Genomic DNA, 72,089 nt, shown 5'->3' with positions numbered 1-72,089 from the left:
TGGGTACTATGAGGAACCAAGGATCGAACAACCGGATTCAAACTTTGATGATCCGAATTCTTTCAATCTCACCGAAGTAACTAATCGGATAATAGAACAACTTAAAACTATCGAACGTTGCATAAAAGAATCTCGCGCACGGGAAGAGGAATCCCGCGCGAGAGAAGAGTTAAAAAGTAATAATAACGTAGAGATAGTTGAAAGTGTAAAAATGGAAGAACAAGAAAGTGAAAAACAGACACATGAGTTAAACAACGAAAATGGTGAGTCCGATAATGTTAAAATTCAAGAAGAGTCTAATTTAGAGGAAATTATTCTCTTGTCACCTACTTTCGAAAACCATTGTTTAATAACCCCTCATGCCAAGTTTTTAAAAGAGTTAAACACTAGTGCTAAAATCAAAGAAATGGTAAGTGTTAAGTTAACTAATGATCAAACCTCGCTAATAAAGGAAGATCCTTTTGAAATTAACATCACACCGGTTCCATGTTTCTTTCAAAATTCGTTTATTAGTAATATCACTATTGATAAAGATCTTTGTGTTAACATAATGCCCAACTACATTTTTGAAAAGTTAAGTATTAGTGATTTTACTCCACTTCAAATACCCATTTTTCTATCCGACCGAAAAGTAATGAAATCAATCGGTGTAATCGAAGATATTTTGGTTCAAACAAATCAAATGGTAATCCCAACCGACTTCGTCATCTTAGATGATGCCCCCCTAGTCTTGGGAAAACCTTTTGTACAAACTCACAAAGCTTTGAAAAACCGGAAATTCAACAATCTAACTCTTCAATTAGGGGCATTCAAAAGGAGCATAGATCTTGAGCGCTCAATGAAATATCCTTTTGGCAACAATGACCCCCTAATTGAAGATGAAGCTGAACCACCTGATACAAACCACGAGGAAGACCACTTTGTCGACGAAGAGGTAGCCATAGAACAAACTTTTAAAGTTCTTGATCTAGATGAGCCACAAAATAAGGTGTCTCCTAAAGACCCACCCATCGAGCTCAAAGAACTCCCTAAGGGTTTGGAATATGCTTTTCTAGGCAAAGATGGTAGTTTACCTGTAATTATTTCGTCTAAATTAACTAGCTTAGAAAAAGAAAAATTAGTTAACCTACTTAAAAAACACAAAAATGCGATCGCTTGGAAGCTTGTAGATATTAAGGGAATAAGTCCTTCCATGTGCACGCACAAAATTTTAATGAATGATGACTACAAAACGGTGATTCAACCACAACGAAGAGTGAACCCCAATGTTCAAGAAGTGGTTAAAAATGAAGTCATCAAACTACTCGACGCCGGACTAATCTACCCTATCTCTGATAGCCCGTGGGTAAGTCCCGTCCAAGTAGTCCCAAAGAAAGGAGGTATGACGGTAATAACTAACGAGAAAAATGAATTAATACCCACAAGAACCGTCACAGGATGGAGAGTCTGTATAGACTATAGGAGATTAAATGAAGCAACAAGGAAAGACCACTTTCCTTTGCCCTTCATTGATCAAATGTTAGAAAGATTATCCGGTCATAAATTTTATTGTTTCTTAGATGGTTTTTCAGGTTACTTCCAAATACCGATAGCACCAGAAGACCAAGAGAAAACAACTTTCACATGCCCCTACGGAACTTTTGCATATCGACGCATGCCATTCGGTCTATGTAATGCGCCTGCAACATTCCAACGTTGTATGGTCGCCATTTTCCATGATATGATTGAAAAAACCATGGAAGTCTTCATGGATGACTTTTCCATCTTTGGAGACTCATATGATCAATGCCTCGATAATCTTGAACGAATGCTATCCCGATGTGAGGAAACTAACCTCGCCCTTAACTGGGAAAAATACCATTTCATGGTAACAGAGGGAATAGTACTCGGACATAAAATCTCAAGCGAAGGAATGGAAGTTGATCGAGCAAAAATTGAGACTATATCTCGATTACCTCCTCCATCCTCCGTGCGAGCAATCAGAAGTTTCCTAGGGCATGCCGGATTCTATAGAAGGTTTATCAAAGACTTTTCGAAAATTTCAAGACCTCTAACAAAATTGCTTGAAAAAGATGCACCCTTCATCTTTGACAAGGAATGCAATCAAGCATTTCTAACCCTCAAGGAAATGCTAGTCAATGCACCTATCATGATAGCACCAGATTGGAAATTTCCTTTCGAAATCATGTGCGATGCAAGCGACTTTGCTGTTGGAGCAGTATTGGGACAAAGGAAAGAAAAACATTTCCACCCAATTTATTATGCTAGTAAAACTCTAAATGATGCACAAGAAAATTATACAACTACAGAAAAAGAGTTACTAGCGGTGGTGTTTGCTTTTGATAAATTTCGTTCTTATCTTGTTCTTTCTAAAACAATAGTTTATACAGACCATGCAGCCATCAGGTACCTCTTCAAGAAGCAAGACGCAAAACCCCGTTTGATAAGGTGGATTCTACTCCTCCAAGAATTCGACATTGAAATCAAGGACAAAAGAGGAGCAGAAAACACTGCTGCAGATCACCTCTCACGCTTAGAAGACCCAGCTTTGGAGACAACCAGGGACGAGCAAATCAACGAAAAATTTCCCACGGAGTCCCTGGAAATGATGGAAAGCAGACAAGAACCATGGTATGCCGACTACGCTAATTTCTTAGCCAGCGGTATAGTCACCAAAGGATGGCCACATCATCAAAGGAAAAAATTCTTTGCTGATGTAAAGCATTACTTTTGGGAAGACCCCTATCTTTTCAAAATGTGTGCCGATCAACTCATCCGAAGGTGTGTCCATGGTAATGAAGCACGAAGAATACTCCGTCATTGTCATGAAAGTCCATACGGAGGACATCATGGTGCCGCAAGTACCGCAAGAAAGGTATTTGATTCGGGATTCTACTGGCCAACCATTTACAAGGATGCACAAAACCTTGTAAAGACATGTGATGCCTGCCAAAGATCAGGTAATATTTCTTCCAAAAACGAAATGCCTCAAAATGGCATTCTCGTTTGTGAAATCTTTGATGTGTGGGGACTCGATTTCATGGGACCTTTCCCACCTTCAAAAGGAAACAAATATATACTTGTGGCAGTCGATTACTTGTCTAAATGGGCAGAGGCCGAGGCTCTTCCAACAAATGATGGAAGAGTAGTGGTAAAATTCCTAAAAAAGTTGTTCTCTCGTTTCGGGACACCAAAAGCATTAATAAGTGATAGAGGTACCCATTTTTGCAATCATCAACTCGAAAAAATATTAACAAGGTATGGGGTCTATCACCGGGTCTCAACAGCATATCATCCTCAAACAAATGGGCAAACCGAAGTGACTAATCGAGGTTTAAAACGAATACTTGAGAAAACCGTAGGGATAAATAAAAAAGAATGGGCTGACAAACTAGACGACGCTTTATGGGCTTTTCGAACCGCTTATAAAACCACTATAGGCACAACCCCATATAAACTCGTCTATGGAAAAAGTTGTCACTTGCCAGTAGAAATCGCTCACAAAGCCTACTGGGCAATAAAAAACGTAAACTTAGACTTAGAAGTTGCCGGTAAGAATCGATTTTGTCAAATAAACGAATTAGAAGAACTTAGGAATTATGCATATTCTAACTCCGAAATTTATAAAGAAAGAATGAAAAATTTGCATGATAAATATATTAAATCTAATGAATTTCGGGTTGGAGACCAAGTTCTATTGTTCAATTCGCGACTTCGATTGTTTCCTGGTAAGTTAAAATCTAGGTGGTCGGGACCTTTTTCAGTCAACCATGTTTTTCCACACGGTGCAGTAGAAATTAAAACTCGAAATGGGACACCATTCAAAGTCAATGGCCAACGGCTGAAACTCTACAGAGGATCCATTGAGGATGAGGAAGAGGAAATCGCACTTCAAACGGTCAACGAATAAACTCATACCCGACATGTTACAGGTAAGTGTACATTCGAAACCGGTAAAATCATCTAACCATTATTCGGAGATAAGGGGCATGCACGCGAACACGTAAAAAAAAAAAAAAAAAATATTTTCAAAAATTTCACCCGGCACGGGGCCGTGTCCGCTGGACACGGGGCCGTGTCGAGGCGACTGTCGGGATAAAACCCTCTTTTTCTATCAGTTACACCATTCCACACGCCCCGTTTCGCCGAAAACTCTCTGGTTAGAAGCGATTTTCTGCAGATTTCGAACGTTACCACCGAACCTAACAACATCAAGGTATGATTCTATCCTTCTTAGTAGTTAGATTAGTTACTTGCATGTAGTTAAAACATCAAAAATTAGGGGAAATCTAGGGTTCTTCATGTTCATCCGGATCGAACTCAAAATTTTTGATGAAAATTGTTAGTAGTAGTTTAGAGTAGAGTAGTAGGAAGTAAATAGACATGTATTGTTGATAGATTTGTCCGATTTCCGACTAAAAACACAAACCCTTGTTCTTGAACCGAAAAACACAAAATTGAAAGGGTAAATGATTTGATTTTGGAAAAATGACACTTAGGGTTTCATTTTCGGGGGAAACCGCTGCTATTAGGCTAAAAATTTTCAGGTTTTCGAAACCGGGACGAAAAAATGAAAATTAGGTGTTACAGACGCCTGAACACGGGGCCGTGTTCGCTGAACACGGGGCCGTGTCCAGCCCACTGTTTGCAGTTTTCAACCTGAATTTCCATGTTTCGCACTAATTTTTGCTGTATTCTTTTCAGATGTCCAAATTCACACGGTTCAATGCCAGCGAACTTGACGCCAGGGCTCGCTATGAGGTCCTACAAACAAGGCCCGAAGAGTATCCAAGGCGGGCATGTACCGATCTTCTGACAATGGTAAACCAACTGGACCGCTTCAACAACATAGTGACGGGTCCACTGCACGTCGCATTGACTACCCGACTTCGGTCGGTCCATCAATGCACATTGGAGTTCTATAGCACGTTCATCTTCAACTCGAGACGCGAACCGTTTGATCACGAGGCGGTCGAGTTTCGATGTGGGGGTACGACCTATAGAACCTCCATGGCGCAGTTCGGATCAATCATTGGGCTGTACAAAGACGAAGAAGCGGGGAATGAAGAGAATACCGGGGGATTGCGAGACTTGGACGCAACAGAACGCCAAGCCGCATGGGCTCAAATCGGTGAGGGGATCTACAACTCAAGCAGCACAAAGAGTACCAAACTGAGAGACCCGTTATATCGCTACATCCACAGGCTCCTCACATACTCGCTGAACCAACGCCATGACAGTAGTGGCGTTGTTGGGGTTAGAGATTTGGTTGTCCTTCACTGCATCCACAACCGGAAGCCTCTCGATGTTCCTTACCTCCTACTGCGGAACATGCACTTGAACCGCCTTGCCTCTGCTCCTACACCAATCTTCTTCGGGGGATGGGTGTACCGTCTTTTCAAGCACTTCGCGAACATCCCGAAGTCCTTCGAAAGGAGTCCATGGTCGGGACGGGTTGATTACCATATCTGCCGGGCCATGAACTTGCTCTATGAAGCGGAGGACGGGACGGTGAGCTTTCAGAGGACACAAGGCTACGCATGGAACCCGCAAGAGGCTCTAGTTCTTCATGCACCACCTCCACAGTACCAATACCCTCCCCAAGGCGAACAGGGTCAATCCTCCTCTCAAGGAGGCGGTTTTCCTAATTTCCAAAGTTTACATGATCTTTTGCAGGAAAACCTCATGTGCACCAGGAACACCTACAACCTCGCCAACAACACACACCTCCGGGTAGGAGCTATCGAACGCAGCGTCAACGATATACAGGATGATATCGGTAGCATCCGGGAGTACATGGCGAGGCAGGGAGGCGGAGGTGAAGACAGTGATGAAGATATGGAGTAGGAGGCTGGGAGGAGCAAGGGGCTAGCTGGTAATGAGCCCACAGGTTTGATTACCCTTCTTTTCCATCGAACAATTCATGGCCTGCGTGCCATTTGTCAAGACAATTTACTTTCCTTAACTACTTTTTATCTTTATTTTGTTTTTACTTTATGTTTGGATAATATTTGACTATGGTAAGATTAGGATGGTTTGTGCTTGGTTGGATGGTATTGAATGCTTGAACAGGTGCAATGCAAGGGTTAGAATGCTAAACATTAGCACTCGCAGCCCTAGGAGGAAGAAACCGGGAGAAAACCCTATTTTTTCTGGCTAACAGACTGTCCACACGGGGACGTGTCCAGCCGACACGCCCCCGTGTCCATCTCCCAGTTCTGCTGTTTGGCTACTGACCTGCAGATTTTTGACGGACACGTGGCCGTGTTCACCCAACACGCCCCCGTGTTCACCCTCTGTAAGTTTTTCGTTACTGGCAGTTCGCCACGGGGCCGTGTCCAATGGACACGGGGCCGTGTCTAGAATGCCAGTAACACAAATCTTTGTTTTTAAACACACTTTTACATATTCTAATCAACCAAAAACTTTATTTTTGGACACATTAAGGACAATGTGTAATTTAAGTGTGGGGGGATGCTAAAACCTTGGAATTTTGCAAAATCCTAAAACAAGCCTTACACAAAACTCTATTGGAACCGCTAAACACCCCAAATTTTTTTTCAAAAAAAAATTTTCATTTTTTTTTATTTACTTGTCTTAGTTTAAGTTGGGAATAACAAGTTATAAAAGGGTTATATTTTTACAAACTTACAACCGATAGCGTCGTGATAAAAAGAACTAACATAAGAAAATTATGAAACGGTATAACAAGTCTAGCTAAAATTCGATTATATATGCTTGGTCACATTAAAAAACCCATTCCCACAAAAAGTGAGTTTTGAGCCTTTATTGAGCATAAAAATACACATATTTAGATTAAATGCTCATTTTTCGTTTCTTGTGTGAATAGCCGCTCGGTCTTTACAAATCTAGAACTTGCCACGACGATACATTCCCGGTCCTTACCAACTTAAACCCAAGTAAGTAAATGATGGAGGCATTAGGACTAACTATTTTTCTTTCAAAACCATTATTTTTCATTTTTTTTACCTACCCAAAATCCCCCTAGAAAACCCCCTTTGAGCCTAAACCTTTCATTTCATTACCCCCAAAACAAAATTTTTTTTTTACCCACCAAAAACCTTTTTCATTTTTTTTTCACCTTTATTTTAGTAACAAACTCGGTTTTTCATAAACATACCCTTTACGTGACAAAAAAAAAAAAAAAAAAATGATGAAGTCAAAAACAAACATAAGCTACAAAGAGCTTGTTTGGAGAAATACTTCAAAAATAAATGTCACCAAAAATAAGGTATTTCACGAAAACCGACACTTGTTACGATTTTCGCCCTTTTTTACTAACCACTAACCAACCACCCACCTTTAAACCCAAGCCTTCACCCCAAAAGACCTCTTGATATTTACAAAGGTAAAAAGTTAAAAAGGAGGAGGATTGATCGCTTGGCAAGCATATGGAGAATGTAAATCCGTGCCGCTCTCGAGCGATTCACTTAAATATACACCTTCGGCCGAGTGATTGAGTGATCTCCCGTGAGGTATGTGAACTTGTATATAAATGGAATTTTAATAAGGCATGCTATGCCCAAATAAGTAGTTTATCTTATGAAAAGTTCAAAATAAACCATGACGAATAAGATTGTAAATAAAATAAAAATAGAACCTATACAAACCTTGGATTCCCGACACTCTAGGACAAGTTAAAAAACTTCTCTTCTACCTATTCCATTTGGGAGTGTAAGCCACATTAAAAGAGTTTTGCTTGAGGACAAGCAAAAGTTCAAGTGAGGGGGTATTTGATGTGTGTAAAATGCAACATATAAAACACATCAATTAAGGCATAAAACTAACCCTTTTTAAGTACTAATGTTGGAAAAAGAGTGTTTTTGTCTTCCTTTTGTATTTTCAGGATGAAATGAGCTCAAAATCACAAAAGAAGCAAAAAGACCACTAATTCTACCATAAATACAAGAAAAGGAACAAAAGTAAACTGCCCGGACCCTCAACGGCACCTCCCAAGACAAAGAGAAGAGAACAGAGTATGAACACGCCCCGTGTCCAGTGAACACGGGGGCGTGCCCAGGAAGCAGCAGAAAAGACAAACCAGTAGAAGCTTCCATTGCTCACCACGGGGCCGTGCCCAGCGGGCACGGGGGCGTGTTGAAAGTACAGCAGGCGCATTAATTGTAATTCGCAATTACAATTAATGAAGAGAGAGAATGTCAGACGGGCACGGGGCCGTGTCCAGCGGACACGGGGCCGTGTCCAGCGTTCTGTTCAGCCTATAAATAGAGGAGCTTGGTTTCATTCTCTCTCATCCCTTGGCACACCACCTCTCTCACACTTCATCCACCACCCATCACCACCATAACACCATCATCCACCACCATCATCCATTGTCCATCGTAGAGTGTGTGAGTCGTCTCGGGATCCAAGATTGATCGTAAGAGTTCTTGACAATCAAGGCCATGTTTGCCTAAGTCTCTTACATCACTTGGTGAAGACAAGTGTTTAGTATAATACTTTTTATTTTTAATCTTTTGCACTTTTTATTTGGTTTTGTATTAATGACTTTAATAACTAGTTACTTATGTTGAAGGTGATCTTTCCTTATCGTTTGTCCGTGGTGTCTTGGCGTTATTTTACTGTCTATATAAAATAAAAGATTTTCACCATTCATATCTCCACGGTCTATATGGAGGTATGTTGGCTACCTGGTCGGGGGTTAAGGGAACGGTTTGGTAAGGGTCTTGCCCTTGTTCAGCGTTTAGAGGTCCTGCTTGGGACCTGGGTCAAATTTAGTAGGATCTCCTTCAATGCCCATAGGTATTGGATGGCGGGGATCCAAACTCTTTGACCCCCTCATAAGCTAATTACTATTAATACTATAACCCGGCTATTTAGGACTGTATCCCTGCTGACTCAGACTACTTAGCCGAGGGTAACGTCACCGCCAAAAGCGGGGCCTACCATAATTTGCATTAATAACTTAATTCATTATCTTTCAATAATCCGACCCTTTAGGATTGTATCCTTGCTGACTCAAACTACTGGGTTGAGGGTAACGTCGCCTTCAAAAGAGGGGCCTACTACAATAACTAAGATAATCTCTTAAACAAGTGCAAAAGTGCGAAAATAATCAAAGGTTATACTAATACACGTGTCGGATCCAAGTGATTCATCTTGTCTATCTGTTTTTATTTTATTTTCCTTTTTCAGCATTTAGTTAGTTTTTATTTTTCTTAGTTTAAAATATTTTTCTAACTTTTTGATTTGATTAGACGTTGAGGATAAACCGGTATTAAAAGCTCTTGTGTCCTTGGACGACCTCGGTATCTTACCAACACTATACTACGTCCACGATGGGTGCACTTGCCCATATGTGTGTTTAGTGTTAGTGAATATCGTGTTTTATAAATTTAAAACTTGGCTAAAAGTGTAAAAAGGGCTTAAATAAACATCTAAAAATATATACACACTGACACACATCAAAGGTTTCACCCTCCCACTTTTAGCTTAGGATTCCACCTTTCCGACAACCTCGTGTGTTTTCGTACCTCTCGCCAGAACCTAAGGTACATCAGGCATTTCGGTGTTGTTCCAACCAGTAAGGACCCCCCCCCCCCCCCGATAAAACACGGTTCCTTGAAATTCTGACGAAACTACAAAAAAACCCAAAACACGAGGTCGTGTTCCTCAAACACGGGGCCGTGTCCCATCTACTTCCAGACATGAAGGCATGTTAGAAGAACACGGGGCCATGCCCCCTGTATTTTTCAACACGGGGTCGTGTCTACCTTGACATGGGCCGTATGTCACTAACCGACAACATTCTCTGACTCATGTAGGCGACACAAGGTCGTGCTTCCTGGACACGGGGTCGTGTCAACATGCTGTCACTTTCTATAAAGTAAGCCATGAGAAGAATGTTTGGACCCATTCCTAAAAGACTAAGATCCTTCCAGATCTTGCACACATACCTGAAAAGGTAGGTTCTTAAAAATGTTTCCTTAAACCTTCTTATCTTTAACACTTTTAGTCATTTCTTCTTCTTCTTCAATCTTCAACAACCTCCATTGAAGCTTTAAGCTTCAAGCTTAAACGCTTCAATTGATAGTGTAACGCCCCAAAACTCGAGTCTAAATATTTTATTTTGACATTTTATTAGGTTGGCATGAGTAAGTAGGATTTATTGTTCAAGTGGGTTATTTCACTAACAACCAAGTTATCTAACTTGGTTTGATAGTGTTGGCTATAGATTGAGAGTGGAAAAACAATGGGGCCAACTATGTTTAATTTACAATCATAAGGGACTAATGTGGGTTAAAAGGGAAGTTGGGATATTATAAGAAAATATCAACACACACAAACACACATTCGTGTGTGTTCTACGTCGATCAGAAGCTCCCAAAGGAGCCAAACCCTAGCTCAAGCTTATTTGCTCAAATTGAAAGGGGAATTCAACCCAAATCTAATGCATGTACCCGAATTCTTAGTCATCTAGCCCTAAAGATCACTTGGTAAGTTGTAATTTTTGATTTGGTGATTTTGATATGAAGTGGGTTTTGATCAACCCGCGAATTGGTATGAAATTGAGCATGAGAATGTATTAATATCATGATATAAAGCATAGATTACACGTGGTTTAGGTTAATTATATGATTAGAGATGAAAACCCACTTGTGGTAGTGAAGATGATGTTATGGATAATCATGTATGCTTAATTGTTGTGTAAAGTTTATGTATGATATTGTATGTAATGAGTAATTGTTAGTTAATTTGGGTATATTATGAGAATTATATGATTCAAGTGGAATTTGATGATGTTGATATGAACTAGTAAGAATATGCAATGAATGCTTGTACATAATGTTTTGTTAGTAGTACACCCGCCAAGTGTTCGATGAAATGCCTAAGAGAGCAAAATTGTGAAATTATATGAAAGTTGTGGGTAAGTATGTATAGAAGGTGCTTATGGTGTAGCCGTTAGCAAAATAATAAGTTAAGTGTGCTTAAGGTGGAGTCCATATGAGAATTCGGATTTGAATGTATGGTTTGGTAAAATTATGCATTAAGAACTTGTACCTTATGCTTCAATGGTGTGATGCTCGCCATGTAATTGATGCGCTTGATTTATGGTGATTAAGAGTAAATGTGTACGAATGTGAAATGAATAGTTTATTGATAAGTGATAATGTTGGAGTTATGTCGTGTACGTATGTAAGATGATAATTTTGATTAATTGAATGTTGAACAATGCGGTTGTCGAATGTAGAGTTATGAAAACATAAGTATGTGTATATTGTGTATGTGGCTAGGTGATCATGTAGTTGTATGTGTTATACAACATTGTGTATGAAATTAATATGATGTCATTAATATGGTCTATTATATCAACATAAATGCGTGTTCGAAATTGGAAGTTATATGCTAGAAGGTTGACTTTCTGAAAGTCAACAGAGAATCTATAGCATGGTTAGGCATTTTGACACAAATATAAGAATCGAGAGATCTTGGAATATGTGTTAGATCAATTATGTGTTATGTGTGATAACGAATTTAGATTTCAAGGATATTGAAACTATGTGGTTGACCAATCATGTCGTATGCGTGTTAGTGAAAGTCAATGTAGATAAGAGTTGGAAAATGTGTGTTAATATGAATGAGCATGAATACTAACATTATTATGGCATGACGGCATGAAAGAATAGGAACCACACTAGCATGGACCAAGCATGGAAGGCTAACGGGTCAAGATGAGGCAAGCAAGCGGGTATGAACACGGATGCACAAGGTAAGTGATTTCCGTAATCACTTCTTAGTTTGTTTAAGTAATATAATGTTTTAATTAATTAAACATGATGTTGAGATCAAATATGTGATGAAGTCCTTCATCGTAAATGATGGGAATAAAGTTGACCAAAACGCCCTTGATGGGTATATTGGGCAAACGATCTTAAAAGTAGTTTAGAAACAAGCTAATCGATTGGTGTAATGTTTTGGTCAAGTATGAAAGTGAGGAGTATGGGGTTTTGTATGTCGTAGACCTTTTTATGCACGAATACCCATAACGTGTAACACCCCAAAGATAAAAGACACAATAAATAATAATAAACTAAATGTGGGATCCTAAAGAATATGTAGTAATATGGTACCTAAATGTGGGATCCTAAAGAATATGTAGTAATATGGTACCTAAATGTGGGATCCTAAAGAATATGTAGTAATATGGTACCTAAATGCGGGATTCTTGTAACACCCCGTGTTTTCCAAAGTCAAAGTCAAGTGTTGACTGTTATTGGAATTAAAGATAAATAAAGATTAATTTCATTTTAGTTTCATTTTGATTTTCGTATTATTTGGAGTAAGTGTTGTATAATCAAACTAATCGACCGATAATCGAACTGTGAATCAACGACCGACTGTGAATGATAGGAAGTAACAACGCAATAAAGTTAGTCAATCAATAATCAAGCTAATCAAATCAATCATCGAACTCAAGTGTGGGGGATTTTAGTACTTTTATACGTGTGTGTGTGCCTTATGTGTTACTTGTGCATGCTTACTTTTATGTTAAGAGTGTGTGGTGAATCAATCAAATCAATCAAGACTCAAAGGTGAATCAAACTCAATGGAAATCGAACCCGAAATGGTTGTAAGGATGCTTGTATGTTAGATATAGTAGTTGGGACTAAAAGTAATTTGGTTAGGAAATTCTATCATCCTCAAATCATCGTTCTAAGTCGGAATATCGAAAATCGTCGCAAAACACTCAAAACAAGGCAAGCCGATCGAACAGGGCAATCTGATCGAACAGGCTAGCCGATCGAACAGGCTGTTCGATCGGACAGCTGCTCGATCAGGGATGCTGTTCGATCAGCTGACCTTTCCTCTTTTGGAAGCCTATAAATAGGGCTGTCCTTGTCAAGCTTTCCACTTTTGGAAAAGCTCTGACCGACCAGCCTCTTCTTCTCACTAAACCTCAGATTTCTCTCAAACCGGTAAGTATTTCGCTCTAATCTTTGTACGTTTTTGTTCATTAATCGATTCTCCATCTTTCTATCTTTCAAAATCTGAATTTCATCCATGAAATCACCAAGATCTAGGTGTTCTTGAGTGATGTCATCATGGTGTTCTTGGTGTTCATCAAGAACTTCATGTTCTTGACTTCATTCAACCATGAATAAGCTAGATCTAACCGATTTCCACATCAATAACTTAAAATCTACCAAAGATCTAAACATTTCACGGTGGGAAAGGATTGGAAGATGGGTTTTCATCTATCTTTCAACTCTTTTACACTCAAATCGGTGAAAACGAGCTTGAACCGACTTATAAATCAATCTAAACAAACACATGGTTCAAAGATTCGGGTTCTACCGAGAGATATACCGATTCCGGGTTAAACGTTAAACTTGGGTTCCAAACCGTCTCTGACCGAGTTTGGGTGATTCCTGCTCGAGTCAATAGGCTAAATGGAGACTTCAGTTTCGTGGTTCAACTCGTAGTCAAAATATTTCTAAAACATCAACAATTAACGGGAATAACTAAGTGTTAAATGAAAGGTTAACCGAATCGAGAAGCTGGCCGAACGGCTAGGCTGTTCGATCGAACAGCCCAACCGAACGACTATGCCAGCCGAACGGCTAGGCTAACCGATCGACTAGCACTTAAGCCCTCAAACTCAAAGTGTATTATTGACAAAGTGATGTTCGATCGACTACGCCAGCCGATCGGCTAGGCTAACCGATCGACTAGCACTTAGTCCCACCAACTCACAAAAGTGTAGTATTGACGAGGTTCTGTTCGATCGATCGAGCCACTCGATTGTAAACATTACTGCTCGAATCATGAGATACTATACTTCAACACTTAGACTTTTCAAAACATTGGAATGTCACCCGATCGAACATGCCAGCCGATCGAGTGACATATTTGAAAAACAACGAAGTGCTAACCGATCGGTTGGGCTAACCGATCGAACAGCTGTTCGATCGGCCAACTTGAAAGGTAGTACAAACCATCATACACAAACACATCTTTCACATCAAAGGAAGAAACAATCCACTTGAAAGAACCAGCCGATCGAGCTAGCCAGCCGATCGAATGGATGTTCGAACGGACTTTCAAACCGATCGAACAGCCCACTCGATTGAACTGCTGTCCGATCGAATGGCCTACTCGATCCAAGTACATTGTTTACTCTTTCCGCGTTACTCATCGTTGTATTATCGAACTATTCAGGCTAAACTATTCTCAGTGCTCCCTTCAATCCACGACCAACCACTGTGAGTATACTCGATCCCTTTTTGCTTTCAGCACTTTTGGGTGTTACATACGTAATCTATCAAGTTCACAAACAACACAAACTATTTGAACGCTAACCTACCTGCACGTAATACTTGTCTAAATGATTGCTGTTTATTATGTTTACACGTGGAGTGCTATCTACCTGCTTTAGCAACGTAGTACTATAGTTTGGACTCAGCACCCGTTCACACGGGGGTTGCTAAGGACAATTACCTGCAGGGATTACGGTGGTAATCATGTATTGCGAACTGTCTCGGACAGTCAACTCGAAGTCATTGGTATTGATGGTCCCAAGTTGATAATTTACATGCATCGTTTGCCCTTGTGTACGTGCTTGGTTATGCGTAAACTATTCGAACTCTATATGCTATATCAAACTTGTGTACTCACCTTTACATTATATGTATTGACTGTTATTTTAACGTATGTGACAGGTGTTTAAGCTACTAGCGTGCTAGGGAAGCGAGGCAATAATAAACTTCTAGGAGCCTGTGTCCTTAGGACAGTGTCCACGTACCTGTTCCAGGGCCATAATTATCTGTAGATCTTGCACTGGCACCTGTAGTCAGTAAGATCCACAGTGGTCGTCTAGAGGTCTTAAAACAATATTCACTTTTGGTTTGTAATAATTAAGAATTTGAGTTGTCGGAACAGTTCCCATATTGTTTAGTTGATTTCTATGATAACTTGTTATTATTTGGAACACGGTATGGGACGTGTTATATAACTAAATTGTATGATAGTTGTTGTGGAAACTTCTGAACAATCTGTTTCGCTCAGTGCCGCGCCCCGATGATTCCGCCATCGGTTGGGGTGTGACAGATTGGTATCAGAGCCATAACTATAGGGAATTAGGTTAGACACGATCTAGTCCGGATCGCTGTCTTAGAGACCTAGACTATAGTTAGGAACCAAGAGACCAAGTTTATGTGCTTATTTTGTGCTGTTTCCTTCTATTCTATCATTACATCCGGACTCCGAGCCGAATTTTGTAATTTGGACGGGATCAGGAGTGAAACCCGCAAATTCCTGCCTAAATTACAAATTCTTGCCAATTATTTTGTACGAATTTCTATCAACAAACGAGGGAGAATTATACCAAATTAGGGCTGAAACCCGTAATTTGATGAAAACCTTCCTCTAAATTTTCTTGAAAAAAAGAAGAAATTGCTGAGCTAGGGGTGAAACCCTAACCTTGGCAGTTATTCCGACTTTATTTCATCTCGCCAAGGCAATTGACGGACTCCAACGACCTGAACTCACGAGTATGACCTAGAATGCGCATGCATAATGCCCAAGAATCGAGGCAGGAACATGTCCCCTAGAGTCGAAAGTGACGACAAGTCAACTGCGAATAGTTAAATTGCCATGGTTAGTCAAAGTCTAGTAGCCGCAGACAATCCATTTTCCGATTTTGAGTGTTGTTTTGTTGATTGTATATGATTTACCTGTATACGTGTTTTAAGATTTGTTGGTTACTCCATTTGTTATCAATCTGCGTGACCTCTGTTGTTATCCTATCTCGATTCAAATCCCTGTTGATGTGATCTAAACGAAATCTGTGTGCTATGCTACGCTATACGACTAAGTTAGACGATACAATGTGATGCTATCCGATACGCAAAACAAACGACACTCGACATGTGGATATAGGTTTCTGTTTTCTGACTGCTTCTGTGATAAAATTTCGTACGTGTTTAGGAAATTAAGTGCTCTATTTGCTTAGTTGCTTATGTGCTCTAATTGCCTCTGTGATATTGTGCTTATGTGTTTGTATGTGTTACGTGACGTGAAATGCGACGTGATTCTAAGCTTTAGTAAACTAAGACGTGCGAGACTCGAATTCGTTGTGTTGAGCCCTATGACGATGTCTATTGCAGACCATGTCGTCATCATCAAGGCCTCGTCAACGTCTTACTCGTCGGGAGAAGAGAGATCGTCGTCTTGCTGCTATCCTCTCTAAAACAGTAGCAAAGGCTGTGAGTGAAGTATTCGAGAACGCAAGCAAGTCATCTGAGGAATCCCGAACCCTCACGCCCAAAGACTCCAACAAGGCTACTTTTAGCTTCAAACAATTCAAGGCATGTGGGCCAAAAGAGTTTACCGGTGAAGATGGCCCTACGGCTCTGTTTCATTGGTTTGACTCGGTAGAAGTCACCCTTCGTCAAAGCGGATGCCCAGATCACCTCCGTACTCTCAATGCTACCGGTGTCTTCCAGTCGCGAGCTTTGGACTGGTGGACCGCAGAAAGGAACAAGCGCGGGAACGACGCTGCATACGAGCTGACGTGGAAGGAATTGAAAGCGATCATGATGGACGAGTTCTGTCCTCCCCACGAACGCCAAAAGTTGGAGGATGAGTTCTGGGGTATCAAGCAGAAGGAGGGAGACAATGCTGGTCTCACTGCCCGTTTCAAGCAATTGAGTATCATATGTCCCGACCAGGTCAAGACTTCTGACATGACCATCAAGAAATACATCCGTGCTCTTCCGGATTGTGTCGCAGATTTTGTTCACGCCTCCAAGCCCGCAACGATTGAGGAAACCTACCTGCTCGCAGCTGAGATTAATGACAAGCGGGTGAAGGCTGGTTTCTGGGATAAACAAACCAAGTCTCTGCATCAAGTCACCGCAGCATCAACCGATAACACCACTGCCCAAGCCTCCAAGTCTTCGAGAAGAAGAAAGAAGAACAAAAGTTGCGCTGCCGCAACCAATGCTGCTCCTCTTCAGTCAGTACCGCCACAACAGCAGCAACCACAGCGCACTGCGCCAGTGATCAATGCGCCGCCGGCGAAGCGTGCGTACACCGGCCCCCACCCACTCTGTGCTACATGTTCTTATCATCACCCGGTGGGTGTGGCCTGCCGATTCTGTGCCCACTGCAACGTTTACGGGCATTTCACTGCGAGTTGCCGCTATGGTCCCCGTCAAGCTCAAGCTCAAGCCGCTGTTAACCAGGCTCTACTCCCAGCTCCTCAAGCTCCTCAAGCTGCACAGGCCCCGGCAAACAATGTTCGGACCTGCTTTGCATGTGGTGACCCTAACCACTTCGCGAACCGGTGCCCGAACAGGGTGGTGAAACAAGAAGCCCAACAACCCCAGCAACAACAACAACAGCCTCAACAACAAGCCGCTCACGCCAGAACTTTCAACATCAATGCACGCCAGGCTCAAGCTGATAACAACGTGGTCAATGGTACGTTCCTTGTGAATGGTATATATGCATCATGTTTGTTTGATACTGGAGCCGATAACTGCTTTGTGTCATTTGAGTTTGAGAAACTTCTTAGACGTAAGCGCTCTTATCTTTCGACGTCTTTCGAAGTAGAAGTCGCTACCGGAAGAACCATTGCTGTCAATTCTGTGCTCCGTGATTGTACTCTCACGCTCAACAATCATGTATTCCCGATTAACCTCATTCCAATGCAACTTGGAAGTTTCGATGTCATAGTAGGCATGGACTTTCTTCGTGAAAACCATGCTGAAGTGGTGTGTGCCGATAAGATGATTCGTTTTGTGCTAGCTAGTGGTGATATTCTATGTGTTTATGGTGAAACTACTGCGAAAGATCTCAAGCTCATGTCCTGTCTTCAAGCTCGCAAATATCTCCGCAAGGAATATCGAGCCTTCTTGGCCAACATTGTTGTAGCTGAGACGGACAAGAAAAAGAAAGTTGAGGTCAAGGATGTCCCCGTTGTCCGAGAATTTCCTCAGGTATTCCCTGATGATCTTCCTGGATTACCTCCAAGCCGTGATATCGACTTTCGAATCGACCTTATTCCAGGAGCCAACCCAGTAGCCAAGGCTCCGTATCGACTCGCTCCATCTGAGATGCGAGAACTCTCAAACCAACTCCAGGAGTTACTTGAAAAAGGCTTCATTCGCCCGAGCACTTCTCCATGGGGCGCACCAGTCCTTTTCGTCAAAAAGAAGGACGGGTCGTTCCGAATGTGCATCGATTACCGGGAATTGAACAAGCTGACCATCAAGAACCGATACCCTTTACCAAGAATCGATGATCTGTTTGACCAACTACAAGGTGCTCAGTGTTTCTCCAAGATTGATCTACGTTCAGGCTACCATCAGTTGCGGATTCAAGAGGAAGACATACCCAAAACCGCTTTTCGAACCCGATACGGCCACTACGAATTTGTTGTCATGCCTTTTGGTCTGACCAACGCACCCGCGGTCTTCATGGATCTGATGAATCGCGTGTGTAAACCGTTCTTAGACCGTTTCGTCATTGTATTTATCGACGATGTCCTGATCTATTCCAGATCGAGGGCCGAACATGCGCAGCATTTGCGATTGGTTCTCGAATTGCTTCAGGGAAACCAACTCTACGCCAAATTCTCCAAGTGTGAGTTCTGGTTAGAGGAGGTTCAATTTCTGGGTCACATTGTGAATAGTCGGGGTATACACGTTGATCCTGCAAAGATTGAGGCAGTCAAGGGATGGGTTACGCCAAAGAATCCGTCAGAAGTTCGCTCTTTTCTCGGACTAGCTGGTTACTACCGGCGATTCATCGAAGGATTCTCAAAGATTGCTGTACCGCTTACCTCCCTTACTCATAAAGACAAGCCTTTTGTGTGGGGAACCGCGCAAGAGACTGCTTTCCAAACCCTCAAACACATGCTGTGCCATGCACCAGTTCTTACACTGCCGGACGGAAGCGATGACTTCGTTGTCTATAGTGATGCTTCAAACCTTGGACTTGGCTGTGTTCTCATGCAACGAGACAAGGTTATAGCTTACGCATCTCGACAGCTCAAAATTCACGAGAAGAACTATACAACCCATGACCTCGAGCTAGGCGCAGTTGTCTTTGCCTTAAAGATTTGGCGACACTACCTGTATGGTACAAAGTGTACGATCTTCACCGATCACAAGAGCTTACAACATATCTTTAACCAGAGAGAACTCAATATGCGTCAACGCCGATGGATAGAACTTCTCAACGATTACGACTGTGAGATCCGTTATCACCCAGGCAAGGCGAATGTAGTTGCAGACGCCCTCAGCAGAAAGAATTACGTGACAGGTGTTCGAAACATCCAGGCTCAGTATAGCCTCGAAGCTCTCATTCGCGAAGCACAACACGCTTGCTTTAACGAGCGTACGTTGAAGAAAGAACGAATCTATCACGATGGAACTCAGCTCGTGAGTAAAGCCAACGGGATATTCTATTATCTGGACCGAATCTGGGTTCCGAGGAGGACAGATTTGCGAAAGATCATCATGAACGAAGCCCACAAATCCCGATATTCCATTCATCCCGGTGCGGATAAGATGTACCAGGACCTTCGCTACAAGTACTGGTGGCCTGGGATGAAAAGGGATATTGCTCTATATGTTGGTAGCTGTTTAACTTGTGCAAGAGTCAAGGCTGAACACCAAAGACCGTCAGGCTTACTCGAACAACCGCCGATACCCGTATGGAAGTGGGAAAGCATAGCTATGGATTTCATAACTAAGCTTCCGACCACGCCATCAGGCCACGACAGTATTTGGGTTATAGTCGACCGTCTAACCAAATCAGCCCACTTTCTGCCAATACGAGAAGACTACAAGGTGGCCAAACTAGCCCAAATCTACACCGACGAGATCATTAAGAATCATGGTACGCCTCGAGACATCATTTCTGATCGCGATGCTCGGTTTACATCGAGATTGTGGGAAACCTTTCAAGCGGCTCTTGGTACGACGCTGAATTTGAGTACCGCATTCCACCCGCAAACCGACGGGCAGACGGAAAGAACGATTCGTACTATTGAAGACATGCTCCGTGCGTGTGTTATCGATTTTGGTGGTAGTTGGAGCAAACACCTACCGTTAGTCGAATTTTCGTACAATAATAGCTATCACTCCAGCATCGAAATGGCACCTTTCGAAGCCTTGTATGGTAGGAGATGTCGCTCGCCTATTGTATGGCACGAGGTAGGTCATTCACAATTGACTGGGCCCGAAATTCTGCAAGAAACGACTGACAAGATCCACCAGATAAGGGAAAATTTGGTAAAGGCCCGGGATAGACAAAAGATGTACGCCGATAAACGACGCAAGCCCCGCGAATTTGCAGTTGGCGACTACGTGCTCCTAAAGGTATCACCTTGGAAGGGAGTAGTCCGATTCGGCAAAAGAGGGAAACTTGCGCCTCGATTTGTTGGACCTTTTAAGATTCTGGAAAGGATCGGTAAAGTTGCCTACAAACTCGAATTACCGGAGGAACTCAGCAATGTCCACCCGACTTTCCATATTTCAAACCTTCGAAAATGTGTAGCTGACCACGACGCAATAATACCACTCGACGATCTTCAGGTCAATAAGACTCTACACTTCGTGGAAAAGCCTGTCGAAATCATGGACCGACAGACCAAGCAACTCAGGCGCTCTCGCATTCCTATTGTGAAAGTACGATGGGAAGGCAAACGAGGCGCAGAGTTCACTTGGGAACTCGAAAGTGACATGAAGGCCAAGTACCCGCAGTTGTTCAGATAGATCTGAAGCATCAAATAGGTAAAATCACACGGCGATGTACGGTTCTCGGCCTAATTTCGGGACGAAATTCCCTAAAGGAGGGGAGACTGTAACACCCCGTGTTTTCCAAAGTCAAAGTCAAGTGTTGACTGTTATTGGAATTAAAGATAAATAAAGATTAATTTCATTTTAGTTTCATTTTGATTTTCGTATTATTTGGAGTAAGTGTTGTATAATCAAACTAATCGACCGATAATCGAACTGTGAATCAACGACCGACTGTGAATGATAGGAAGTAACAACGCAATAAAGTTAGTCAATCAATAATCAAGCTAATCAAATCAATCATCGAACTCAAGTGTGGGGGATTTTAGTACTTTTATACGTGTGTGTGTGCCTTATGTGTTACTTGTGCATGATTACTTTTATGTTAAGAGTGTGTGGTGAATCAATCAAATCAATCAAGACTCAAAGGTGAATCAAACTCAATGGAAATCGAACCCGAAATGGTTGTAAGGATGCTTGTATGTTAGATATAGTAGTTGGGACTAAAAGTAATTTGGTTAGGAAATTCTATCATCCTCAAATCATCGTTCTAAGTCGGAATATCGAAAATCGTCGCAAAACACTCAAAACAAGGCAAGCCGATCGAACAGGGCAATCTGATCGAACAGGCTAGCCGATCGAACAGGCTGTTCGATCGGACAGCTGCTCGATCAGGGATGCTGTTCGATCAGCTGACCTTTCCTCTTTTGGAAGCCTATAAATAGGGCTGTCCTTGTCAAGCTTTCCACTTTTGGAAAAGCTCTGACCGACCAGCCTCTTCTTCTCACTAAACCTCAGATTTCTCTCAAACCGGTAAGTATTTCGCTCTAATCTTTGTACGTTTTTGTTCATTAATCGATTCTCCATCTTTCTATCTTTCAAAATCTGAATTTCATCCATGAAATCACCAAGATCTAGGTGTTCTTGAGTGATGTCATCATGGTGTTCTTGGTGTTCATCAAGAACTTCATGTTCTTGACTTCATTCAACCATGAATAAGCTAGATCTAACCGATTTCCACATCAATAACTTAAAATCTACCAAAGATCTAAACATTTCACGGTGGGAAAGGATTGGAAGATGGGTTTTCATCTATCTTTCAACTCTTTTACACTCAAATCGGTGAAAACGAGCTTGAACCGACTTATAAATCAATCTAAACAAACACATGGTTCAAAGATTCGGGTTCTACCGAGAGATATACCGATTCCGGGTTAAACGTTAAACTTGGGTTCCAAACCGTCTCTGACCGAGTTTGGGTGATTCCTGCTCGAGTCAATAGGCTAAATGGAGACTTCAGTTTCGTGGTTCAACTCGTAGTCAAAATATTTCTAAAACATCAACAATTAACGGGAATAACTAAGTGTTAAATGAAAGGTTAACCGAATCGAGAAGCTGGCCGAACGGCTAGGCTGTTCGATCGAACAGCCCAACCGAACGACTATGCCAGCCGAACGGCTAGGCTAACCGATCGACTAGCACTTAAGCCCTCAAACTCAAAGTGTATTATTGACAAAGTGATGTTCGATCGACTACGCCAGCCGATCGGCTAGGCTAACCGATCGACTAGCACTTAGTCCCACCAACTCACAAAAGTGTAGTATTGACGAGGTTCTGTTCGATCGATCGAGCCACTCGATTGTAAACATTACTGCTCGAATCATGAGATACTATACTTCAACACTTAGACTTTTCAAAACATTGGAATGTCACCCGATCGAACATGCCAGCCGATCGAGTGACATATTTGAAAAACAACGAAGTGCTAACCGATCGGTTGGGCTAACCGATCGAACAGCTGTTCGATCGGCCAACTTGAAAGGTAGTACAAACCATCATACACAAACACATCTTTCACATCAAAGGAAGAAACAATCCACTTGAAAGAACCAGCCGATCGAGCTAGCCAGCCGATCGAATGGATGTTCGAACGGACTTTCAAACCGATCGAACAGCCCACTCGATCGAACTGCTGTCCGATCGAATGGCCTACTCGATCCAAGTACATTGTTTACTCTTTCCGCGTTACTCATCGTTGTATTATCGAACTATTCAGGCTAAACTATTCTCAGTGCTCCCTTCAATCCACGACCAACCACTGTGAGTATACTCGATCCCTTTTTGCTTTCAGCACTTTTGGGTGTTACATACGTAATCTATCAAGTTCACAAACAACACAAACTATTTGAACGCTAACCTACCTGCACGTAATACTTGTCTAAATGATTGCTGTTTATTATGTTTACACGTGGAGTGCTATCTACCTGCTTTAGCAACGTAGTACTATAGTTTGGACTCAGCACCCGTTCACACGGGGGTTGCTAAGGACAATTACCTGCAGGGATTACGGTGGTAATCATGTATTGCGAACTGTCTCGGACAGTCAACTCGAAGTCATTGGTATTGATGGTCCCAAGTTGATAATTTACATGCATCGTTTGCCCTTGTGTACGTGCTTGGTTATGCGTAAACTATTCGAACTCTATATGCTATATCAAACTTGTGTACTCACCTTTACATTATATGTATTGACTGTTATTTTAACGTATGTGACAGGTGTTTAAGCTACTAGCGTGCTAGGGAAGCGAGGCAATAATAAACTTCTAGGAGCCTGTGTCCTTAGGACAGTGTCCACGTACCTGTTCCAGGGCCATAATTATCTGTAGATCTTGCACTGGCACCTGTAGTCAGTAAGATCCACAGTGGTCGTCTAGAGGTCTTAAAACAATATTCACTTTTGGTTTGTAATAATTAAGAATTTGAGTTGTCGGAACAGTTCCCATATTGTTTAGTTGATTTCTATGATAACTTGTTATTATTTGGAACACGGTATGGGACGTGTTATATAACTAAATTGTATGATAGTTGTTGTGGAAACTTCTGAACAATCTGTTTCGCTCAGTGCCGCGCCCCGATGATTCCGCCATCGGTTGGGGTGTGACAATTCTAAGTTAAGAATTTCCTTAATCCGGAGGTAGGATTTTAAGTTAATATGATAGAATGTGAATTTACAAGCATGTAGGAAGAAACGAGAGGTTAAACGGTTAAACGGTTCAAAAGTTATGCGCGTTTTAGCGCGTACGAACGACAAAACAACATCAGTTTTGCCAGACGCCTTATTTAGCTGTTTACGGGTGTTTCTGGCTACGGGTAAAGGCAAGGCCCGTCGCCGACGCCTCTAGGGCCGTCGCCGACGGCCTCCCCAAGTCTCAAAAGCTGAAATCTTGTTATTTAAGTTGATTTATGTATCGTAGGCTTCGGTTTGTTACCCGTGGACTACGGCGGGTTTTCTAAACATGATTTGATCGATCCTTAGATGTTTATGGGCTATAAATCAAAGTCTAAGTCCCATGTAAATATTGTAGGATTATGTAAAGATGTAGGAAAGGTATGTACGTATGTAGTTGTGTATGTATGTATGTGTAAAGACATATATGAGGGTATGCACGTAAGTAAAGTTGTAGGAAAGGCATGTGTGTATGTAGATGTGTATGTATGTTTGTATGTAAGTACGTATGCATGCGTGAATTGATATGTTCGGATTTTAACATTACTAATTATGCATTTGAGGTCGGTATGTAATGCAGGAATGAGTACATCGGATTCTTATGAAATTTAAGCCCAACCCGGAATAAGAGGGTGAGTAAGGATAGTTGGATGAACTAAAGTTAAATTGTCAAACGTTATTCAATCCTTAATTATATGAGTTTTAATGTTATATGATGTTTTCGTTGACTAATGGCTAAGTTGTATGTGACGCCCACAGGTGATACACGGACTTCTTCTACTACTTAGGAGGTGAAGCGGACGTAAATCGAGTCAAGAGCAAGGATTGCACGGATAGATCGACCATATAGTTGAAATATATAACGTCTAGAAATGTAAATTTTTAAAGCTCTTTTCCGCTGCGTCATTTTTAAGGTAAAACGTGTTAGGGCGTAACAGATAGGTTAAAAGTATGATTTTTAGCCCAAATTTTTGCAAAACTAGTATTTTATGACACTATTTTAAGTTAGTTACGTTCAAAAATGAAAGAAACCAAACAATTTTAACTTAAAATAAAGGTTCTTGGGCTAAAATATTAGAGCAGTTGAGTCAACAAGGGGCCGTGCCTCACAAGCATGGGGCCGTGTGACTTGTCTGTTATTCCAAATCTTTAACGGTTTGTCAAATTTAACTAGCATGTTGAGCCAGCAGAGTGGTATGTTTTCAACAAGCTCACGAAACAACCGCAGAGGTAGAAGACTCTCGCTTGAAGCCACTCTAGTCCGCTATGTTTACGCTTTGAGAGAGTCCATTGAAGAAATGACAATGGTGGACGAGGTCCTCATAGACCGGGTGAACTACCTCACTCTAGCCCTGGAAGATAGCTTTATGGAGATCAACGTTCTTCATCTAAGGTTGAACATCTTGGTGATGCCCTCGATGGAGCCAATCTTATGTAACACCCCGAAAACGGGTTTGGTAATCAAACCACGTTCATATGTATGAACGGGTAAAATACCGTTAGTGGTAAAAATAACCCGGTAAATATTAGGATTTAAATAAATAAACCTAATATTTAATAAAAAGGGAATAAAAGCTTTTGAGGAAATAAAGTTCATAAGAGGCCCGAGTTAACGTGACTTAAAATAAAACGGGTTAATAACTCCCCGAACCCACTAAGTTAACTAGGAATAATTAACCTAGTTAGTGATGGGTAATTAAAATGATAAACTATGAGTTATAGCTTCTTTTATAATAAATGAAACAAGGGGGACTAATATTGCCAAGAGGGGAAAACTAGTTTTAATTAAAATTAGAATTAAAACACAACACACATACCAAGTGTGTGTGTGTGTGTGTGTGTGCGCGCGCGCGTGATCGACCAGGAGACAAAGAAAAAGGGGGGATGAACCCTAGTTCAACAAATCCTCAAATTGAAGATCAATTTAAGACCCAAATCGAAGCACGAACGTGAATAAATGATCATCAAGTCAAGGGGATCGTAAGGTATGTCGAATCTTTGACATTCATGAAGTTGTGAAATTTTGATTAACATTACAAGATGCGATTTATGTAAGAATCGTAGAGGCTATAGCCGAATTAGTGAAGTATGATTGTTTAGGAACAAACCCTAGTTGAAAAACTTGATGTATTAATGTTGAAAATTAGGAAATTCTTGATTACCCATATATGTGCTAAGTGGGTTTTCATATCATTGTGATGAACACAAGATATTGTATGTTAAAATTGTAAGAAAACGATGTTATGATGCAAGATAGTGAAATTGTTCATGAATACTAGACCAAGGGCTTGATTTGATAATATAAACTTGGTTAAAAGTTAGTAATGAACTATATAAAAGTAGCATATAAATCTTGCCCGCAAGGTGTTCGTTAAAATGCCTAAACGAATGTTGATATGTTGAAACTATGAAAGAAACACGTAATAGGATAATTTGAATAATTACGTGTGATAGGGAATGATACAGGTTCTAATCATGATGTTGATTTAAATTAATTTCACATATCATATGACTAAAGGTAGTTGACCTTTGAAAGTCAAACTAACCAATGACGAAGTTGAATAGTAGTTTCGACATAGAATTCGTAAGATGGAATAGTCGTAAGTGATAATGACTAATCTAACCGTCTTATGGATTATGATGATAGTACGACGCTTGACAAGCTAGGTGGAGGCTTTGGAAAGAAGCGGGTTAAACGGATCGAGTACGTAGAAAAGAGCATAAACCGGATGGAAGGTAAGTGAAACTTACACCTTTTTGTAGAATACGTGCTTATTATAAAAGTTACATATACGATAAAGATAATACTCAAGATATGGTTTCCGACGTGAAATGGTACAGACGTAACATATCAAAAGTTGAAAAACCATGTATAGTGGTAAAAAGGGCGAAATGGTAGGTGAAATTACATATGTAAAACGAGTTTTCGAATGGCTACTTTATAAGTAGCCTAAACGAATTAAAAAGGATAAAACGGTGATTTAGTCACTTATAAATTAATAAAAGTCGAAGCTTTAAATGACGCCAAGCGGCATAAACTATGTTGGGTTAAACGCGTAAGAAACGGGTTAAGGCGACATAACTAAATGGTGAGAAATCCAAAGAGAGTTACTTAATGAGATGGTGAATAAACACCATTCATTTTAAGCATAAAATGTTTGGTCGTTTAGACCAAACGGGTCAAATGGTATTGTGAATACCATTTGACGAGCATTGACTAATAAGTGGTTGTCAAGTCTTATGCTCACAGAATAAAATGGTTTATGATTTAGCGATGATATGCATTAGCATATTATGGAGGCAAGGTATTAAAACGGGTCAATATGTGGACCCGAGCTAGGTGCGTATAAATATGATTATAGTTAAACGTGCAATTTTGGTCAAATAAGTAGTGAAAGTCCTTCATCGTAAAATGAAGGACTAAGTTGACCAAAGCGCCCTTGAAGGGTAAATTGGGCAAACGACCCTCATGGGTTGTTTAGGAACTTGTATATTGATTATGGAATCCTTAGATACGTATAAAAGTTATAGGCATAAACGCTCGTGGGTCAAATGCCTAAAAATGGGTCATTTGCGTAAAATGACTAACCGAATGGTAAAATTTGGGATAATTGGTTCATCATGTTAAATCCACCACAAAAATAGTTGCGGTGGAATATAAGTAGTTATTTAATATGGGAATGCGAAGTGTGAAAAGAAAAGAGTGAGTTTGATGTTTAAATGCGTAAAAGTCCCCTAAACGGGTCAAAATAATTAAGAAATTAAATGTGTGTTAAGGGTTTAGAAAAATACGAATAAATCGGTGAATGTAAATGCGCACGCGAACCAAGTTATGGGAGCGAACCGCTAATGCTTGATAAGCCCGGGATGGGTAAAAATGTTTAGAAACGATTCTTGATAACAATCATGTAATGTAACTTAAAACTAAATGGGTCGAATAAGTGTAAAAAAGGGATTTATAATCCTTTTGCTTATAAACCAGATTTCAATGCGAACAAAGATGGTAAACGAAACAGTATTTTAATTACGGACGCGTAGGAAAAAAATTACGCAAAACGGACATCTAGATCAAAAGTTATGGCAATTATAAGTTTGAAAGTTGTTAAAAATAGAGTTGGACAGAAAATGCAGGTCCAGAAATGGACCTGTTGGAAACTAGTCTCCCCCGCGGCACGCGAGGGGATACGTTGGCTCTGGCGCGACACGCGACAGGCGTTACGGCCCGCGAAGGATCAAGGGGAGTCTCTCGCATGGCGCGAGAGGCATAAATCCGGAAATTTTATTTTTATTTTGTTTATTTGATGCTAAAACTTGATTATACTTGTTTATAAGTTATCAAAACTAATTTTTAAGTTGGTTTTTGATATTAGGTGATTGTAGCAAGCATCCGGATGACAATCAAGTAATGAAGTAAACCGAACACATGTCGAATGAAGCTTCCGCGTTAAGTTTACTTTGTTTTCGTTTTAAGTGAACTATGTAAAACACTTGATACTACATCTGGATACTTTAAACATGCAAGAATGTTAAGTTGACAAAGTTTTTGTAAAGGCGCATTTTCGTATAAAATGCATATTTAATGTTATAACCATGTTAAATTGAGACGGGTCTTCCATCTTACCTCAAAACGATTGGAACATCGCCCACGAGGTGATTAATCCCACCGGGTGGGACGAGATACCCCCGGAACCTCCAATCAACGCTCACTTTGAGGCTCCGATAAATCTCGCTCCTCTCCCACAAGAAGAGGTCGATGATGAACCATTTATCTTCCTACCAATGGAGATTGAGGAAATGCTCAAGGACCTTTGAAGGAGCATTCCCGGAAGATAGCTCAAAGCCCTCATTTTCCTAGTTTCAGTTTTTTGGCTAATCTTTCATAGATTTATCTAGGGGACAGCTATTTGGGATAAAAATCTTCTCGTAGGGTATCCACCAATTATCTATCTATCTTAGGACTTAATTTTCTCTTGTATTTTTTTATCTTTTTAGTTGTAATAATGGATGAATGAAATGAAATTTGATGTGATGAAAACAAAGTGTGCAACAATGATGAAATGGCCAAAGGATATTGAAACAACACCCCATGCACAAAAACAGACTACTCCCGACGCAAAATCTTCAAACAGTAAGTGCAACACGGGGTCGGGTGAGGTAAGTACGCCCACTCGCCTCAAGTCTGCTGAAAATAATTTTGATTATAGAACCTTCACACGTGGTCGTGTCCCATATGCACGCCCCCCATGTTTGTCTTCTAGAAAATTTCGTTACTAGCACTTTTGACACGCGGCCGTGTCTCCCACACATGCCCCGGTGTCCAGTGTCTGATTTTTGAAAAATTGTTGTTGTTTTTATCCCATATTTACACATTTAATCAAATCTAACCAATTTTGGACACATTGAGGACAATGTGTAATTTATGTGTTGGGAGACCTGAATTTGTTTATCCTAAAACAAGCCTTACACAAAACTCTGCTTGGAACCGCTAGAACACCCCAAATCTTTTCCAAAACTTTTTTTAGTTTGTTTTGACTTGTTTATAGTTTAAGATAGAAAACCAAGTTCTAAAAGTTCAAGTTTTTACAAATTTACAACCGATAACGCCGTCATAAAAATAACCATATAAGAAAAATTCATAAAAAGGCATGACAAATTTTTAAAATTTGATTGTTTATATATTTTCACAATTTTACCCCTTTTCCCACAAAATTGTAAGTTTTGAGCCTTTAACGGGCATTCGATATCATATCCTTACTAAATGCTCATTTTTCATTTCTTGTGTGAATAGCCCGGATGGTTCTTACGAATCTAGAACTTGACAAGACAATGCATTCCCGGTCTTTACCGACTAATCCAAGTAAGTATATGATTGAGACATTAGGACCATAAACCTTTTTTTCTTTTTCAACCTTATTTTCCATTTTATCTCCCCACAAAAACTTCCCTTAGTCAACCCCTGTGAGCCTGAACCTTTTATTTCAAAACCCACAAAACATCATCACCCAAAAACCATCTTTTATTTTTACACCTCTTTATTTTAGTAAAATTCGGTTCGTTTGAAAATACGCAAAAGTATGTGATTTTATTCTATCAACAAAAATCTTTAGTTGCTTGAAATAAATAAGCAAAGTTATTGCTTATAAGCATTTAGTTGTTACATAAGTCACAAATAAATTTTCAAAAGAAAACCGGCATTTTATGCCTTTAGTCACTTTTCAAAAGAAACTACCATATCCTTAACCAAAAACTGTAGGATCAAATCGAGCCAAAAATCTGATTTTGTATAGGAATCAAAGATGAACACACTCAAAATATATCTATAAAACCCTTGAAATGATTTGCAAATGATGAATACAATATAGCCCCCAAATCTTTAGTAAAGTGTGTGTTACCTAAAACCCTAATCATAACTTTCTATTTATAGCCTAAACACACTTAGGCTATTTACATTTAAGTCCCTAGGGTTAGTAACTTGCCAAAACTAGTAATAAACATGAAAACTAATTAAATGAGCTAATAAATATATTTTGTCTAAACAAAATATATTTAATTATCCAAAGCAATAAAACTGTCATATCTCGAACTTCCACGCGCCATATCATTCTCCGATCTTCTCGTGTCTACTTGCCCGTTGACTTTGACTTGTTGGCGTTGACTTTGTTGACTTGATTCGTTGATAACATTAGACTACACGATTTAGACCCAACAATCTCCCCCTTAGGCTAATGTTATCAAACTCTTGCATCATCTTTAAAACCGTCAACTTCATGCGTGTTGTGATCTTCAGTTTGGCATGCTTCAGTCTCAATTTTAGACCTAACAATCTCCCCCTAGACTGATGCTTTCCAAATTTTCTTTACTGAAGATTTTCTTTCGACACTTTGCACTTTGAATACTTTATCTGGATAAGCTCCCCCTTTTTGCATGCTTCATCTTTAACAAGCCGGAACAAACTTTTTCCAACTCTCTTTAGCTTGAGTGAATCAGAAGACGTAGGAGGAGGATTCCTAGCTCGGTATCTTCTGTAATCTTTAGGGAAACAGATGCTTTGGTTTGGTATCTTGCTCAATTGATGATCGGCCATCATTGCAGCAAATAGTCGAAGTAACCTGTTCACAGACATAAACACAACTCCACATTTTCTTTTAGACTGACTCAAAGTACAGACAAAACCGTATTCATCTGTAGTGTGTAATGGAAAGTGTATCTCAAGCGGTTTGAGACACGATTGATGTGATATGGAAGACTTAGAAAAACAGCTGTACACAAATCAAAATATTTTTGGATTTTAGATATTTTTTTTTTTAACTTTTTTTTTTAACCTTTGAGATATAGAGCTGATCAAATACAAGATCATACCAACTTGAAAAGCCTAGTCACACTTCAAATTTCTTTAGGATAACTACGACTCAAGAACGATTGCTGGTATGTTTGTCCGCTTAAATCCATGCACCATTCTTTCGACATACATCCGGTGAACTTGTTATCATGTTTTGGTAAATATTGACAGAAATTCGATGGCCCCCACACAGGCTATTTAGAATAGAAAACATTACGCCCGTGAGTCCCACGTCAGGACATACCCCCGCGATCAAGGTATGCACAAAGGTTCCTCATAACAGGTGAGTATATTGGTTTCATTCTCTTCAACGATAGAACGGAGATCAGGTCTGTACTTTCGTACAACAGAGATCCCAAGAACTACCGAGGGCTAAGACAGATAGTTTGGTGAACAGGTCAGTACTTCCGTACAGCAGAGTGACCAAACTAATCTATCTAAGGTTTTGGCCAAATTTGGCACTTATTATGAGAAGGGTTTGGCCTCTTTTTTTTTTTTTTTTTTTTTTTTTTAAGGCACTTATTAAGAAAAGATATCATAGCGTCTAGGTCAGCATGTATCTGGATGCAGCAGAAGAACGACTATGATATCCCCGAATGAAACACCAATATAAAGACCCGAAATCTCGGACTTTGGCAATCTGTCAACGCAAGATTCAAGACCATTAAGCCATATGCCGCAACGAGTTACCCACAAGAATGCATAATGCTGTGGAAATCCAGAATTTTTGTGTAGACTTTATCTTTATCACCAAGATGCAGTTTACTTGTCTGAAATGCTGAACCTACCGACATATCGTTAACTTGGAGCCGTATCCTCCATCAGATCCTATTCATGCGAAGACATAATCAAGTTAGTTCCTATCATTTCTCATATAAGATCATGATTATTTTGCAATAATCACATCTCATGGTCTAGGAAGAATTTTAATACTCCCCCTAAAATTTTATTTATGTACAATCAATTACTGAAAAATTAAAAATTATAAAACATGTATCTACAAAATAAAGTCTTCCACATCAGGCACACAAAAGCATATGTCAACAAGAAAATGAGTGCGTTACAGTGCAGTTAAGTGTGCAACCAGGTTAGATACCATAACCAAACCTGTGATTTTCCCCAACTTGTATCTAGAACAACCACTGATAATAACCGGTGTTACTAACAGTCCTCCTTGGATGTTCCTACACTCATAAGCAATTCAGTTAGAGAGTGGAACCCAAGCCATCGTAGTCTTGGGTTGTCCCCTTTCATCAAAATAATAAACCTCCCGATATGCCAAGTCTTTTCCCTCATTGATTTCTTTTACAACCACTTGTTTGACTCGCCAAACTTGTGTTGGTTTAAAAATTTTGTTTGTAAAAGATTTAAAGTTTGAAACAATCTTATGTTTAAGGCCCGGAGGGAAAGATTGAGGTTTTGATGTGTTGGTCCTTTTTATCTTTGAATCATGTGAAACCGGCTTCACATGTGGAGACCTGGATGAAAAGTTTTTCATCTGATCTTTCAAAGATGTGTGATTTTTACCTTTTGATCCAGAGAAGTAATATTGGTTGTCTTTACCGTCTGGATCGTGTCGTTCTGGGCATTGTTTGAGCACATGACCTTCTTTTCCACACCTAAAACAAGCCTTGAATGACTTTTGAGACTTTGCAGTTCCCTGTGATGCAGCTAGAGGCGGGGATTGCTTTGAGCTTGACTCAGCATGTTGACAAATGTGATGTTCAACAACTTCAGATGATCTTTTGATCTTTGACTCCCCAACACTTCCATTTGTCTTTGATTCATCATCTGAACTCATGCAATCATCAATATGGAAGTCTTTTTCCAATGGATCTCGGTTTTCAAGACCAGCAGAGTCATTTGGGGTCGTTGGTTCTTGAACACCCGATGGTTCAAGGTTTTCAACCTTTTTATCAGCATCCGTTACCGAAGTTTCTGAGTCATTTGAGCTTTCCCATTCTTGATATGACTGAGAATCTGAATCATGATCCTCACTTGAGCTTCCTTCGCCACCTTCTGAAGTTGTGGTACTTGAGTCTTCACTGCTGCTTTCTTCATTTGGCTCTTTCTCTGACTCTGAGGTACCTGTATGGGATGGAACAAATTCTGGAATTTCCTCAGTGAGGAATTTTCCGAATCTGTTTTGTTTCAATTGTGGAACAAACACAGGAGGTTCACACACAACTTGTTCATCACAAAAAGCAGATTTTAAGTCAGCACATTTTAAAGTTTTGTTTGATTTCTCACAGTTCCAGGCGAACCAGTTAACAGTAGTATAACTGTCGCCTGAATACCCTATTCCTATTTTCGTGCCACCACAATCCTCATCGCACACATCCTCCTCACGCTCAATCACCTCTTCACTGCTTTCAGAAACGTTAGAAATTTTATCATTTTCACAATTAATATTTTGAGCAATCAAATCATTTTTATCAATTAAATCGTTGTCAGGATGAGGAGTTGGCATAGGCACATAGTTTTTGCTATGTGGTGGAAAGAAGAGTTTTCTTTCATTTCCTTGCCTATCGTTATACCCGATCCCATCTTTTACATACGTCGGTCGTTGGCAGTTTTTTATGTCAGTAAATGCCTTTTGACTGACATTCCACTTGTCTATTATAATTTGTAATTTATTCTTTTCGTTCAAAGCTTTTTCTAATCTATCTGTGAGATCGTTAATGATAAAATCTTTTCTAAACACAAATTCTTTTAGAGTTTGCATTTCAGCTAAAGTTGAATTCAACTTTCTCTGATATGAGGCCTCGTTCTGTTTAAGCTCTTTGTTAAATTTTAAAGCTTTGTCCTTTTGTCTCTCAAATTCTAGATTTAGAGACTTATAATGTGCCACGACATCAACGCATGCAGATGTGCATAACTTTACTTTAAAGCTATGTGGAATGCTGTTTACCAAGTCCTTTTCTTCCTTCTCCTTGCTAGATTCTGCAGGTTGGGCTTCAAAAGGCGTCTTCTCTTCGTTCTTTCCACCTGCTTCACTGAATCCTGCATCCACCTTCTCAATCTGCTTCACCTTATCATCCTCCTCAGTAACTTTCTTCCCATTATCAGTTGTTGACTTTGCAATTTCCACCATTTCTTTTTCACTTAAAGATGTTTTTGCAGAACTTGCTGGAAGATTATTTAGAATCCTGGCTGAAACAAATGATGAACTTCCTACACTGATTGGGGAAGGGAAACTCGTGTTGGTAGGTGTTGTTGGGCTTGCTTTTGGAGTGACACCAATCTGATTCACCTCCATTTCAAGAGATTTCAAAGCGTCCACGACATCTGTCAGCGTTGTAGGATACCTTATAAAGTCATCTTTAATCTTCATGCACCGGGTACTCCATTCTTTTGGTAGTGAATCTAGCAACCTTTTGATTTTAGCACGGTTGGTAACGGGAATTCCAACTTTCTTCATCTTTGTCAGCAAATTCATGAACCTTGTAATATGATTAGACAAACTTTCACCACGAACACTTCTAAAGTTATCGTACTCCTTCTGAGTTTCATCCATTTTTTTTTTTTATAAAGCTCGAAAAATATTTGTCTCAACTTAAAACCCGGTTCAAGTTACTTCAAAAATTAAACCCGTATCAACTCCAAATGTTAGTAGTACTTGGTCCAAAGGAACTTGAAACGCCTGGCCCGGTGAAATTCTGCGAACACAAGTTAATTTTAAAAGGCCCAAAAATAGACTATGGATACCCGGCCCAAAGTAAAAATAATATGTATATCTTGATGGCCAAAAAAAAATATTTAAGATCCTAGATATTCAAAAGTGACATATTTTGTTTCATTTTAATATTACCGTTCAAAAAAAAACTTTTGAATCACAAATTTTGATTTTTGAATAAAGATAAAAAAAAATAAAAGAAAACAAATTATTTCTTTTCAACTGTATCTTTAGACTTACTTTCCCGTGAAACCAAAGTGTGCCCAATTTTTTTTTTTTAATTTAAAAAATGGATCTCAAACAAATTATGTAATGGATTTGAATTTCCTTTTAGGTCCAAAAGAAACCCTAAATATTCAAAACCACAGCCGCAACATACTATCTTCCTTCTTCTCACTCTATTTCATCACAAACAACAAACCTGCTACTCTACCCTTTTTATACTCATAATCTAATATCAACACAACCAACACACAAACGGGTTGCAAGCTGTGCGGTGGTGGGGGTGGTTTTGCGACGGTGATGGTTCGGAATGATGGAGGTGGGTGGGTTGAATCAGGTGTAAGACGGAGTTGGTCGGAAGGTGGTGTACGGTGAAGTACCGGAGAGAGGGGACGGCGGTGGTAACGGTGGCGGCGGAGGTAACGGTGGCGGCGGTGAACGCACTGGTTCTGACTCCGGTGAACGAAGACGGTGGTGAGGAGACGGTGACGGATGGTTGATTATGGTTGTTGGGTTTGTTGATGTCTAGTTTCCGATAAGCAGTTTTGAAGCGTTCTGCGTAGGTGAACGACGGCGGAGTTGGTCGGAGGTGGTTGTGGTTCGAACAACACGGAAAGTGGTGTTAGGGTGGTGGGTTAGATGATTTGGTGAAGGTGTGGAGAAAACCGGCTTGTGATGGCTCGTGGCCACCGGATTGAGACGGTGCTGGAGTGACCGTGGGTATGGCGGTGGCTCCTACTTTTCACTTGTACACCCCGGCTGAGATTGAAGCTGTTATCAGTCGTTTATAGACTAGAGTCGGATATGGCTTAATAAAATTTGTATTTGAACTGTTGAGATTTTTTATTCTGTTACCCTTCAGGTATGGCATTTGAACACAGGATCTTTGGGGTTTTGTTGTTCATCTGTTTTATGGTTTCTTGTAATGGTGTTCAGGATTTTGTTTAAAAAAAATTGTAGCTTGAATGATCTGTTTGTGATTCTTAAGGTAATTGACCTGAAAAACAAAACCTGCTTCTGTTTCTACCCTTTCTTAAACACAACTAAATTCGCCGGCCGGATTGAAACTACCGGAATAACGACTCCAGAAAATATGACTTACCGGCGAATTTACCAACTACGCCGGAAGACTTGAACTCGCGTTCAAGATTTAAAATCGCCGGAAATTAATTCCGCCGGAAAAGTTCGCCGGAAAAGTTAAATTCGCCGGAATGATAAAAACGCTGTATTCATATATAAAATCGCTGTATTCATAAATAAAAACGCCCAGATCTTGATTAAAACCTCAAAAACTCGTCAAAAGCAATCTGATATGAACCGAAATCCCTGTAAATGATATGAAAATTCACTCTAAAACTTTCTAAAACTGTTTAATCTCATAAGTAACAATCCCAATCAACAAAAAAACAAATTAAACCAGCTGAAATCAGGATTTTTGAAAAAAAATTGAATAAAATCAAAAACCCTAAAAACTTCAAAACTTTTCAAACAAAAATCAGATTTTTATGATGAATTTGAAGATTGTTGAATCCCAAATTCGAGTACCAAGCTCTGATACCAAATTGTAGGATCAAATCGAGCCAAAAATCTGATTTTGTATAGGAATCAAAGATGAACACACTCAAAATATATCTATAAAACCCTTGAAATGATTTGCAAATGATGAATACAATATAGCCCCCAAATCTTTAGTAAAGTGTGTGTTACCTAAAACCCTAATCATAACTTTCTATTTATAGCCTAAACACACTTAGGCTATTTACATTTAAGTCCCTAGGGTTAGTAACTTGCCAAAACTAGTAATAAACATGAAAACTAATTAAATGAGCTAATAAATATATTTTGTCTAAACAAAATATATTTAATTATCCAAAGCAATAAAACTGTCATATCTCGAACTTCCACGCGCCATATCATTCTCCGATCTTCTCGTGTCTACTTGCCCGTTGACTTTGACTTGTTGGCGTTGACTTTGTTGACTTGATTCGTTGATAACATTAGACTACACGATTTAGACCCAACAAAAACCTACCCTTTCAAAGTCCTCTTGAAAAAGGAGGAGGTTTGGTTACTTGTCAAGCATATGGTAGGAGTAGTTCCATATCGGGACCGAGCGTTTCACTTATACATCTTCGGCCGAGTGTTGAGTGATCACTTGTGAGGTATGTGAATGTATATATAGCTAAATGAAATTATAAAAGATATGTTATGCCCAAAAATATATATTTTCCTTAAAATGTTCTAAATAAATCATGTCGAATAGAATTGTAAATAAAATAAAAACAAAAACAAAAAGAACTTGGATTCCCGACAATTGATCAGAATGTCGCGCTCTGGTCAAAGATAATATTTATATACCCAAATTACCCTTAACAAATAGCTAGTGGTAGTAATGGGTCGAACCACGAAGAGTATGTGGTTTGCGAATGGACTTGGTTGATTTTTAATGTTTGTCAGAATTATGAAGCTTGCTAAGTTATTTTTATGATTTTTATTTGTTGAAAAGATGTTTAAATGAGAATAACAATTGGGTTGGATTAATTAACTAAGAGAAATAAGCAATTGCAAGAAACTTGATTAATAAAACAAGATGGAATAACAAGGTTCACACCCGGTTTCAACAAATGCAAGACCTGGGATTACTACGCGTTTTAATTTGATTTACTCGAATTATTTCAATAACGGGTCAATAATCACAAAGCTTAGGTGCCAATCGCTATCAACGTCATAGACAACAGACCACGATGCACTTCGTTACCTTGGACTAACAAATCCTATCAAAAGACAAGGCATAACTATGTGTATTCGTTTCACAAAGTCAAATTTAATCATTCACTCGAAAATTCGTAAATTCAATACAAACGTAGGACAATTGTCTAAAGATTCAAATGCAATTCAAGTTGTCACAAATCAAACATCAACACATAATAAACCCTAAATCTTACAAAAGTCTACACCGGGGTGAAACCTCCATGGAATTAGCCGTGCATGATCGAAAGGACTTGATCACCGGATGAGGAGAGCTTGAACATCATCATCTTGAAGCCTTGAAGTGGTGGAAATAATGATTAGGGTTTGGAATGATTGATGGTGATGAATGGATGGAAAGGTGAATGATGATTAGGGTTGTGGAAGTGATGATGATGATCGAATCGAATGATTGTCAATATGGATGGATTAGAGGATGAATTGGTGATGTATCTTAGCTCCAAGAGGGTTTCTAACTTCAAAATAGAGTGTAACCCCCGAAAAATAGGTCAAACCCCTTTAAAACTCGTCCAACAACAAGAAAAACAAGAATTTCGCGATAGCAGTATGGGGCGTCGCCGACGCCATTTGGGGCGTCCCCGACGGCCCCTGGATGTTCCAAGTTCGTCCGATGCGCTAATCCACTGCCCACGAACAATTTTTGCCGACGGAGGGTTCTGGAGGGCGTCACCGACGCCCCCCCATGCGTCACCGACGCCTCCTGGTTTTGCTGGTTTCCTGCGAAAACTGTTTTCTTCATAACTTCTTCGTTATAACTCCGTTTTACTCACCGTTTTCGCCCACGTACTCGTAATTCAGCCCTCTATCATGCCATCTTCCAATATCTTCGTTTTAAATCTATTAACATCCCCCAAAACACATCCAATCTTCGTGGTTAACCTAGTTTTGTTCATTTCACATTCCCGGTTGACCCGATTCGCGTCCCGGTGCTCTGTTTAGCTCTCGATTAGCTCCTTAAACTCTTTTAGACATGTAAAACACAAATCCCATTAAAAGTAGGCTATTCAAGATTAAAAGCTATGTAAAAACATCAACTTAAGCATAAAGGATCACCGGTTTCAACCACATATCAACAATCTACAAACAAGACCCGAAAACTTCTTTTCTACCTATTCCATATGGGTGTGTAAGCAATATTAAAGAGTTTTGCTTGAGGACTGATGCGTGTGTAGTGTAATATATTTTTAGATGTATATTTAAGCCCTTTTTACACTTTTAGCCAAGTTTTAAATTTATAAAACACGATATTCACTAACACTAAACACACATATGGGCAAGTGCACCCATCGTGGACGTAGTATAGTGTTGGTAAGATACCGAGGTCGTCCAAGGACACAAGAGCTTTTAATACCGGTTTATCCTCAACGTCTAATCAAATCAAAAAGGTTAGAAAAATGTTTTAAACTAAGAAAAATAAAAACTAACTAAATGCTGAAAAATAAAAATAAAATAAAAACAGATAGACAAGATGAATCACTTGGATCCAACACGTGTATTAGTATAACCTTTGATTATTTTCGCACTTTTGCACTTGTTTAAGAGATTATCTTAGTTATTGTAGTAGGCCCCTCTTTTGAAGGTGACGTTACCCTCAACCCAGTAGTTTGGGTCAGCAAGGATACAATCCTAAAGGGTCGGATTATTGAAAGATAATGAATTAAGTTATTAATGCAAATTATGGTAGGCCCCGCTTTTGGCGGTGACGTTACCCTCGGCTAAGTAGTCTGAGTCAGCAGGGATACAGTCCTAAATAGCCGGGTTATAGTATTAATAGTAGTTAACTTATGAGGGGGTCAAAGAGTTTGGATCCCCGCCATCCAATACCTATGGGCATTGAAGGAGATCCTACTAAATTTGACCCAGGTCCCAAGCAGGACCTCTAAACGCTGAACAAGGGCAAGACCCTTACCAAACCGTTCCCTTAACCCCCGACCAGGTAGCCAACATACCTCCATATAGACCCTGGAGATATGAATGGTGAAAATCTTTTATTTTATATAGACAGTAAAATAATGCCAAGACACCACGGACAAACGATAAGGAAAGATCACCTTCAACATAAGCAACTAGTTATTAAAGTCATTAATACAAAACCAAATAAAAAGTGCAAAAGATTAAAAATAAAAAGTATTATACTAAACACTTGTCTTCACCAAGTGATGTAAGAGACTTAGGCAAACATGGCCTTGATTGTCAAGAACTCTTACGATCAATCTTGGATCCCGAGACGACTCACACACTCTACGATGGACAATGGATGATGGTGGTGGATGATGCTGTTATGGTGGTGGTGGGTGGTGGATGAAGTGTGAGAGAGGTGGTGTGCCAAGGGATGAGAGAGAATGAAGCCAAGCTCCTCTATTTATAGGCTGAACAGAAGGCTGGACACGGCCCCGTGCCCGCCTGACACTCTCTCTCCTCATTAATTGTAATTGCGAATTACAATTAATGCGCCTGCTGTACTTTCACCACGCCCCCGTGCCCGCTGGACACGGCCCCGTGGTGGGCAATGCAAGCTTCTACTGGTTTGTCTTTTCTGCTGCTTCCTGGGCACGCCCCTGTGTTCGCTGGACACGGGGCGTGTTCAGACTCTGTTTCTTCTCTTTTGCCTTGGGAGATGCCGTTGAGGGTCCGGGCAGTCCACTTTTGTTCCTTTTCTTGTATTTATGGTAGAATTAGTAGTCTTTTTGCTTCTTTTGTGATTTTGAGCTCATTTCATCCTGAAAATACAAAAGGAAGACAAAAACACTATTTTTCCAACATTAGTACTTAAAAAGGGTTAGTTTTATGCCTTAATTGATGTGTTTTATATGTTGCATTTTACACACATCAAATACCCCCACACTTGAACTTTTGCTTGTCCTCAAGCAAAACTCTTTAAATGTGGCTTACACTCCCAAATGGAATAGGTAGAAGAGAAGTTTTTTTAGCTTGTCCTAGAGTGTCGGGAATCCAAGGTTTTTATCGGTTTTATTTTTATTTATTTACAATCCTATTCGTTATGATTTATTTTGAACTTTTCATAAGATGAATTACTTATTTGGGCATAGCATGCCTTATTAAAATTCCATTTATATACAAGTTCACATACCTCACGGGAGATCACTCAACACTCGGCCGAAGGTGTATATTTTTAGTGAATCACTCGAGAGCGGCACGGAACTTACGTCTTCCATAGCCTTGCCAAGCAATCAATCCTCCTCCTTTTTAACTTTTTACCTTTGTAAATATTAAGAGGACTTTTTGGGTGAAGGCTTGGGTTTAAAGGTGGGTGGTTGGTTAGTGGTTAGTAAAAAGGGCGAAAATCGTAACAAGCGTCGGTTTTCGTGAAGTACCTTGTTTTTAGTGACTTTTTATTTTGAAGTATTTCTCCAAACAAGCTTTTATAGCTTTTGTTTGTTTTTTACTTCATCATATTTTTTTTTTATCGTCACATAAAAAGGTGAGTTTACGAAAAAGCGAACTTGTTACTAAAAAAAAATAAATAAAAAGGTTTTTGGTGGGTAAAAAGGGTTTTGGGGTAATGAAATGAAAGGTTTAGGCTCAAAGGGGCTATCTAGGGGGATTTTGGGTAGGTAAAAAAAAATGAAAAATAATGGTTTTGAAAGAAAAATGGTTAGTCCTAATGCCTCCATCATTTACTTACTTGGGTTTAAGTTGGTAAGGACCGGGAATGTATCGTCGTGGCAAGTTCTAGATTTGTAAGGACCGAAAGGCTATTCACACAAGAAACGAAAAATGAGCATTTAATCTAAATATGTGTATTTTTGTGCTCAATAAAGGCTCAAAACTCACTTTTGTGGGAATGGGTTTTTAATGTGACCAAGCATATATAATCGAATTTTAAACTAGACTTGTTGTGCCGTTTCATAATTTTCTTATGTTGGTTCCTTTTTTATCACGACGCTATCGGTTGTAAACTTGTAAAAATATAACCTTTTTAGATCTTGTTATTCCCAACTTAAACTAAGACAAGTAAATAAAAAAATGAAAAAGTTTTTGAAAAAATTTGGGGTGTTTAGCGGTTCCAATAGAGTTTTGTGTAAGGCTTGTGTTTAGGATTTTGCAAAATTTCAAGGGTTTTAGCATCCCCCCCCCACACTTAAATTACACATTGTCCTCAATGTGTCCAAAAATAATGTTTTTGGGTTGATTAGAATGTATAAAAGTGGGTTAAAAAGCAAAGATTTATGTTACTGGCATCCTGGACACGGCCCCGTGTTCACCGGGCACGGCCCCGTGGTCAAGTGCCAGTAACAAAAATTACAGAATTGAAACAGAAGCCTGGACACGGGGGCGTGTCCGCTGAACACGGCCCGTGTCCAGTTACCTGAACTGGGTGATTTTCTGCAGGGGCTCAGCACGGGGCCGTGTTGGTTGGGCACGGCCCGTGTTGAGCCTTCTGTGATGGAGATTTTTGTCGGGTTGCTCTGTTCTTTGTGCATGGTTCCATTTTTCTCGTTCCCTTTTTCATCCATTACCACCGTGAGTGTGTTTTATTCTGCAAAAACTAAAAGATTAAACTAAACTAAACTAAGGATAGATCCGCGGAATGCCTCCGTGGTGCGCCACGTTTATAAGGGTCCTTGGCTAGACCCGATTCCCGGTTATATATCTTTTGAGTGGAGTGCCTTGCTTCCCAAGTTACACCGTCGGAGAGCGGCATCCAAGCTTGAATCAATAACCTTCATGTAATTGACTGGGTCGTCGTCCTCTATTTTCTTCCCAACTCCGAACTTCACCTCATCGTCCCCATACCTCAAAGTTAGTGTCCCTTCATTCATGTCTACCACTGCTTGTGCTGTGGCAAGGAAGGGTCTCCCTAGGATAAGGGGGACCTCGGTGTCTTCCTCCATGTCGAGTATGACAAAGTCAACAGGATAAACGAATTTGCTTACCCTTACCAAGACATTCTCGATGACACCTTGTGGGAACTTGACTGATCGATCAGCGAGTTGTATGCTTATTTTTGTAGGGCTCGTGGTTCCCAAGCCAAGCCTTTTGAACATCGATGAGGGCATGAGGTTAATGCTAGCCCCTAAGTCGGCCAAGGCATTGCGAACGGGTGATTCCCCTATTGAGCATGGAATCGTGAAACTCCCGGGATCGATTTTCTTTTGGGGTAGTTTATTGAGTACGAGGGCAGAGCATTCTTCGCCTAAATTAACTAATTGCAAATTTTCAATTTTCTTTTTATGTGTAAGGAAGTCCCTCATAAATTTAGAGTATTTGGGCATTTGGGTTAGGACTTCGATAAAAGGAATATTGACATGCAATTGTTTTAACAGACTTTCGAATTTTGCGAATTGCTCATTGGTCTTTTGACGAATTAACCTACCGGGGTACGGAACTCGAGGAGCCTTGGTAGGCTCTGGTGATGGGGGAGAGTTCTTTTCCTGCAGATGTGTTGGCATTGTTTCTTCCGTTGGTGGAGGTACTTCTGCAGGCCCCACGGTGCGGTTTCGTAGTGTGATGAGGTGAACTTGCGCCTTTGGGTTTGTTTCGGTATTGCTAGGTAATGCGCCTTGCGGTCTCTCGGAAAAGTTTTGTGCTAGTTGATTTATTTGTTTTTCTATGTTTTGAATGCTAGCTTGTTGATTCCTAAAATTAGATTCTATTTGTAGAAATCTTTCCGAGTTTTTCTTATCAGTGTCGGAGACGAGGCGAGATATAGTATCTTCGAGCCTTTCTCGTCCACCTTGTTGTTGAGTGAAATTTTGTGACTCATTTCTTGATTGCTGAAAGTTTGTTCGTTGGGTTTGTTGGTTACTACTATTGCCGGTTTCCCTCCAACCAAGGTTTGGGTGGTTTCGCCATCCTTGGTTGTAAGTTCCCGTTGGAGGACCCGACGGCCTAGGTCTATTATCAATGTAGTTTACCATTTCTTGTTGATCGTCCGTTTCTTTCATGCAACTCCAATTTTCATGTGACCCACCACACCCTTCACAAGCCATAACCGAGACTGTTTTTGTCATTTCTAATTTTTTTATTTTTGAAGAAAGGGCCTCGATTTGGGCTTGTAAAGAGGTGCTTTCGTCGACCTTATGGGCGCCCGGGGCGATAGATTTATTTCCCCGGGGAGTGTGCCATTGAAAATTGGTTTGAGCAATTTCCTCAATCTGATTATATATTTCGTGTGGGCGTCGATTACCTAGAAGTCCCCCGGAGCTAGAATCAAGTGCCTGCCTAGTGTGTGGCAACAATCCATTGTAGAAAGTGGATACTTGCTGCCATATTGCGAGGCCGTGATGGGGACACTTGCGTAATAGCTCCTTGAACCTTTCCCATGTTTCATATAAGGATTCCCCGTCCTCTTGGGAGTATGTATTAATTTCAGCCATTAATTTAGCAGTTTTAGAAGGAGGGAAATACTTATATAGAAACTTTTGGGCTAGTTCATCCCAGGTGTTTACCGATCCAGCTGGGAGGGTGTTGAGCCAAGCTTTCGCTCGGTCTTTTAGTGAGAATGGAAACATACGGAGGCGGATGGCGTCGTTTGATGCTCCATTGATCCGAAAGGTATCACATATTTCTAAGAAATTAGTTATATGTAGATGAGGATCCTCGTCCGCAAGCCCGTGGAAGGTTGCGGAGTTTTGGAGCATTTGTATCAAATGCGGTCGAAGTTCGAAGTTATTGGCTTCGACATTCGGAGCATTGATAGCGGCGCCTAGATTACCTACGGTGGGCCGTAGATAATCCATAAGGGTACGTTGGTCCGCCATTGGGGGTGGATCACCCGAAACCTTCTCTTGGTTTTTGGCTCTTAACCTTTTTCTGAGAAAGCGTTCGGGTTCTTCTAGCGGTTCCTTTATGTCTTTATTGGAACTGGAGCTCATACACTACGTGAGGACGGCGTCGGGTTCCAAGTCCTGCAATAAAAACAGAAAAGAACGTTGGTCAGAAGGTTCACCACGGCCCCGTGTTGAGCGAACACGGCCCCGTGGTCGGAATTACAGTGATTGTTTTTCAGATCCCAGTTACTGGAAGTTGGACACGGCCCCGTGTTGCACCGACACGGCCCCGTGGTCAGCCTTCTGTAACTTGAAAAACAAAAACTGCCAGTAACGTTGCTGAGCACGGCCCGTGTCCGACCAGGCACGGCCCCGTGCTGAGCTCTGCAGAAGCTGAAAATCTAAAAGAAAAATCCTAAAAAATTAAAGAAAAATAAAAATATGATTAGGCCGTTGACTCCTAACTTTCTTAAAATCCTTGTGTCCCCGGCAGCGACGCCAAAAACTTGATGCGTGTGTAGTGTAATATATTTTTAGATGTATATTTAAGCCCTTTTTACACTTTTAGCCAAGTTTTAAATTTATAAAACACGATATTCACTAACACTAAACACACATATGGGCAAGTGCACCCATCGTGGACGTAGTATAGTGTTGGTAAGATACCGAGGTCGTCCAAGGACACAAGAGCTTTTAATACCGGTTTATCCTCAACGTCTAATCAAATCAAAAAGGTTAGAAAAATGTTTTAAACTAAGAAAAATAAAAACTAACTAAATGCTGAAAAATAAAAATAAAATAAAAACAGATAGACAAGATGAATCACTTGGATCCAACACGTGTATTAGTATAACCTTTGATTATTTTCGCACTTTTGCACTTGTTTAAGAGATTATCTTAGTTATTGTAGTAGGCCCCTCTTTTGAAGGTGACGTTACCCTCAACCCAGTAGTTTGAGTCAGCAAGGATACAATCCTAAAGGGTCGGATTATTGAAAGATAATGAATTAAGTTATTAATGCAAATTATGGTAGGCCCCGCTTTTGGCGGTGACGTTACCCTCGGCTAAGTAGTCTGAGTCAGCAGGGATACAGTCCTAAATAGCCGGGTTATAGTATTAATAGTAGTTAACTTATGAGGGGGTCAAAGAGTTTGGATCCCCGCCATCCAATACCTATGGGCATTGAAGGAGATCCTACTAAATTTGACCCAGGTCCCAAGCAGGACCTCTAAACGCTGAACAAGGGCAAGACCCTTACCAAACCGTTCCCTTAACCCCCGACCAGGTAGCCAACATACCTCCATATAGACCGTGGAGATATGAATGGTGAAAATCTTTTATTTTATATAGACAGTAAAATAATGCCAAGACACCACGGACAAACGATAAGGAAAGATCACCTTCAACATAAGCAACTATTTATTAAAGTCATTAATACAAAACCAAATAAAAAGTGCAAAAGATTAAAAATAAAAAGTATTATACTAAACACTTGTCTTCACCAAGTGATGTAAGAGACTTAGGCAAACATGGCCTTGATTGTCAAGAACTCTTACGATCAATCTTGGATCCCGAGACGACTCACACACTCTACGATGGACAATGGATGATGGTGGTGGATGATGGTGTTATGGTGGTGGTGGGTGGTGGATGAAGTGTGAGAGAGGTGGTGTGCCAAGGGATGAGAGAGAATGAAGCCAAGCTCCTCTATTTATAGGCTGAACAGAAGGCTGGACACGGCCCCGTGTCCGCTGGACACGGCCCCGTGCCTGCCTGACACTCTCTCTCCTCATTAATTGTAATTGCGAATTACAATTAATGCGCCTGCTGTACTTTCACCACGCCCCCGTGCCCGCTGGACACGGCCCCGTGGTGGGCAATGGAAGCTTCTACTGGTTTGTCTTTTCTGCTGCTTCCTGGGCACGCCCCCGTGTTCGCTGGACACGGGGCGTGTTCAGACTCTGTTTCTTCTCTTTTGCCTTGGGAGATGCCGTTGAGGGTCCGGGCAGTCCACTTTTGTTCCTTTTCTTGTATTTATGGTAGAATTAGTAGTCTTTTTGCTTCTTTTGTGATTTTGAGCTCATTTCATCCTGAAAATACAAAAGGAAGACAAAAACACTATTTTTCCAACATTAGTACTTAAAAAGGGTTAGTTTTATGCCTTAATTGATGTGTTTTATATGTTGCATTTTACACACATCAAGGACAAGCAAAGATTCAATTGTGGGGGTATTTGATATGCACCAAATGCAACATATAAAGTATATCAAATAGGGTATAAGAACAACCCTTTTAGTACTAATGTTGGAAAAAGGGTGTTTCTTTGTATACTTTTGATTTTCAGTATTAAAAGAGCTTAAATGTACAAAAGGAACAAATTAACGGCAAAAACCAACATAAATACAGAAGAAGGGAAGTTGATACATCATACCGACCCTCCGAGCTTCACCCCAAGACCAAAAACAACAAAACAGAAGCCAAACAAGGGTCGTGCCTGCCGGGCATGGGGCTTCGTTCGTGTCTTTACGGTCTATATAAAGTGCGTTAACTGCCTGGAAGGGGGTTAGAATGGAGGTTTGGGTAAAGTTCTTGCCTCGTTCAGTGTATAGATCCTGCAAGGACTTGGTTCAAGCTTATTAGGACTTCCTTTGAGGCAGATAACATCAAATCGGGGGAAGTAAGAATGGCTTGAATCCCTTATAAATAAACTACTATTAAAACTTTAAACCGGTCTTGCGGGACTCTATCCCTGCTGACTCAAACCAATATGGTTGAGGGTAGCGTTGCCTCCAAAAGAGGGACATGCCACATTTTGCATTAATAACTTACTTAATTATCTTTCAATATCCTGGCCTTACGGGACTGTAACCCTGCTGACTCAGACCAATATGGCTGAGGGTAGTGTTGCCTCCTAAAGAGGGACATGCCACTATAATTAAGATAATCTTTTAAAAAGCCCAAAGTGCAGAAATCATCAAAGGATACATAAATGATGAGTCGGAACCACGTGAAAGAAACTAAATAGATAAAAGAAACAAATAGACAAGATAGAATCACGTGGTTCCGACTCGTCATTTATGTATCCTTTGATGATTTCTGCACTTTGGGGTTTTTAAAAGATTATCTTAATTATAGTGGCATGTCCCTCTTTGGGAGGCAACACTACCCTCAACCATATTGGTCTGAGTCAGCAGGGTTACAGTCCCGCAAGGCCAGGATATTGAAAGATAATTAAGTAAGTTATTAATGCAAAATGTGGCATGTCCCTCTTTTGGAGGCAACGCTCAAAATTTGATTAGATTAGACGTCGACGATATTCCAGTATTTAAAGCTCTTGTGTCCTTGGACGACCTCGGTATCTTTCTATCACTATACCACGCCAACGATGGGTGCACTTGCCCTAGTGTGTTGTAGAGAGTGATAGCGTTATATTGTGTTTTATAAATTTAAAACTTGATAAAAGAGTAAAAAGGGTACTTAAAAATATAGCAAAAATTCGTATACGCTTTCAAACACGTCAAGTGCCATTTAAGGCACGTCCGGGCATCGCAGACAGAGGCTGGGTATAAAAGCCCAGTTGACTTTGGTCAAAATTAGAAGCACGTCTTCTTCTTCTTCTTCCTCTGAACCAGCGACCCAACCACCATCCATTTTTAATTCTACCCTAATTCTCCCGATTTGTTTGAGATTCATCATGTCCAGGTACGTATTACTCATCTTTAACACTTTGTGTTTGCTCTTAAATCTTTGATTTGTCAGTTTTACCACATTTTGAGGTAAAACTCACTTTTTACTAAAACCTATAAATTCAAGTTTTAAACAGTAGCTTTTCAAGATAAAACTTGTATGGAAAGAATTAAGGTATTAGTAACAAGGTAATGAATGGTGAAAATCTACGAAATTTGCAAAAAAAAAAAAAAAAAAAAAAAAAAAAATCGTTGGAAAACTGACATAATTTAACCAACTGGCGTAGTTTGACCGTCGTGCACGACCATGTTTGTCTATAAGCACGAGATATGTTAATAAGATCTTAAACACTAAGTGTTGATAAAAAAAAAATTATGCCCGACCATGCCTACCCAAGAACGGGCATGCAAGTTTTAAACAAAAACAGTTCTGGACAAAACTGTTCTATTCAGAATTTGATTTCAAACCTAATATGGTTTCAACCATGGTTCATTGCTTCGAGTTCACTTCGGCATCTGAATAAGAAAACTGTTTAAAAAATTTTGCAAACTATTTAACAGAACCACATATAATACACAAATTTAAGTGTGGGGTGGGAAAACAAATTTGAAAAACTAATCAATAGCATAAACAAAGGAGCACGATCGTGCACACCCATGCATGCCCGTGCCTGACCTCTCGAAACATTTTTTTCTCTTATAATACAAACTAATTGAGCATGGTCGTGCACACCCATGCACGCCTGTGCCTGACTTCCAAAACCAATTGTTTGCATTTTATTAAAATTGCTAAAAAAATGTTTTCAAATCTTAAACACTTGCTGGTGCACAAGCAGGTACTGCAGACTGCTAGTGCATGACCATGCACACAATGTAGCACACCCATGCTTGTGCGAAAATGGAACAGTAAACGACTGATTGATTTTTCTGTTAATACACTGTTAACAAATTGCAAGATTGGGACACATTCAAGCTGAAGCACGCCCATGCACGCCTATGCATGCTCGTGCTTAGCCTAGAACAAACCATCCATTTTAGGCGGTTGCGGGTTTCAACAACACATTCAGCACAGTGACTTGACCAGGGGAGTACCAGTTTCTTTACTTGTACACTTGCACGTTACATTACATGAACGGGTGCATTTGACACTTGCTTTGTTGTCTCATCAACCTCGCCATTTTTATTACAATTTTTCAAAAAAAAAAAATCAAAACCATTTTCAAACATACTTTTCAAAAGATTAGAAGTCCGAATGATAGAACACGTGCAATCTGGAAGGGTGAGTGCCCGTACGTCGAGTTTTCTTTCTAGGCTAGAGTGTTTGTACAAAACTACATAATCAGACCCGTCACTCTTACCTGGGAACTCTTGGCATGAACGCTTACTTATAGGCTAAAGCATGTCTTCATCAAATATCATAGGACCAATAGTCTTCCAAAAATTAATAAAGTTTTCAAACCATCTAAGTTCAATAAAAATAATCAAAAAGTAGGATAATGAGGGTCACGGCATGTAGAAAAAATAAAAATGTGCTCATTTAATAAAATAAATTATATTAATTAAGAAAGATTGATCCCAATGCCCTATATAAGGATGGTCATGATACTAATAAATGGTTGAGTAAGAAAAGCGTATCATTGGACGATACTTGGTTCTTCCCTAAAGCTATACTACATGTGATGAGTTCTCTACCCTTATTTAGTTTAAGTAAAAAAACCATTTTTATAAATTTAAAACTACATAATCATGTTAATCATGTTTTGAACTTGTCAAGTCAATGCACTTAAGTGTGCTCATTATTATTATTATTAAATTAATATATCTTCACACAACAACACACGCACACCGAAGTCCACCTAGACATGGGCATTAGCCCATAGTGGGCAATCTAAGTATCTTAGTTGAAATAGTAAACCTACAAAAACTTGGGAGATACCAAAGGAGGTGCAAGGTAAGCAACATACCTTAGAAAGATTTTGGAGGTGTTTCAGCCCGAACCATAAATGAACAAAGCTCAACGTTAGCAAACTATCTTCACATGCATCAAGATACGGTTCACTAACCATATCACGACAATCAGATTCGATATTCGAATATCGAAAATCAAAATCTATGAATACACAAACTCTTTCAATAATAGAGTTATTCGGCCTATGAACCAGTCAAATAGTTGTAACAAACCAATACTCAATATAAATTTATTCAATCTAACTTATAATAAAAGACTCCAAATAATGACACATGACATTCTCTCCTTCAACTTCATAGATTTTATTTATATTTATTTAATAAATTTCTTTTAATATTAATATTAATTAATAACCAATATATAAATATCACTTATTTTATCTTTATCTTTATTTAAAATTAATAAATAACATCAATTTTGTAATTTAGACCCTTTATTTTTTTACTTTTAACACAAAGTTTTTCATCTTTTGCAATTTAATCCCAACTTTTTTTTATTTTCAGTTTGGTCCACCATACTTTTTATCTTTCCAAAGTTTTTCGTTTCGTTCTAAAAATTTTGTGAGTTAACGCAACGCAACGCAACGTGATTGTGGGGTTAAAATTTTTTTCGTATATTTTTTTTCCTGTTTGACTGGCCCGTCGCGTCAAATCTATTTTTCTGCGTTTGACAAGTTCGTCCAACACGCGGGTCCTGGATGGACTTAGTTATTTTTTTTCTATGTTTTACGTTTCAGTTTAATTTCTCAGCAACGAGCGTGCGTGATTCAAAGATGTTACGTCTGCTTTTCATCCGGCGTTATTTTTTCCCGTTTTATTTATTTTGTTTTTATGAGATTTTCCGATGTTGGTGGTCGCTGACAATGATATAGTATTGCAGCTATTTAACATAGTTTTATGACAACCGCTGCAACGCAGGAGCTTAATACTAGTAACTTAATAAAGCTAATATCATCTATAACAAAGTAAGGGGCTGGTTGGTAGCCTCTTAATGACCATTCAGATGTTACCTCTTAATGGTTTAAAACCTCTGAATGAATAACAGGTAATCTCAAGTTTGAAGGGTTAAGAGGTAACATCTGAATGGTAAATAATCACATGTCACATTCTTCTACCTTTTCATTGGTAAAATTCCTAATGATTCCATTAAAAGGTAGCCTCTTAATGACCATTCAGAGACTACCAAACAGCCCCTAACTGACTTTCTTATATGAGTAATTTCTTAAATTTAATCTAAAATTCTTCACAAATTGAATCATCATGTAGCTTTCAATATGAATAATTCAAAATTAATCTAAAATTCTTCACAAATTGAATCATGACATGATGTAGCTTTCAAGAGGGTCAAAGTTGGACATCCTACAAATATGAGGGATTTGAAAACTAGAATCGACACCGTAGTAAAATACACGCGCCACCATCGCGCGTGCGCGGGCCCTCTCTATTATACACCACTACAGTCAGCCCACAATCTCTTAATCTCATCCGTTGATCCATCAAGTCCACGTCATCTTCACAAAACCTCAGCCCTCCGATCCTCTCCACTCCGTCGAACCACCCTTGGTGCATTCACTCCTGTATCGGTGATCCTTCATGAAGTTTTAGAGTGAGAGTAGAGAGAGAAACATATAAGCGAAGAATCCAATGGCTGAAACAGGATTCGAACTTCGTGCAAACGGTACCGTTTCGTAACTCTTAATGTGTTGTTATGCTTTGTTCGTGTTTAATAATTGATTAATAGTTGATGCTGTATTAATCGGTACATGTTTTTACAATTGAAGCAGATTGAGTTAGGGTTTATCGGTTTCGTGTACGGATTCGAGCAAGTTTATTGTTCGTAGTGTTCTCGAGGTTACAAATTGAACGATAAATGAAGCTGTGTTAATCGGTACATGTGTGTGCAATTGAAGCAGGTTAAGTTAGGGCTTTTCGGTTTCATGTACGGATTCGAGCAAGTTTATTGTTCATAAGTGTTCTAGAGGTTAAGAACTGAACAATAATTGAAGTTGTGTTGATTAGTACATGTGGAGTTAGGGTTTTTCCGTTTCGTTTATGGATTCGAGCAAGCTTATAGTTCGTAAGTGTTCTAGAGGTTAAGAATTGAACGATAAATGAAGCGGTGTTAACAGTTACATGTGTGTACAATCGAAGCAGGATGAGTTAGGGTTTTACGGTTTTGTGTATGGATTCGAGCAAGTTTGTAGTCGTAAGTGTTCTAGAGTTGAACGATAATTGAAGCTGTGTCAACCGGTGCATGTGTGTACAATCGAAGCAGAATGAGTTAGGGTTTATAGTCGTAAGCGTTCTAGAGGTTAAGAATTGAACAGTTATATAGTCAAAACGTAGCTTCTGAAGACGCAAACGTGAACGAGGTAGTAGTGATGGCTTCTAGGGTTCCTCCTGGAAATGGAGGGGGGAAGTTTGGGTTTCGAAGACAGGAGAATCGAATTACTATTCAGTTAACATCGAGGTCAAAGCAAGAGATGAAGGAGATCAAAAGGAAGCTTGTGAGTGAGCTTGAGCTGGTTAGAAGATTGGTGTCGAAGATAGAGGAAACAGGATCAAAGCCTTTACATCAGTTGAGTATATCTGTTTTGGAGAACAGTCAGGGTGCAAGTGAGAATGTCGAGAAAGATAACCGAACTCCAAAATCAAACCAGTTTTACAGAAAACCGGATGTTCTTCCTGTTAAGGATAGAGTTCCCGCTGCCGAGAGCTACAAGAAAGCAAAATCCGGTGCCAAGAGGCAAGATACTGTTGATGCGAAGTTTTCTAATAAAGTGTTCAAGAGTTGTGGTACTTTGCTTGAGAAGTTAATGAAGCATAAACATGGTTGGGTGTTTAATACGCCGGTTGATCCGTTAGCTCTTGGTTTGCATGATTACTTCGACATCATTAAGCATCCGATGGATTTAGGTACGGTGAAATCTCGTCTTGAGAAAAACTGGTATAATTCTCCGATGGAGTTTGCTGAGGATGTAAGACTAACGTTTCAAAACGCTTTGACGTATAATCTGAAAGGGCAAGATGTTCATGCTATGGCAGAGCTTCTATTAAAGTTATTTGAAGAAAAATGGAAACCTATAGAAGCGGACTATATAAAGGAAACAAAGCGTGCGGTAAATAACGAAGTTGGTTTACCAACTCCAACATCAAGACCGACACCTCCTCAGTTATTACCGGTATCCAGTAGGGTGGAAGCACCTGTTCCTGCCATTGATCCTAAACTGCAGCGTCCGGTTGTTTCGAGCACGGGTAGAACTCCTTCGTTAAAGAAGCCAAAAGCTAAAGATCCAAATAAACGGGAAATGACTTATGAGGAGAAGCAGAAACTTAGCATAAATTTGCAGAATTTACCGTCTGAAAAGCTGGATAACGTTGTCAAGATTATCAAGAAAAGGAATCCGTCGTTATCCCAAAAAGACGATGAAATTGAGGTGGATATCGACACGTTTGATACTGAAACTCTGTGGGAGCTTGACCGATTCGTCACCTACTACAAAAAAGAAGTAAACAAGAACAAAAGGAAAGCTGAAACTGAATTCACTAATCTAGAAACAATTGACATTGAACCGAACGTCCAAGACAATGTGAGTATATACCCGTTTACCCGCACCCTTTAATTTTGTTAAATTTGGGTAACAAAATATGTTGAATTATGCGTTGTCAGATTCAGAACCTAGCACTCGTTGTGGTCGATGCTCCCAAAGAAGCTGAAATGGGTGAGAAACCGAAACCAAAACCAGAATCAAATTCATAATTTGATTCTAAAAGAATTGAACTCTTATGGTTATCATACTCTGTATGCAGATGAAAGAATCGCTTCGGCTAATTCTCCGATTCAGATCAAGAAACCGATGGAAGAACAGGTTGCTCATGGAGATAAGTCAAGCAGCTCTAGCAGTTCTAGTAGCGTATCTGGATCTTCTTCTAGTGGTATTAAAAACATTTACTTTTTCTGGATTTTACCCAAAATAGTTTACGCACTTGATGTGATTTACTTCAGATCAAGCGGCATCACTAATCTTATTATTGATCTTAATTGTTGTGATTTGATTGCAGATTCTGATAGCGACAGTTCGTCTGGAGCGCGATCTGATGCAGCTCATTCTTCTAAAGCATGATTACAGAAGGTATATACAATAATAAGTAAATTTCTTAATTGGAAGCTTATGATTTTTTAGAATTCTTATGGTTTGATTCTGAACTGCATTCTATAAATTTGGTATGTATCGTTTGAATGTATTATTCACTTACCCGTATAGCACAGACGGCTGTTCATAGTTGGCCAAACATGATGTATGATGCGGCGGTTCTTGATAAGTAATCACGTCACGTGTACGGTTATCTAAATTATACACAATCTTTTGCATATCCTAATGGAGTTTATATTTATGAATTCATCATTGCTGCTCTGCTGTAATAAAATGATTCTCAATTCATTGGTGGAACATTATGGGAATATTACTCTTATTTATGGTGATTCCTTTCATGTTAAAGGTTCCTTTTTTGTTTAGCAGTTTTCTGAAACTGTACCAGATATGAATTGAGTAGTAATGTTTTTTCTTCCTTTTTTGTACCAACTTTTCTCCAGGACATGAAGTTGGCAAATCCAGGGCAAACGTACAACTTTTAATGCATAAGGTGCCGCTTTCCATTGCAGTATTGCTTCTAATTTAGTGATTCTAGCTCTAGTGAAAGGATATGTTGTTTGTTTCGTTTGTAACTGTTTAAACTTATTTTAGCAAAGGTAGCGTGGAATCATGTATGTAACCGTATGTAATCAACTCCGCATATCGTATGGTCTTAGATTTAATTCTAGTTTGTTTCAGGTTTTTTCGACTACACCATTTATCTCATAAATTTGTAATTATGATAACATGTATGTGATATGGTTATCATGATCCGTACGGGTTAATGACCCGACCCGTATGGAGGATCACAACAAAGGGATAATTAGATGTTGTAGGCTGAGACCGCTGAGTCACCAGTGTTCATTTTCTAGTACATAACGACCGCCTTTAATCTTGGTTTCTTCCAAATGTAAACATTAATAGTACAGTTTCATTTGACAATTCAATAGCTTTGTTTTGTATTTGGTTGTCTTTGTTGCTAAAAACATGCACAACCAAACATGAATCCTCTAAATAATAACCTAGCTTTTATGTTTCCAAGAAATAATATTGCATGTTCATCTTATCATGGTTTACAAAGTTGGCTGATTATGAAGAAGAGTACAAATCCATGAAAACAATATGTATACCTTTTTCTTGATTTTATAGTAACCGATTTTACTCTGGTTTGATACAAAACCGTTAGCGTTATAATTGCACAACCATAGATAGGAGTTAGGACCTATAAGACCACTCCCGTCGGTGGCAGAACCTTCACTGCTTAGTTGAGGTAGGTAAGTATAGAGTTTCCATTTTATGCGCGCTACAACTAAGGTTCGACGCAATTATTCCTGAAATAACATAGTTTCTATAAAAAAAAATTATGACGAAGTTAGGTGGCAAGGTGGGCCCCCTTAACCCTTGGTTCCGCCGATGACTCCCATCGTCCTACTTTAGTTTTTTTAACATATTCAAACGTATACAATGATATATACAAGAAGGTAGATACAACTATTATGTGACTCGTAAATGTATATAGTGCTTTTCTACCGGTCCACATTGTATGCTCGTTTTTTTGTCTCTCAACCTCTCTCACACACACATTTATGGAGATGATGAGTCTGAACAAGTGGATTGCAAGCTCTTGTGGTGTGGCTATAGTGGTGCTTGTGGCCTGGACCGTTTTGAAGTGGGTGTGGGTGCAACCAAGGAGGCTAGAGAGGCACCTAAGGCTCCAAGGGATCAATGGAACCTCCTACAAGTTATTGTTTGGGGATTCAAAAAAGATGGGACAAATGGCCAAAGAAGCCAACCAAAACCCCATCAGTATACATGATGACATTGTTCCAAGACTCATGCCCTTTGTTTATCAGGCAACCAAAACCTATGGTATTAGTTTTTTCCTCCCAAAATCAAATCCTTAACAGTTTTGAGTATTCGATTAAGTAGTCCTTAACATGACATGACTTGACATGTAGTCAAAGGAGTTCAGATCATATTAATGGCATTGTTAAAAACATGACACGTTTGACTAACCATGTTAAATGTGTCATGTCGTTTCATTCTTGTAAACCTGTTGTGTCATGTAACCCGCTTACTAAACATGCATGCGTTAGTGCTTAAGGAAATGACACATTTAGCTAAATATGTCATGTCAAGCATGACCCACAGCTAAATGTGTCATGTCAAGCATGACCCATAACGCAAACACGGTAAGTTTTCCACTCTATTAATGAGTCAATAATTTCTCAAGGATTGACTTCATACGCAGGTAATATGTTCTTTACGTGGTTTGGGCCAACGCCAGTGGTTCATGTTCTTGATCCTGGTCTTGCCAAAGATGTATTGTCTAGATTCAATGATTTCCAAAAGCTTAGGACAACTAATCCCTATGTCAAGATATTATTTCAAGGATTAATCGATTACGAAGGTGATAAATGGTTCAAACACCGAAAGATCATCAATCCCGCATTCCTTGCTCACAAGTTTAAGGTTTGGTAATCCCGTTTTTTGCGCATATAGCACATCCGAGATGTTTATGTTTTTGGAAAAGTCTAGGAAAATCACTAACACGACACGAAATAAACAAGTTTTAAATTTCCATATCTAAACCATTTTTACTAAACTGATCAACCTCTCAACCGAACTTGTTTACAACCCGTTCCAATCATTACAATCTGTCAACCTGTTTATGATTAGTTTAACCCGTTTACAACTTAATCACAAGCTATTTACAACCCACCAACCTGTTTGAATTGTTTAGAAAACCGGATTAAAAGGGTTGTGTTCACTGTTCAGGTTGCACCATTTCAAGTGTATCTGGTTAGGATTGGTGTCTTTTACACAAATAAATATGTCTGGGTCGTGTTCGGGTTCATCAATCCATTGAGCTGATGCTTCTAAATTACATGAATGATCGATGTTCATTATGCAGTACATGGCTCCTGCTATCCATTTAAGTTGTACTGAGATGATCAACAAATGGCGAATGTTGTTAGGGCGCGAGCACTCATACGAGCTCGACGTTTTTCCATACCTTCAAACATTGACAAGCGACGTTGTCTCACGCACGCCATTTGGTAGTAATTATGAAGAAGGGAGAAGGATATTTGAACTTCAGAAAGAAGTAGTTCCTTTAATATTAGAAATCACACGACATTCGGTATATATCCCTGGATCATGGTAAATACGTCTTGAACTACTTGAGATCGACTTATGAAATGTCATCATGTTCATGGAACCATTCATTGTGCTAATTAACTGGAAAATGCCTCTTCTACAAAAATTAACGATCTGCGACCTCATAACGGTACACTAAAGGTCATTTGTGACCGAAAATTTTCAGTCGCAAAAATCTTTATAGTTAATCTGTTTTGTGAAGGGTTTTACAAGCGAAAATTATTTTGTGACATATATTAGTGATAGAAAAAACCATTTTTTATATCAGCGACTCATACATTTTGTGACTGATTCGTGACGGATATAAATCCCTCGCAAAATTAGCGACTGATATCCCAAGAATGGGGTTAAAAGGTACAATTTTATTTATTTCTTATTTTACATGATTTGCGATGATTTTAAATCAGTCGCAAAGTTAGCGACAGATTATGACAAGTTGAAATTAAGTTAGTTCTAGTTTGGATTTTTACACGATTTGCGACCAATATCAGATGTGAAATTTGGGGCGCATCCGCATGTCTAACTTGATCGGTCGCTAATTTAATAACCAGTTATTATTGTCGCAAATCGGTCACTAATTTCACGATAGGTTTATTTATCGCAAACATCCGTCACGAAAACCTATTGTGTTGTTGTGCAAATACATATAATCCATCAATTTCCTTGTAGTAAGTTCATGCTTGTGTTTCTTCATCTAGGTTTTTGCCAACTAAAAAGAACTTAAGGATAAAGAAGATTGACAAACATGTGAAGGGTTCAATAAGAGCTATTATCAATAAAAGATTAAATGCAATGGAAAGTGGTCAACCTAGTCAAGATGACTTATTGGGCATATTATTGGAGTCGAACCAAAAAGAAGTCCAACAAATGAGTATTGAAGATGTTATAGAAGAATGCAAACTCTTTTACTTTGCAGGCCAAGAAACCACCTCTAATTTGCTTGTATGGTCAATGATCTTGCTAAGCCAACACCAATGTTGGCAAGAACAAGCTAGAGATGAAGTTTTTCGTGTATTTGGACAGGATAAACCAGATATCGATGGACTAAGTCGCTTAAAAACTGTAAGTCATGCAGTTCATGAAGTTGTAAAGATATATCCTACAGTTTATTTAATTTGTTTTTCCTTGATTGGTATAGGTTACTATGATTTTGCATGAAGTTTTAAGGATATATCCTGCAGTTCAATCATTATACCGATTGACTAACGAAGAAACTAAGTTGGGCAAGACGAGTTTACCATCAAGGACAGCAGTCATAGTGCCTGTGCTATTGTTGCACCATGACCATGAGACATGGGGTGACGATGTCAATGAGTTCAAGCCCGAGAGGTTCTCTGAGGGCGTTTTGAAGGCGACAAAGGGGCACATGTCGTATTTCCCATTTGGTTGGGGACCTCGTATATGTATCGGCCAAAATTTTGCGATGATGGAAGCTAAAATCGCGTTGGCTATGATTCTGCAACACTTCTCATTTGTGCTTTCACCGTCCTATGTACATGCTCCTCAGTCGATTATCACTCTTCAACCTCAGTTTGGAGCTCACCTAATTATTAAACGGGTTGATCCTTAAATGTTCGTCATGAAAACCTATGATCGGGTGTAAGTTTCTGGTTTTGAGTTCGAGCTTTAGTTCGAACTCGACAAATATGCATTTGCGTTTGAATAGTTTTCTTTCAATAAAAATCTGGTCATAATGTATGTTATATAAAGATTAATTTTTATTTTCTAATATTAGTGTAAAAATTTAAAATGTTGTTTGAGTTACAAAAGAGAATTATTTAGTTATTGGTAAGAAAAGCCTTCATCCTATACTTGTGTATCTGATTTGGATTTAACTGTTTTCTACCCATTATAGCTCATTACAACCTAATAAGACTTGTTACAACCCAACTTAACCCATAAGCTCACCTATGAAGGCCTCTCATATCCAATCAATAGCAATCATGATTCGTAAGACACAATACGACCCATTCGTAAGACACAATCGTAATCCTGCAGGCGGCGCAACGGAAGACCGTAGTCTAATGAGCGGCGGCGGCACGGCGGCAAGGGGCGACTTGACGGAGATGCGAAATCAACAAGACGAGCCGTAGCATCATCTGTGTGGTAAGAGACCGTAAGAAGACCGGTGAATCTAGAACCGAAGACGAAGCTTTATTTGAACGCAAAACGGGAAAAAACGGAAACGAACAGAGACCGGACAGGGCGACAGTGGCAGCACGCTTCTAGGGTTTTTCTCAAATGGTGACGGCTAGGGTTTTGTTATTTGTGTATGACGCGACGGAAACGATATAGAGCCTAGTTTGGCTTTGATACCATGTAAGATTATTAAAGACGGATTGATTATTATTAAATGAATAGGTTACAAAAAATTGGGACTACGAGTAACCCTAGAAATCTAACTAAGCCCGAAAGCCCATAGTCTAATAGTTATAAGTAATTGCAATATAATATAACTCGATAGAACTCATTACAAGCCTTTAAGATCTAATATGGATATATTGAGGCCTATCATGAGTTGTCATTGTTCTTATAACTCAAGTAGGTTTGAACCCCGTGTATTACACGGGTTGAATAAATATAATTTTATATATTAAATAATAAAAACTTATATCTTTATGAACCTTGTATATTTGACGGGTTAAATAAATGTAATTTAATATATCAAATAATAAAAAAAGTTATATCTTTAAAAACCATATGTATTACACAGATTAAATAAATGTATTTTGTATACTAAATACTAAAAACGTTGTATCTTTAAAAAAAACCCGTGTATAATCGGGTTGAATAAATCTACCAAATAATAAAAAATTACATTCTTAAAAACCTCATATATTACACGTGTTGAATAGATATAAAAAAGAGTTATATCTTTAAAAACCATGTGTATTACACAGATTAATAAATGTATTTTTGTATATTAAATACTAAAACGTCGTATCTTTAAAAAACCCGTGTATAGTCGGGTTGAAAAATCTACCAAATAATAAAAAAATTATATCCTAAATAAATGTAATTTTGTATATTAAATACTAAAAACGTCGTATCTTTAAAATAACCCGCGTATAGTCGGGTTGAAAAATCTAAAAAATAATAAAAAAAATTATATCCTTAAAAACTTCGCGTTTTACTCGAGTTGAATAAACATAATTTTGTATACCAAATTATAAAAAAAAGTTATGTTTTTAAACAATTAGGATAACATTTAATATTAATTTATTATTTATATATTTAATATAAGATAAGTAGATAAAAGAGGTATTTGTTTTAAAAATATATTAAATTAACAATTTAGATTTGAGGATAATATTTTATTAAAGTATGATAAGATTTAATATTAATTTATTATTTATTTATTTAGATAAATATAAATTTGAGGATACCTTCAATGAATGACACGTGTTCAAAAGTTGATTTCTTTTATTATAGTAGTTAGATTAGATTAGATATGACTCATTAAAACTAGTCATAAAAACATGTATGACTTGTAGTTCTAATTAGTTAAATATTACAATACTTGATCAACTGTTTATTAAACTCAATCAAAATTGGTCATTCATAACCACTACATAACAATGTGTGTGTTGCGATCCTTCAACTAATTGGCCATAATTGAACTCCTGTGTTCGTTCGAACTACTACTTCCGAGCCTATTTGTGGCAGTTGCGCTACTTCACGGGTAAATTGTACCATATTAGGGAATATTAGGGGGTATGAGTGCTTCACTAGTCATGTAATTCCATCACTAACAACATACAAGTTCCGTCATGTAATCAAGCATTATTCCGTCACTCACAACCTTTTTTTTTGTTTTTCCATCACTCACAACATACAAGTTCCGTCATGTAATCAAGCATTATTCCGTCACTCACAACTTTTTTTTTTCTAAATTATAAATTAACAATAAAACAATAAAATTATAAATTATAAATATCATTTAAATAAATCCTAAATTACAAACTAAAAAAAAAACAAACATTGCAAATTAAAAAAAACCTATGGCATCTCCCAACCTCACTTTTCACGTATCTCGTGTTTGCGTTGAAGTACGATCGACCTAAACGGTTCGTCGAGATTGTTGTGCGGTTGTAACAAGACGTTTAAATCACTATTTTTTTCGTTTTCGGTCAAGTGTGAATATACGTCTCATCACGTTTAAGTTTTGCCACCACAAGTTTTTCTCTTCTATCTTTGGATTCAGCAATTTCCACCAATTTAGCCTCCTTGATCTCGGAGATCGACTCCGCCACCGCTTCCTTTACTTGCCGAATCACCACTTTTCTTGCGGCGCGACCTTGTCGGTGTATTATCTTGACTGGGTTCGTCATCGGGTTGGTCGTTCAAATTCATTTGGGGCATGTTACCCGACTCGGGAGTAGTGTAGTTCCCGGACTCGAAGGTTTTTTATCTTTTGGGACCTCCTCTTCTTTTTGGAGCCGTCGGCCCATCCATGTCGACCAACGGAACCGGTACCCACTTCGGGTGATGTCTCGCAACCTCCCATGCCGCCAAGTGTGGAAAACTTTTATGCTTTTATGTGTCGCAATAGTCTTCTAAGGCGTTTTTTATGATAGTCACCTCGCTCGCTCCACTTTGTGGATTTCGGGTCGACAAAAAATTATAAAACTGTTTTTCTGTTTTTTTTAATTGTTTTCTATTTTTAAAAAAATAGTTGTCTCTTTTCTGTTTTATATAAATTGTTTTTCTGTTTTTTAAACTGTTTTTTGTTTTTTTAAAATAAAAAAAAAACAGTTTTATGTTTATAAAATAAAAAAAAACAGTTTATCTTTATAAAAAAAAACGTACCAGTTGAATAAAGCAAGCATTAAATTTACTCATTTTTCAATTCAAATCGCCCCACTTCGAAGTCATTTAATCCATGTTTCGTTCCGTCGAACCGGGAAGTTTGCCAAAAATGAGCTATAACTCGTCTCCGAAACAAGTCTCTTTTTTGCTCGTTCGAATATTTCTTGTTTTCGGAGGTGTGCAAGTAGGCCTTGACCAAGGCAACCTCCTCGCTCCTCCATGCTCTCCGAGCGGATGTTGGGACGATTTCAACTTCTTGATCGTCTTCTTCTTCTTCTTCAACGTCATCATCATCTTCATCCTCATCAAGTTGTTGTTGTAGTTCGTGGTACGCACGGGCGAATTGGTGGATGAAGTTGAAGTTGTTATCTTCTAGTGGGTCGACATTGAATTGGCGGGTTTGAAACGGTTGTGTTTGAAATTGTTGAGGTTAAAATGGTGGGACGAACGGTTAGTTTTGATACAGTTGTGTTTGAAATTGTTGGGTTTGAAAGGCTGGAAACGGCTGGGTTTGAAATGGTAGGTAAAACTTAAGTCGAGGCACCGGATGAAAATCAAACCACGTAAAACACCAAACACATCCCGAATGCTTGTTGCTTCCGCTTTTGTTTAATGATTTCTTGGATAACAAAATGATGTCTAGTTTTATTTACTCATACGTTTACGTTAATTTGGTTAAACCTTATTTTTATGGCATATAACATTGGGGTAATCCATGAATGAAAGTGTTAAAATTTTGTATATTACATAATGGGTTTACATAAATTAAGTATTAAAAAAATAAGTATCTATAATTAACTAGGAGAGAGACGAAAAAAATCAAAAAAAAAAAAAATAGATGCGTTTAATGAATGACACGTATTTCTTTTACGATTGGAAAACAAGTATAGATATTATATAAATATTGATTGTAGTTAATACGGATCGTTTACTAACTATATTAAGATATTGTAGTTAAAACAAACCCTTATACCCTTTACAAACATTCTACTTTTGTGAAACTTAGTGGCGTGTAAAACTTTAAATGTGAAACCTAAACACATTGTATCGCATGTTTGCAAATGAAAATAAAATGTTCAAGACTCTCAACTAGAGGTGTACAAAAAAAACCGGTTTTAGAACCGAAACTGGGAAAAAAACCGAAACCGGTTTTTTTAACTGGTTTTTTTTTATAAAACCGAAACCGGTTATAAAAAAAACCGGTTTTCGTTTTGGATGAAAAAACCGGTTCGGTTAATATCGGGAACCGGTTTTTGAAAAAACCCGATTTGTACACCTCTACTCTCAACCAACTTTACAGTTTACATGGTTTAAAAAACACTTTCTTTCTCCTACATTAAATATAAAAAGAAAATTTACTACTAAATGTGATTTACTATAAAACAGCTTATATTATATACTTAAATCTGGATCTACTAATATATAGTACCATAACTGATACTAATATATGCCTTTATCTGATTGTAAATCTTTTGTTAATTCAAAATTAAAACTATATGGATGTGACGCACACGCCAATGTTATTTATTAGCATGCATAGGTGATGATATTCAAATGCGTATACAAATAGAATTGTATCTCCACTGTAATAAAACAACCTCTCTCATTCACCTTTATATTTTATAGAAGTAATACAATTTCAATGATAGATTGTACAATAGTAACTAGTAAGGCTCTTGGAATCACATGTGATGGTCTTCTATATATTCTTTCTAGTGTTGCTAGTGTGTCATTGGTGTAACCGTCACATGCGTGAAGCTTTTAAGGGGCGGGAGGGGGGCGGCCGACCCTTCGAACTTTTCGCTCAGTAGTGGAGAGTACGTAGTTTTCGTATAGAAATTTTTGATTATACACGTTTTCGACCCCCGGAGTTTATAGAAATTTTTAGATCCGACGACTTCCGCTCTATCAAAATTCTCTAGCTTCACCACAACCGTGTAAGTACATTATCCTCACCTGGTCGTTTTACCATGACACATTCTTTAATCAAACATACATGTCAATATTACCACTTTTAGGTTTATAGGTGGAAACTAGGTTTATAGGTGGAAACCACGAACATAGTGACATAAGAACCTATGGGACTTCACATTATTAATATAACTTCTTTGGGAACACTTGTTTTTTTTTTTAACGGCTAACAAACTTAATCCTGAGCACTCTTGAGGCACCCACTGGACAAACGGAGTACTCCGAGAGTAACCCGAGTCCACCACCAATTCCGGGGAAAACCCGATAACCCACCTGCTCGTAGGCACGACGGTGAAATTACCGGTAAAACCCGTTTGGCTCAAGGATCCAACCTGTTTGGGAACACTTGTTATGTATAATTTTTTGTGGTTTTGCCTTTTTTTAGTTTTTTTTTTACTTTTAACCCCTCTATTTTTCATCTTTTATAAATTTGTCATAATAATTATCATCTTTTATAGGTTTTTCGTTTTACGTTTTAATCCAAAATGTTGTAACATGCGTCTATGTTAACTCAATAATTCTTTTCTATGCTTTACGTTTAGGTCTAATTTTTGCGCGTTAACATGCCGCAACGGGCGTGCGTGATTTAACATTTTTACACCTACTTTTCGTTTGGTTTACCCATATATATGTTTTGGTGTAAATTTAGGTCAAATAACTTGGCTTTCATATGCAAAGGCATAACTTTTCCATAACACTCAAATACACTGTAATGACGTGATTTTTTTATCGTCACATTCGCCATTTGCTCATTATATCTACGTTTCAAACCCAGAGCGTGGGCGGTAACCCACTAGTTGTAAACAAATCATATGTGATCATAGTTATTATTGTTATCTCAACAGGGTTAGGTGGTGAGAACTTAAACTTATGACACGTGAACAACACTAGAAAGCTTATATAGAAGACCATAACATGTAATTCCAAGAGACCAAATGGGTTACCGATGACACAAGCAGTGGCCAACCGAAGTGATGTAGTGTGACTATTTATTGTGCAAAACGTGTATGTCCGGACACGCTAATCGGCCCACACCAGGCAGCCTCAGGCCCAACATGTGAGAGGTAAATAAGCCTAACTCAGCGGCAAGGCGATTTTGTTTTGTGTCTTTAAAGGTTTTGAATTAGGGGATACCGGGAGAGGGTTCTTCTTTGGGCATGTTCTTAAATGACATTCGGTTGGTTATATATATATAGCAATTGATGAAGGGTCACAACATTTCTTCAACTAGTATATAGCATTTGATTATTATATATAGAGCAAAATTGGTGATGTTCTTCTATATCTTTCTAGTGTCCATTAGTGTAAGTATGTTATCCTCACTTAATCGTTTTATCATGACACATCTTTTGGCTAACATACATATCAATATTACCACTTTTGAGTTTATAGGCAGAAAAGACTAATTATAAATATAACATTTCTAGGAACACTTGCTACAATATCAATTTTGTCTTTTTGTGGTTTTGACTTTTTTTTGCTACAATGGCGGTCATTGTTGTTAACATGCTGGCTTGGACTCAATTGCTATAACTTTCTTCTACCTTACAATTCATAATCAAGTTGAAGCAAAAGATTATGGTTGAACAAACGGATTAGGACAAGCTATCACAGATTTCATTAACCAACTGTATAAGAAAAGGGTGAGACTTAAAGTAGAATGAGACCAGAGAGAGAAGATTAATAACTAACAACATGCATACCTCATTCCTACTACCCTTCCCTATTTAACCTAGTCCCTACTCCTCTCTGTTATCCCACAAAATCAGTCATCTTGACCGATATCTTTTTGGTGTATTCATTTCTCCTTGGTGGTCCATTTGGATGGACATGCAACATCCTTTAGCCCATTCATCTTAGTAACTCTAAGTCTATTCATAACATTACCTTCCCTATTTGAACACCCTATGTCCTCAAGGTGGAGAGATGGACACCATGATAACAAATGGAAAAATCTAGCTTTTCTATATTCTAATAAATATCAAACATCAAGAAGTAAAAGAGGACGGTGAAAGAATACAAAAGTTGAGATATATGAGAGAGTTGTATATTAAAATTTGGTTAAGAGGATTGACCACTTCGTCACGGGTGGTGGTTTATGGAGGAGAGAAGAAATGAAGAGCGGTGCATAGAGATGAGTCATATATATAAGGATAAATTACATGTTTTGTCCTTTATGTTAATAGCCTTTTCCAAGCGGTCTCCTTTAGGTCTTGGCTGGTTTTAAATTTTGTGTCTCAAATTGTTACACGTTCTGTCCTTTACACCAAACTCAGTTAAATTTCTCAGTTAACTCTTGGCATGTGCATGTCACATGAGGGTAAAAAGGTTTTTCCCCTTACCATTCATTTCCTCCATTTATATCCCACCCAAACCCTAATTTACAAGTTCCAGTAGTAACCGTTTAGGGGCTCTGAAATTAAGGCTTCTCTATCCATCTTCAAATCTTGCGATTAATCATGGTTTCTGCCAATGTGGAAATAGGCAATATTCCTAGCATTATGGATAAGCAGGAACCTTGGTCGTCGATTTTACTCTTGTCCTGACCTGGTAAGTAATGTCGATTTCAATGGCATTTGTCCAAATTGGTGATCTAAAGTCTGATTTTTGTATGTATTATAAGGCCAAAATTGTGGATTTATTAGTTGGTTCGATCAGGAAAGGTGTCTGGACATCATACCTGGTTTGCTTAGGGGTAAGAACAACTTAGAAGAAGCTAATGTCAATTTGGAATAAGCAAACAATTTTCTTGAAGGCCCACTGAAAGAAAGTGAAGTAAAATCAAGCAATTTGAAGAAGTGTTTGGTTTTTAGTTGGACTGGTTTTATCTTGTATGTATTGTTGTTTTACGCTAACAGTTATGTAATGCATGTAACATGATGTAATGTAGGTTATTAGGGTGTTTTTGTTATGGAGGTTATGGTCATGATGTACAATCCAACTATTAATGTTATTCAAGTTATGTAATGCATGTAACATGATGTAATGTAGGTTATTAGGGTGTTTTTGTAATGGAGGTTATGGTCATGATGTATAATCCAACTATTAATGCTATGCAACTGTTACTGCGTTTAAGCATTATGTACAATTGTTTATGCATCATGCTATTTAAGTATTATGTGCAAATTCAAATTGATGCATAAATACAACCTGGTCAAAAAGACCATAACTGATAACAATAGATCATAATAAAAAACAACAAGCAAAATGACCAAACTGATGCACAAAAAAACAGCAAACAACTATGACCAAACTGATGCACAAATGAAATTGACCAAACAAATGAACAAAGTATGATGCACACACAAAATGACCAAACTGGTGTACACACAAAATACCAAACAAAATGACCATATCAAAAGATTGATGCACAGAATGACCAATGACCATAACAAACATTTGACCCATAACAAATGACCCACTAACTGCACAAACTAATCACACACGACACAAACTGATGACCCATAACAATAAGGTTGCACATGTTCAAAACATCCATAACATAAAGTACATCAGATGCATACATTATCCATAATCCAAAAGACAACAAGTTCTAAAGTAGCAAAATAAAGACAACTTCAAAATATATCAACCATCCTACATGTTCAAAATACAAAAACTGTTACTAAGGTTGCGCAATTCTAAAAAACCCCAGCCAACATCCCATCAAACTTTTCCACCTTACATTCCTTTTCCACCCTTCATAATTTTACCCTTGCATGTCCTAACATTGTGGCATTTCTCTTTATACTTGATACATGCCCCCTTAGTGTGCTTCTTTGACAGTCTACCAGATTAGGTCATGTCTTCAATTTCAATTTCAGACCTCTTTCTTAACTTCTTTGGTATACCCACTTAAGTGTGATGCTTTGGTGGTGTAATAGTTATAGGAAGCTCAATGTTTGTCCACAAACACCTGCCATTAATGGGGTTAATCTTATGAGATTAAACCAGTTTCCACTGATCCAATGTGTATACTAGATGAACCCAACTCTCTAAAGCCTCCACCATTCCTCCATTAGCAGCCTTCACCCAAATTGCTGCCACAACATGTCTGCATGGCATACATGTGAATCATTCATATAACAGACTCATCAATTGTGTACACTAAACATTTATACCATCACCAACTGAGTTTATTACCTGTTATTTCCCAGCCCCTGCAACTACATGTCCTTGTAGCCAAATTCACCACACGTGCATTATTTGGTTTACCACTGACCTCATAGTAATCCCCCCTATTCCATTGAACATGGTATTAAGTTGCATCGTTCTTGATCCCTTTTAACACTTCTGTGGCCTTTAGTGTGAGCAATCCATCATTTTTCTCTATTAAATTCAAGACAATCACATTCCTCCTCATGACACATTCCCTGATGTATTAAAGTACAAATATGATGGGCCTGTCCCTGTCTTCCACTATCTTTCCATTATAACACTCACACATACTATTAAACAAAACATCAGAAAGTGCCATTCATGTGACACGAGTACAATACATCAATACAGTGGCACATGTTATAATACATAAACTATTGTATGCAATGCATACCAGAAAAGTGTAACCTCGATCAGTATACAGGTGGAATCTTTGATAGCCAGAAGTGTGCTTTCGTGTTGACAACATTTAACTCATCCATATCAGTTTTAAATTCAGGAATTGTTGTTATAAAAGCACACTTCCATAGCATATCTTTGTACAGGTATCCTTTAAAGGTTCCCCTATATTTTCATGGATGTACCTAAAGCAGTATCTGTGCTCAACACAAGGAAACAACTTTGTAATGACAGGTTGTATTTACAATTTAACACACACAAACAAACATGATTAATGACCTATAAGAGTTTGTATATCCAAAGAAAGTAATAAAGACCATGCATTTTGCCTATCACTTATGAAAGTGAAATTTGAGTTCCTTTCTAAACCAAGATCATCACTAATGTAGCTGTCGTGGGCTAATAAAAAAACAAGTATTTTTACTTAAATACCTACACGAGTAGAGGTAGTAAGGTCGTATTCACAGGGAATTTGTGGTTAGTGTTTAGTAATTGAAATAATCAACTATCGTTGAACTAAATGGGGGGGGGGTTGTTTAATTGATTAAAAAAACATGCAAATTGTTTGAGAAAATGTTATCATATTGAGAAGAAGTAACCCCCGCCCGAAATCCCGATTACAAGTTTAACACAAAATTCTGTTTCACTGATTCAAACACCACATAAACATGGCCTTGGAATTAGAGAATTTGATTAACTATTAATGACAGTTTTTAATACGAATCGTACAGCCTAATAATCCGTTAAGATATACCAACTACCCACCTAATCACCAACCCGCTAACGATGCAAGAAAATCGCCAATACGCTTGATAAAAGACAAATAGTTCAAATATAAATAACGTTTACCAAAATCAACATAAGTGATCAAGATGTATCAATCACAAGAATCAGAAAAACAAAGTAATTGTGCAAAACCTAGCAATCATTCATCCGAGGAAGCTACAAGGGTTTTAGCCACGTATCTTCATCATCACAGCTTCAGATCCTGACTCAGAATGATTAAACATGAAGAAACTGGAAGATTCAGGTGGAAGAATGCCTGAAATCGCCAATTTCTTGCTTTGGATTCGCAATTGCATGTTAGAAGCTAAATGGGCCTCCTAAAACGCAATTTAGGTCAAAACCCATGTTTTCCCTAGTCGGCCCTCCCTCGTGCATTGTTGGGAGGCTTCTCTTCCTTTCGCGGTGGCACGACAAAGCAATGTCTGCGAGCCCACCTTTTTTTCATCTCTGCGCGTCGCAGAGTGTCCTCCCATTCTCACCTATGTGGCGCAGGGGAGCTACTTTTTCAAAATCTTGTTTTCGGCTACTCACTTGACTTGTACAATCCAATTTCCTGCATTTATGCTTATTTTCCATCATTTAGCACCCATCAAACCTATAAAACTCGACGCACAATAAGTACAACATACCGGTACAAAATGATGCATTAAAACTACTAAAATGTGTACAAAACTCATACAAATGCAGTGTTTTTTACCTACACATCAATCACCCAAGAGCTCTAAAAACCATGTTGTAACACCTCGTAAAATCACGACCAATATTATGAAGACATGTGTCATGGACTTTAAACGTGTAAGGAATTATTTCCGAATGACTAAAATTGTCAAACAATGTAAATATGTAAGTAATAAGGGTCCAAAGTGTCAACATGCCTAACTCGTGCCTCTTATTGACCTCACACGACGTTCGTATTCCTTAACGAATAATTTATCAAACTTGAAAAGTCGTTTGTGCTCAAAATAAGAATCTTATGGAACATAGGGGTTAAAAGTGTCAACATGCCGAAAGTAACCTCTGAGTGACCTTTTAACGCTCCCAAAAACAGTGTAACAATTATATGTTGCCCGCAAGAATATTGGATTTTAAATCATGGAATTTCAACGCACGTAAATAAATAAAGTGTTAATTCCAAGAAATAAGAATCAAAAGCGTCAACGTCGAAATTCAAGGCTTTTCAGGTGATCGTGTAACTAATCAGGAGCTTAACGGAGTTTGTTTATGACTTAGAGTCCTTAAAAGTCAAGTTTCGGGGTTATAAGTGCAATAAATGAAAGTTAAAACAAGTTTAGAGGGACCAGGGACTCATATTGCAATTGACTGAAACTTGGTGACCGGTGATAGCCTTGACGCGGGCCGCGTAAGCATCAAGGCAGTTCTTACGTGGGCCGCGTAGAACTGCCAGATGCAGAAAAACAAGACAGCTGCATGTACAGCAGGTTACACTGCCTTTGCATGGTGGTTTTCGAATTCAGGAACTGAAGCAATGGTTTTACATGCATAGGGGACACCTGGGATGATCAGGAATCACTTGTAGACTTTGTTGGAATGATCTTGTGAGATTTAAATTCCTATATAAGGAGTTCTTGTTTGCTAGTTCTTGCACTTCACCAAAAATCATTCTCAAACACTGCTCTGGAACTTCCTGGAGCTCAAGCAAGTTTCCTCAAGTTCCTAATTCGTGCTAAGAGCCTTTGTAAGCATTCTTAGCTTCTCTAGTTCAAGTTTTATTAACTTAATGACCAAAAGTCAAAGTCGTCGTAATTAAGCTTTGACTTAGTGATTAATCACTAATGGTCCAGTCATTTTTCGAATTGAAAGTGGCTATGAGTTGATAATTATGTGGGTAATAAGTCCTTAAAAGGGCACCCCCTGATTATCACTCTAACTTGGACAATTGTCGGGTCAAACTTAATATTAAAAAGTCAACAGAAAGCTATTTTTGCAAATAAACACATAACTGATAATGTAGAAGTTATGGAACCTGTTTTAACACTAAAATAACTTGGTAAATAATGTAAGAACATGTCTAAGCATGTTCAACCTGACAATTCTGAGTTTAGGCTCGGTTCGGAACCGAAAGTCGCAAAAGAAGACTTTTGCTTTGACTTTCAGTTCTGACCCAATTTAGCTTGTTTTAGATACGCCTTAAGGTTTCTTTAGGACCATATTATAAGTTAGTAAAACCCTCTAAGGTTATACTACATGGTTCCTTTATTATCCGATTCATTTGCATGTTTCCGTTAATTGCTTAAATATTGACCATTATGCCCTTTTGACTTTAAAACGAGATTTTTTAAAATGTGAGAGGACAAAAACCTTTGTTACTACTTTATAAACATGTCCTAAAAATTTGACATCAGTTTGAAGTTTAAATTAGGAGTTATGATCGATATCGTAATTTGAAAGCTTTTTATTAATTAAACGGCATATTTAGCATAAAGCCTATTTAAACCCGAATTTCGACACCAAACCTTTTAC

At 38.8% G+C, this 72,089-nt stretch overlaps 3 protein-coding genes and 1 non-coding gene across 4 annotated transcripts; 3 read left to right on the top strand and 1 right to left on the bottom strand.

Moving 5' to 3' along the window:
• Window positions 1-33,321: 33,321 nt before the first annotated feature.
• Window positions 33,322-36,341, bottom strand: LOC118489234. The gene is made up of 2 exons (XM_035986938.1): window positions 34,050-36,341; window positions 33,322-33,504 (listed from the first exon to the last, which is right to left on the bottom strand). Exons 1-2 carry the CDS (start codon window positions 34,653-34,655, stop codon window positions 33,502-33,504), a joined length of 609 nt encoding a protein of 202 aa, XP_035842831.1. The 5' UTR covers window positions 34,656-36,341; the 3' UTR covers window positions 33,322-33,501.
• Window positions 36,342-44,045: 7,704 nt separating this feature from the next.
• LOC118489549 lies at window positions 44,046-44,152 on the top strand. The gene has a single exon (XR_004887570.1). It is a non-coding gene; the product is annotated as a small nucleolar RNA R71 (small nucleolar RNA).
• A 7,507-nt stretch (window positions 44,153-51,659) lies between these two features.
• LOC110922922 (transcription factor GTE4) lies at window positions 51,660-55,038 on the top strand. The gene is made up of 6 exons (XM_022167112.2): window positions 51,660-51,871; window positions 51,978-53,783; window positions 53,864-53,915; window positions 54,004-54,129; window positions 54,256-54,326; window positions 54,788-55,038. Exons 2-5 carry the CDS (start codon window positions 52,575-52,577, stop codon window positions 54,315-54,317), a joined length of 1,449 nt encoding a protein of 482 aa, XP_022022804.1. The 5' UTR covers window positions 51,660-51,871; window positions 51,978-52,574; the 3' UTR covers window positions 54,318-54,326; window positions 54,788-55,038.
• Window positions 55,039-55,866: 828 nt separating this feature from the next.
• LOC110922920 (cytochrome P450 CYP72A219) lies at window positions 55,867-59,200 on the top strand. The gene is made up of 5 exons (XM_022167111.2): window positions 55,867-56,195; window positions 56,578-56,798; window positions 57,241-57,488; window positions 58,184-58,547; window positions 58,624-59,200. The coding sequence occupies exons 1-5, from the start codon at window positions 55,913-55,915 to the stop codon at window positions 59,053-59,055; spliced, it is 1,548 nt and encodes a 515-aa protein (XP_022022803.1). The 5' UTR covers window positions 55,867-55,912; the 3' UTR covers window positions 59,056-59,200.
• The last annotated feature ends 12,889 nt before the right edge of the window (window positions 59,201-72,089 follow it).

The sequence above is a fragment of the Helianthus annuus genome, chromosome 17, assembly GCF_002127325.2.
Source record: "Helianthus annuus cultivar XRQ/B chromosome 17, HanXRQr2.0-SUNRISE, whole genome shotgun sequence".
In the NCBI taxonomy this organism is placed as follows: domain Eukaryota; kingdom Viridiplantae; phylum Streptophyta; class Magnoliopsida; order Asterales; family Asteraceae; genus Helianthus; species Helianthus annuus.
Note: the sequence above shows the minus strand (reverse complement) of the source record. Positions and strands in the feature narration are given on the sequence as shown.

Bases quoted from the DNA above. Each gene is read 5' to 3' on its own strand.
- LOC110922920 (XM_022167111.2), top strand. From the start codon at position 55,913: ATGGAGATGATGAGTCTGAACAAGTGGATTGCAAGCTCTTGTGGTGTG. The intron at 56,196-56,577 runs GTATTAGTTTTT...CTTCATACGCAG, and splicing joins TCAGGCAACCAAAACCTATG to GTAATATGTTCTTTACGTGG. The intron at 57,489-58,183 runs GTAAATACGTCT...TTCTTCATCTAG, and splicing joins GTATATATCCCTGGATCATG to GTTTTTGCCAACTAAAAAGA.
- LOC118489234 (XM_035986938.1), bottom strand. From the start codon at position 34,655: ATGGATGAAACTCAGAAGGAGTACGATAACTTTAGAAGTGTTCGTGGT.
- LOC110922922 (XM_022167112.2), top strand. From the start codon at position 52,575: ATGGCTTCTAGGGTTCCTCCTGGAAATGGAGGGGGGAAGTTTGGGTTT. The intron at 53,784-53,863 runs GTGAGTATATAC...ATGCGTTGTCAG, and splicing joins AACCGAACGTCCAAGACAAT to ATTCAGAACCTAGCACTCGT. The intron at 54,130-54,255 runs GTATTAAAAACA...ATTTGATTGCAG, and splicing joins ATCTGGATCTTCTTCTAGTG to ATTCTGATAGCGACAGTTCG.